The 72,089-nt window shown below is 31.2% G+C and overlaps 6 protein-coding genes and 1 long non-coding RNA gene across 8 annotated transcripts; 5 read left to right on the top strand and 2 right to left on the bottom strand.

Moving 5' to 3' along the window:
• Positions 1-1,646: 1,646 nt before the first annotated feature.
• Positions 1,647-2,618, bottom strand: LOC145956472 (uncharacterized). The gene has a single exon (XM_083072077.1). The coding sequence runs from the start codon at positions 2,616-2,618 to the stop codon at positions 1,647-1,649; it is 972 nt and encodes a 323-aa protein (XP_082928203.1).
• Positions 2,619-11,160: 8,542 nt separating this feature from the next.
• LOC145956605 (uncharacterized) lies at positions 11,161-12,894 on the top strand. The gene is made up of 3 exons (XR_014432845.1): positions 11,161-11,184; positions 11,276-11,373; positions 12,649-12,894. It is a non-coding gene; the product is annotated as an uncharacterized LOC145956605 (long non-coding RNA).
• An 8,047-nt stretch (positions 12,895-20,941) lies between these two features.
• LOC109806380 (AT-hook motif nuclear-localized protein 15) lies at positions 20,942-22,630 on the top strand. The gene is made up of 2 exons (XM_083071360.1): positions 20,942-21,412; positions 21,517-22,630. The coding sequence occupies exon 2, from the start codon at positions 21,562-21,564 to the stop codon at positions 22,414-22,416; it is 855 nt and encodes a 284-aa protein (XP_082927486.1). The 5' UTR covers positions 20,942-21,412; positions 21,517-21,561; the 3' UTR covers positions 22,417-22,630.
• Positions 22,631-38,132: 15,502 nt separating this feature from the next.
• PUR4 (purine biosynthesis 4) lies at positions 38,133-43,148 on the top strand. Of its 2 annotated transcripts, none has more exons than XM_020351825.3 (3): positions 38,133-38,249; positions 38,452-38,525; positions 38,723-43,148. In XM_020351825.3, the coding sequence occupies exons 2-3, from the start codon at positions 38,484-38,486 to the stop codon at positions 42,908-42,910; spliced, it is 4,230 nt and encodes a 1,409-aa protein (XP_020207414.2). In that variant the 5' UTR covers positions 38,133-38,249; positions 38,452-38,483; the 3' UTR covers positions 42,911-43,148. The 2 variants fall into 2 exon arrangements, with proteins under 2 accessions (XP_020207414.2, XP_082927484.1); XM_083071358.1 differs by having other exon boundaries at positions 38,158-38,249; positions 38,354-38,525.
• A 153-nt stretch (positions 43,149-43,301) lies between these two features.
• Positions 43,302-47,413, top strand: LOC145955911 (sugar transport protein MST3). The gene is made up of 5 exons (XM_083071359.1): positions 43,302-43,794; positions 44,543-44,600; positions 44,675-44,729; positions 45,432-45,646; positions 45,747-47,413. Exons 4-5 carry the CDS (start codon positions 45,511-45,513, stop codon positions 45,959-45,961), a joined length of 351 nt encoding a protein of 116 aa, XP_082927485.1. The 5' UTR covers positions 43,302-43,794; positions 44,543-44,600; positions 44,675-44,729; positions 45,432-45,510; the 3' UTR covers positions 45,962-47,413.
• Positions 47,414-50,288: 2,875 nt separating this feature from the next.
• On the top strand, positions 50,289-59,084 carry LOC109792415 (sugar transport protein 1). Its single transcript, XM_020351828.3, has 3 exons — positions 50,289-53,727; positions 53,828-54,783; positions 55,068-59,084. The coding sequence occupies exons 1-3, from the start codon at positions 53,592-53,594 to the stop codon at positions 55,512-55,514; spliced, it is 1,539 nt and encodes a 512-aa protein (XP_020207417.1). The 5' UTR covers positions 50,289-53,591; the 3' UTR covers positions 55,515-59,084.
• Positions 59,085-63,363: 4,279 nt separating this feature from the next.
• Positions 63,364-70,165, bottom strand: LOC109788708 (sugar transport protein 1). Its single transcript, XM_083071357.1, has 3 exons — positions 67,909-70,165; positions 66,853-67,808; positions 63,364-66,568 (listed from the first exon to the last, which is right to left on the bottom strand). The coding sequence occupies exons 1-3, from the start codon at positions 68,042-68,044 to the stop codon at positions 66,122-66,124; spliced, it is 1,539 nt and encodes a 512-aa protein (XP_082927483.1). The 5' UTR covers positions 68,045-70,165; the 3' UTR covers positions 63,364-66,121.
• Between the last annotated feature and the right edge of the window lie 1,924 nt (positions 70,166-72,089).

Genomic DNA, 72,089 nt, shown 5'->3' with positions numbered 1-72,089 from the left:
GTAAAGTGGGGTTCGTTTTTTGTCTCCACTTGAATAAAGTGAGGTTCGTTTGCGACCTCTATTTGAGTGAAGTGAGGTTCGTGTTCGACCTCTACTTGAGTAAAGTGAGGTTCGTTTTCGACCTCTATTTGAATGAAGTGAGGTTCGTTTTCGACCTTTATTTGAGTGAAATGAGGTTCATTTTCGACCTCTATCTGAGTAAAGTGAGGTTCGTTTTCAACCTTTATTTGAGTGAAATGAGGTTCGTTTTCGACCTCTATTTGAGTAAAGTGAGGTTCGTTTTCGACCTCTATTTGAATGAAGTGAGGTTCGTTTTCGACCTCTATTTGAGTGAAATGAGGTTCGTTCTCGACCTCTATTTGAATGAAGTGAGGTTCGTTTTCGACCTCTATTTGAGTGAAATGAGGTTCGTTCTCGACCTCTATTTGAGTGACGTGAGGTTCGTGTTCGACCTCTATTTGAATAAAGTGAGGTTCGTTTTCGACCTCTATTTGAGTGAGATGAGGTTCGTTCTCGACCTCTATTTGAATGAAGTGAGGTTCGTTTTCGACCTCTATTTGAGTGAAATGAGGTTCGTTCTCGACCTCTATTTGAGTGACGTGAGGTTCGTGCTCGACCTCTATTTGAATGACCGGGTAATAGCACCGTAAGGGATTTCGAGTATATAAAAGAAACGAGTCATTTTATTCGAAAGCCGTGTGCCTCGTTAAAAACCCTTCTCAGTTAGTGTGTTTTTCCTGAGGTGGGAAAAGAGTGCACCGTCTATTTGTACAAAGTTTAACTGAAGTAAAATTTGAGGTGGGTAGCGTTCCAAGTTCGTGGAACGGGCTTCCCGCTGAGCTCCTCTAGCCGGTAGGCTCCGTTTTCCAGGTTTTCTGCGACTCAGAATGGGCCGTCCCAAGTGGGTGCGAGCTTCCCGTCTGACGTGTCCTTTCGTGCTTCTCCGAGTAGCCGTCATACCAGGTCGCCTTCCCGGAAAGACCGGGGTTTCACCCGGGAGTTGTATCTCCGGGCGGCCCGGAGTTTGCAAGCTTCTGCGTGGATTTGGGCTTCGTCTCGGAGCTCGTCTAGCAAGTCGAGGTCCGTTGCTAGCTCGTGGTTATTTTGTTCATTGTTGAAGACTTGGCGTCGGTGGGATGTTTGTCCGACCTCTACCGGGATCATTGCGTCAGCTCCATAAGTTAGTCTGTAAGGTGTTTCTTGCGTGGTTGACTGTGGGGTGCAGTGGTATGCCCAGAGGATGCCGGGAAGCATGTCGGGCCACTCCCCTTTTGCGTTCCCTAGCCGTTTCTTGAGTTCCCGGAGGATGACCTTATTGGCTGCTTCGGCCTGGCCGTTGGTTTGGGGGTGCTCCACCGAGGTCAGCAAGTGCTTGATTCCGAGTTCTTGGAGGAAGACTTCGAATTCTTCTGCGATGAACTGTCGCCCGTTGTCAGTGACAATGGTGTGGAGAATTTCGAATCTGCAAACAATGTTTTTCCATGTGAACTTTCGCACATTTTCCGTGGTGATCTTGGCAAGTGGGCACGCCTCGATCCACTTGGTGAAGTAGTTGATTGCCACCAGGAGGAACTTTAACTGACCCTTCGCGGGGGGGAAAGGCCCAAGGATGTCCATTCCCCACTGGGAGAAAGGCCATGCTGCCATCATGTGGTGAAGAGCTTCGGGGGCTGCCGATGCGCGTTGCCAAACTGCTGGCACTCTTTGCATTTCTGGATGTAGTTTTGGCAATCTGACTTCAAGGTGGGCCAGTAGTATCCAGCCCAGATTACCCTGGCTGCCATCGAGCGAGCTCCGGAGTGCATTCCGCATACTCCGTGATGAATTTCCTTGACAACATAAGCTGCTTGAGATATGGTCAAACATTTGAGCAGTGGGGTGGAAATTCCGCGTTTGAATAATTCACCGTCGACGATGGTGAACTTTGCTGATCGCGTTCTCACCTTCCTTGCCTCATCCTTATCTGTAGGCAGGGCTCCATCTTTTAGGTAGTTCCATATGTCTGTCATCCATCCTAGCTCTTCGCTGTCGTTGACATTGACAGTTTTATCATCCAGGCTGGGTGAGTGCAAGGTTTCCTGGATAATAGTTCGGTGTTGCCCGGGCTTTTTGGTACTGGCGAGTTTTGACAGTAGGTCTGCTCTGGTGTTCTGCTCTCGCGGTACGTCTTTTATGGAGAACTCATCGAAAGACGAGATCTGTTGGGCTGCGGTATGAAAGTATCTCTGTAGGAGGGTGTCCTTTGCTTGGTACGTTCCACTAAGCTGTTCTACCATGAGTTTGGAATCGCTGTTGCAGCTTACTCTTCGAGCTCCGAAGTCCCGGGCTAATCTTAGTCCGGCGAGGAGAGCTTCGTACTCTGCCTGGTTATTAGTTGCTTTAAATCCGAACTTGAGGGATTGTTCCACAGTGATTTGGTTTGGTCCTTCCAGGATGATGTCTGCACTTCCTCCTTTGGAGTTGGAGGATCCGTCTACATGGAGGGTCCATTCTTGGGGTTCTTCTGTGGTGGCCGACGTGAGCTCGGCTACGAAGTCGACCAAACATTGGGCTTTTAGAGGTCCGCGGCTTTCGTACCGGATTCCGAACTCTGACAGTTCTATTGACCAGGCAATCATGCGTCCGGAAAGCTCAGACTTTCGCAGGATTTGTTTGATGGGGTAGTCGGTTTTGACTACCACCTGGTGGCTTTGGAAGTAAGGTCAGAGTCGCCAGGCTGCGGTGACCAGTGCCAACGCCAGCTTTTCGACCATTTGGTACCTTCTTTCTGCGTCTTGGAGGACCCGACTGATGAAGTAGATTGGGGTTTGCGCCTTTTGATGCTCTTGTACAATGACGGCGCTGATGGCGCCTTCTGCCACTGCCAGGTAAAGAAGGAGGTCGGTGTTGTGATCTGGCCTTTGCAAGATTGGCGGGGTTGTGAGGAAATTTTTGAAGCTTTGGAAAGCTGCTTCACACTGGTCGGTCCACGAGAAGTCTTTTGGTTTCTTTAGCAGGGTGAAAATTGGTCCCGCCTTCTCCGCAAGTTTGGGGATAAACCGGGACAGTGAGACCAGCCGTCCGGCCAGGCGTTGCACCTCCTTTACCGTTTGTGGGCTTTGCATGTGTATGATGGCCTCGCACTTCTCGGGGTTGGCTTCGATTCCTCTACTGGTGATCATGAAGCCAAGAAACCTTCCTCCCCGGACACCGAAGACGCATTTCTCCGGGTTGAGACGCATGTTGTGCTTTCTGATCTGGGCGAACACCTTGGCAAGGTCGGAGGCATGGTCCGTTGCCGAGATGGTTTTTACCACCATGTCGTCCACGTAGACCTCCATGTTTCGCCCGATTTGGTGGTGGAAAGCTTTGTCCATCAGCCGCTGGTAGGTTGCCCCTGCGTTCTTAAGGCCGAAGGGCATCACCCGGTAACAGTAGTTGGCGCGATCAGTGATGAAGGACGTGTGTACTTCATCCGGTGGATACATCATTATCTGGTTGTACCCGAAATAGGCGTCGAGGAAGCTGAGGAGGGCATGCCCGGATGCTCCGTCGACTAACCTATCGATGCTCGGCAAGGGGTACGAGTCCTTGGGGCATGCTCTGTTGAGGTCGGTGTAATCGACGTACATGCGCCACTTTCCCGAGTTCTTCTTTACTAGGACTACGTTTGCCAGCCAGGTAGTGTACCTGACTTCCCGGATGAAACCGGCGTTGAGCAGTTTCTGAGTTTCTATGATGACGGCATCCCGTCTTTCGCCGCCGACCTTCCTTTTTCTCTGTGCGACCGGCTTGGCCTCTTTGTGTATCGCTAACCTGTGGCAGATGAAGTTGGCGTCTATGTCGGGCATGTCAGCGTTGGACCAAGCGAAGAGATCGGCGTTCCTGAGGATTTCTTCCTGGAGTTGTTGTCGTAGTTTGGGGTCTAATTGTTTGCTGATCTTTGTTGTTTGGCTGGGGAGCTTTCCGATTTGGAGATCGTCGAGCTCATCGACAGGACTGGGCCGCTCATCGTGAGCGTCGGATCTCGGATCGAGGTCGGTGGTTTCCTCGTGGTCAGCACGGGTTAGAACAGTGAAGTCGCTTTTGTGTTGTCTGATTGAGAGGGCAGTTTCTAGGCTGTCTATGTAGCATTGTCACGCTTCCTGCTGGATTATCTGATGGAGATGACTTTTCCATCGTGCTCCAGAAATTTCATGGTAAGATGCGGGGTGGACACTACCGCCCCGAGTTGGTTTAGGGTTGACCTGCCGATGATGGTGTTATAGGTGGAGTTGGCCTCCACCAGTAGGTACCGAACCAGGATTTGCCGGGAGGCCGGCGGTGTTCCGAAGGTCGTCAATAGGTCCACTCGTCCTCTGGGGTGGATAGTTGCTCCTGCAAAACCGACCAAAGGTTCGGTGTGAGGTTGTACGAGAGAGTGGGGAATGTCTAACCTGAGGAATGTTGGCCAGTATAGGACATCGGCCGAGCTTCCCTGGTCGATTAGGGTCCTGCGAACTTCCCAATTGGCTAAAGTTACTGTCACGACCATGGGGTCGTTCTGATTTGGACTGATTCCGACGTAGTCGTCGTTGGTGAAAGATATGGTGGGCGAGTCTCGGTGTACAATATACGTGGCGGGGTGTACGCGGTTGACTTTACGTAAGTGTTTTTTCCGGGACGAGCGAAGCCGCCCGCAATTGTGCTTACTAATTGGTTTCGGGGGCTAGGCCCTGCTCCCCGGTCTTCCAGGTCCCGGACTGTCTCGCCGGGGCCGGGTGGTGAGTCGGAGGGACGATCGGGGTACCGCCATTGGGTTTGAGCGCGGGCAGTTGTGCTCTTTAGGATTGTCAGGTTGGTGACGCGGGTCGAGTCTCCTGAAGCTGTATGTTCGTTGCTCATTTTGCTTGGGTGCTCGTCTAATACGGTTCCTGGTACGGACCGTGCGGGTAGCCGATAAGAGCTTGGTCTGATCGGCCCCACGATGGGCGCCAAATGTTCTTACCGGAAATCTGCTGTGGAGCTAATCCGCCAGGTAAGATTGGTGAGCCTCCTTCACTGGTACACTGATGCTCCAAGATGGGGGTGGTACCTGCAAAAGAGACTCTGATGCTAAAGTTAGGGTTTGCACGAATAATAGTCTCATATATATAATGCACGTACCTTGAGGTGGTTTAGGGTTGTGTTGGGCCCTGGGCCTGAGATGAGGTCCCCGGGTTCGGGTGTGATCTGTCCAGGCTCCGGGCTGTTATTGTTCAGCGCGTGCCCGGTATGACCTTTGTCTCGCTAGTCCGGGCTTAGAGCCCGGATGCGGGATGCGACCAGTACAGTATATATTTAATTCTTGTTTATATTTTGTAGAGATATTTGAGAAGAGGGGCATGATCTGGGACTCACTAAATATCTAAAACAAAATTATAATACAAAAATCAAATAAGATATCATCCTAACTTTTTTAAAAAAAAAAAATATCATCCTATTCTAAAAATAAGGAAATATATCATAAAATAATTAAAATAAATTTAAAATAACACATTTCTAACAAAACTAACTTACACGTTTTTTTTAACCAATAAAGATATTTAAGTATATTTCTATTAATTTTGAGCATTGATATTGGTATATATGGATAGTATGTATATGATTTGAACTAATTTCCATAGAATTTCACTCATTTTAGGAGAACTAAAAAAATATTTAAGTCTCTTTTAATTACAAAGTTTTCATTTGGTTTTCAACTTGATTGATACTAGTTCTTATTTTGTATAAATATTAATATATTTAAATATTAAATTTCAGTTTTGTTAAATAACTGAAATCTGTTGAGAAAACGGTAAAAGAATCTGGTTGAAATGTTTTATAATAATTAGGCATGGAACATTTTTTAATCTTTAAACAATATTAGAATTTTCAATGTTTTTAGTCAAAAGATGGGTGAAAATATTTAAAATTTATATAAATAGATACTTTTAAATATATAAATTATATTTTAAATTAATAATAAATAATTTATATTATATCATAATATTATTTTTGTTTATTAATAAATTATTTTTAAAATATTATAATTTAATTATAAATTATTATGATAAATAAAAATTAAATTAGATAATTTTAAAAAAAATCTCTAAAAATATTTTTATAAAAAAAAATTTAAAAATATTCTCGTACAAAATAAAAGTTTATATTTAATATATAAAGATTAATTATTAAATATTTGAGAAAAGAAAAAGTGAAAAGCATAGAGAAAAGAAAGTTTATAGAAATTTTTGCATAAGTATTTTAAAATAAATATATTAAATGCAATATAAGAATTTTTGTAATTAAAAATGAAAAATGAAAACCCATGTAAATATGGCATAACTTTATAAATCCTGGGAGTAGATAGTATTTTTTTTTGTCCCGTCATGAATATCTCTCATCATATGTTGAGACTTGTGACACTATCATAAAGAATTATTATATATCATATAAATTAAAAATAGATTTTTATTAAATAAATTGTCTTATATATCAATACGAGAACTGTTTTGCACGATATGTTTGTTGGACAATTTTACTATAATTTATAATTTAATTAAATATTTTAATTACTTTTTTTTTTATTACAATGTCTTATTAATTAATTTTGTTTTAAAAAAAAATCTGTTAAAGTGTTAATATCTTTGACCTATTTTCATTCTTTTGAGGCATGTTACTTGCTTTTAGGAAGGGTATGTGCATTTCGGATTTATCGTTTTGGAAGTGAATCACAGGTTGGTCTATCTATAAATACGGGTGCTTGAGTAAAAGTTTAATATATACATATATAACACAATAGTGAAAGTTATCTCTCTAAAATTATTTTTACTACTATCAAATATTTTTAAAGTGGTGTTTTTTAACTTGGAAGAAGAGCACATTACAAGTGTTTTTCTTTAAAAATAACACTAGTTATCTTTTAACTCAATTTTTTTAAATAATTATTCATCTTATTTATTTTAATTTATTATTTATTGATATTTGTGATGAATGAATGATGGAGAGATGGTTATTGAGTTTCTCATAGTAGTAACACTAGAGAAGAGGGAGGACATAGTATAGCTCGAAGAGAGTTCATCAGAAAGAAGATGAATTAAATTGTATTAACATTGTTGTTGGAGGTTATTATGTTAGTTCTTGGAAATGGGATGAGCCAGCAGATGAAGTTGTGATGCTGCTCAACTTGTTTGACTAAGTTTTCGTGTTTGTTTTAATTTCAAAGTTCAAGGTCGGAGCTAGAAGTCATTCCTACCAAATCTACTGTGTTGTGTTGTGTTCTCCTACTAAACCTAACTCACGAATCTTTACTTCAACTGCTATTCGTGCCATCGTCATCTTATTCGAGAACACATCGCTTCCTAAATTTGTCTTCTTTCTTTTCTATTTTATATTACGAAAATGGATAACGATGATGATGCTACCTGTTACTTTCAAAGGTGCTAATTAATCTTCAATGCACTTATCCCTTTGCTTTCCTTCTTTCTTCTTTCTTTTTTCTTTTTCTTTGGTTGAGAATATCCCTTTGCTTTCTACCTTTCCAGATTTTGATCATATTTGCCACTACATCCAGCTCACTTTGTTTAAAATTTTTAAGGAAAATAAAAACTTATCTATTTTTTGGATTTCTATAAAAATAAAAATATATGTATTTTTCTTTAAATATATATAGTTATAAAGTTGATTTTAATTATAGTTTTTTAAGGAGTTGCTTAGAATAATTTCTTAAAATAATAAAATTAAAAATGATTTCTTTTTTAATTTTAAGTTTTTTCAAAAACTTAAGCAAACACACTAAAAAAAATTAAAAGTGACTCTTTTTTCACCAAATATAAATCATTCTTTGTGGAAATACGTGCTGAAACAAACATAATTTTGAATGATGAATTCATTTGCGAGTGTATAACTCCATAAAGTACATCGGATTAATTTTTGATGTTTTCTTTCTTCTATTTATTCATAGAAATTACAATGATAGGAGCTGGTCCTATGCAAATTATCCTGACACTTCTGTTATTAGGCTAACTCTAATTATTTCTTTGGATTGATTTTGTTTATTTTAAAAAATAATTTTTTAACACTTCAGAAAAATCATTGTTGTTCTAAATAAGTTGTTCCAAATGGATTTATCACTTTTTTTCATACCACTTTTGAAGGAGAAAAGTTATCATTTTATTACATTAAATTTTAAAAAAAGAAATAAACTTACTACATAAACCATATTTTCTTACTATATTAAATAGATAAATAAAGATAATATCGTATTTTAAAAAAATATTTATTATATTAAATAAGAAAATAAAAAAATATATAATATTTTTATACTAATAAAAATATTCCACCTAAAATGATTTTATTAAAAACTTAAGAAAAAAAATTTATAAAAAAACAATGTTTGTTAGAAGTTTTATTTTTAAATAATAAATTTAACTTAAAAAATTAACGTTTTCAATCTTAAATATATATATTTTTTAAATAAAAAAACAATAACAATCATCATACCAAACACTTCTTATACCAAACACTTCTTAAAGGGATATAGATAATTATGATATACGGTATATAATAATAATTTAATATTAGTCATTTATTTATTTATTTTAGTAATATATATAATAATTAAAACAGTTTATAATTGTAATTCACGGTAACAAATAAAATTAATTTTAAAAAAATAAAATTGAAGAAGTTGACGTGTGAAGGAAGATAAGATAGCAGTGGTGGAACAAACTTACATGTCTGCCATTTCTTTCTAAATTTCTGATGATCGACCTGAAAGTGACCTGTGACGAAAACACACAGGAATTGGATCATGGATGCCCTCGATAACGACAGTAACCACTCATATCATAGCTAATTCTTACAGAATCTAAACAAGCTGTGCCGGTCACCCCGTCAATTTTTTATACATATCTTTCTTCTTAAGAAAAATGTTATAAATTTTTCTAACATTTTTCAATATTTGTATTATTAATTAAAATCATAAATTTTATTGATTCTTATAAGTTTCATTAAGTAAGATATTGAATTCATTAATTTCTAATCTTTAATAAGTTTCGGTCAATAACAAAGATAATAGTTTTTGGTGTAAAAAATCAAGTTAAATTATTAAAAAAATTATTATCATTTGTATTCTTTTAATTCAATTTCACTTGAGTGAAATGAAATTATTATTTATGATAAAATTCTTTTTTTAAATATTTAATATAATTATATATTTGAAATTATAATTTAATAGTACAAGTTAGAATATTTTTATTAATTATTTTAGATATTTTTTTAATTATTATTAAGGGGTATTCTTGTGACAATCAGATAGTAAATAGCAATTAAAAATATAAAACTATCTAACTAAGATTATTGTTCTTAGCATAATAAACTTGAATGAAATGATTATTCTCTAAGATTTTCTTCTTTACTCATCATTGGATGTTAGATTGAATTATCCTCAATCTTCGTCCAAAGCACATTGAGGTATCAGTAAAAAGGATTTTGATAATCAAATTAGTCTATTTATTCATCTTTTAACATATTATTATACATATATTTCTTTATTAATTGTATTTGTTCGTTTTTGTTAGTTCTATAACCATTTTGGTGATAATATGATAAAATTGTCTGAGTTGGAGATCGGCATGTCAACTCAATATATTGATAATATAGTCAAGTTTATATATTAATGTAATCCATATATGCGATATAAGGTAATTTAACCAAGTTTGAAATCGATATGTTATACTCACTAAGTCAAGTATATTACTAAGTTTACGCCATCAACAAGGTTAGTACATAAGTCTCCCAAGTTCTACTATATAAGAGTGAAAGGGGGCTTTTTATTGACATGTAATAAATACTTTTGCTACATGCATGTGCACATGTCACATGTTATTTTTAATATTTATTAATTATAAAAAAAAAGTTTCATATTTCAAGAGATGTAATCATTTAAAGACACCCTTTTCATCTCCTCTTTAATTAAATTTATGGTTGTTATATTTTTTTAGATGTATCTTTTCTTCTTTGTAACTCTTCAAAATGATGAAGTCCTTCATTAATAGCTAATCTGATTGAGGGCTTTTTCTACACTTATAAATATACAAAGTAATTTTTTACTTTTAAGCATATCATTTTACTCATTTCATATTTCTTCATTTTCTTATGTCATTCTTATTCTTTTTCTATTCTTCTTCTTTCGCACCCTCTATATCTTCCATTGTTGGAATTAGAAGCTTTTTCAAGCTTTGTCCATTATTCTAGGGTACTATAGTTTTTCTCCTCCTAGCTTGATATCTTTAATTTATTCTCATTTAGAAATACTAGGCATGAAGGAAAAGACGGATTCTAGTTATTCCTCTTCTTATACCCATTTTGACCTTGTTAGCCTATTTGTTCCTAAGAAATTAGATAAGGGTAATGGTAAGATCAGAACAGGAAAAATGTGTTATCTGAACAAATGATTATTGATGATAATGAAGTAAGAAGCGAAAGAAAGGGGAAAATAATAATAAAATAAAAAGACTCTCATCCATTGATTTTAATGTTTGGGTATGAATGTGTTAGAGGTGATGTTGGTAAATATAAGAGTAGGTTTGGAATTGTGCCTAATGTAAATTTAATTTAGAAAAAAGTAACAATTTATTCATCGTCCTTATCAAACTAGATTTTTGTTGAACCTTGCCAACCTAAAGAATGTGTCTATTTTGGAGATTAAACTCCTCCTCAATATACCTATGTGTACCAATTGTAACATTGTAAAAAAAAAAAAAAAAAAAAAAAAAAAAAAAAAAAAAAGAGGCTGATTCAGTAGCCCAGAACGGGCCGTTCCCAAACTGGAACGGGCCGTTCCACACTACTGAATTGAACTACATATTGTAGTTGAGAACGGGCCGTTCCGGCAAGGAGAACGGGCCATTCTAGGAAGGAGAACGGGCCGTTCCGGAGGGAGAATGGGCCGTTCCGGAGGGAGAACGGGCTGTTCCTGAGGGAGAACGGGTCGTTCTGGATGAGTCCCAGAACGGGCCGTTCTGTTTTCAGAACGGGCCGTTCTGGGCGTGGATTTTGTGCGTGATCTGGGAGTTCAGAACGGGCCGTTCCGGTATCGGTACGGGCCGTTCTGGCCACTCCGGATTGCCTATAAATAGGGGTGAAGGGGGGGCCGTGAGGAGTTCTGGTTCTAGAGAAAAGTTTTAGAGAGAAGGTCTCTGGGTCAGTGAGCTCCTTTCTCTCCCAAATTTCTCTGTTTAACTCCTTTTCTCCTCTAGATCAATAACTCCTTCTGTCTTTTCTTGAAATTCAGATTAGAAAGCTTGTTTTGGGAGGATTGAAGTTTCGAGTTGAGCCTCGAGGGGAAATTCTACTTTTGTTCAGTCTTTGGCTATTTGAGCCAATCTTCAGGTAAGGGAAGCTAGATTGTTTGCATGTGGCTGAATTTGTTAGTTTGGATGAGAGTTTTGAACTCTCTGAATAGTTTTAGGCCGGGCGCAGGTTGAGCGTGTCAGGCGTGGAAGAGCTTAGAGCTCTTGGGTTGGTGTTAGGCCAGGCGCGAGTTGACGGCACTGTGCTTGAATATATTTATGAATGAATTGATGCTTATGCATGTTTAAAGTTGAAGTTTTAGATCATGTATGTATGATATATGATGTATGGTGAGGTGTGATTCATATGTATGCTTTGTGATGATATATATGAATGTTTGAATATGATACGTTCATATGGTATGTATTGATCATAATGGTAGGTAGACCATTTATGATGTATGATGCATTATTGCATGTGATGTCTTATGACATGTGTATGGTTGTTGATCATGATGGTGGGCAGACCATTATGATGTATGATGCATGATTGCATGTGATGCCTATGGTATGAGTCTAGCCTAGGACTTGAGGAGAGGAAAAATATTTTCGAACTAGAAGAGCTCACATAGAGTCTCTTGAGAGTGGTGCTTGGATAGGCCACTGATATATGAGAGTGGTGCTCTGGGAGGCCACTGGATTTGGGAGAGTGGTGCTCAGATAGGCCACTAGGTTGGGTGAGTCTCCTCTAAGTCCTTAGCTAGTGTTGGAGCGGGGTATGAGGTCGAGGGTTATTCCCTTAACCAAGTACTCGGGAAGGTGCGTGGATCCTTGCGGATAGTCGGTGGGCGAACTCCACTATTGACTTGGTTAATGCATGCCAAGGTCGTGGTAAGCCCGTACCCAGCTGTGCTATACCTGACGGTGGATCTGGACTTCCAAGTGTGTAAGTGACATCATCCGAGTAAACCCGAGGGAGGATTATATCCTGTTTAGCTGTGACCGAGCGGGTGCTTTGGGCGTGAAAACGGTTGGGGTGGTTTCGGTAGGATGGAATGTCACTTATACAGCTCTATTGTTATGGAGATCTCCTAGGTGTATGCGTGACGACGCATTAGATGATTGATATGTATGCATACCTGTCATGAGTTGCATTCATTGCATGATTTTTAATATGATGAAGTGTGGTGTTTGACTTCATGTTTGGTGAATGAATGATTGATTGAGATGAAAGGTTCCTTAGGGACAGGATTTGGGATGCATGTGTAGTATAGAATTTTTATTCTGTACTTGTATTATTGATCTTTGAATTCTAGCTTACCCTTCTGTTTTCCATGTGGTGGAACTGCGATGATCATACTTGGTATGGGAGCAGGTCAGGGATAGCTTGGGAGTAGAGATGATCGTTGTGAGACGAGGAGCTGAGTCTCGTGTTTTTAGTTACCATTCTGGGTAACATTTTTTTTGTCAGTGCTTGACCGGCACTAAGGAATATTTTGGGATGACTGTATATATATGGTGCTATATTTTATATACAGAAACTTAATTATTTCGATCTTTATATTTATGCCTGTATGTATGTGTTATCCAGTTTAATATTCTCTTAGTTAACTAGTTGTAGTGTGATTCCACTAAGTGTAGAGACCGTGGCGGGTCGTTACACATCTTTTTAGAGATCTCAGATTTTCTATTTCTTTCTCTCCTTTTGAATGTGAATTTATGAATAAAGTTGATTTAGCTTTAAGTCAACTACATCCAAATAGTTGGGTTTTCTTCATGTATTTCAAGTACTATGTGCATCCTTAAATATCGAATTGACCTACGCCAAATTTATGCACTTTTATAAATTGAAACTTGGAGAGCCACCATGTGGCTGGGTATCATTGAGTGATACACATTCGAAAGGGCATTTCCAAATTTGTTTCTCAATCTTACAAAAAAATTTAAGGAATAACTCTTTAGAATCTAACTTCTTGTGGTGTTCCTAAGTTAGACACTATCTTCCATCTAAATGGAAAACCTAAGTTCTTATTTCATTGGCAATCCCAACCTCTGAAATGTACTAGTTTTGAGGGTATTGTTTTGACTTCATTTGAGGAGAAAAATATAAATAAATTGTAATCACTATCTCAACATCTTGAAAGTAAAGTTGTTCTTACTCTTTCTAAGTTGGAAAATCTTCACAATGATTTAGAATGTGAATACTTACAATTACAAGTTTTCTTTCTTTGTTGTTATTTTTCTTATTTTCTAAAAGTATTTTTCTCTATTTTCAAAGATCATGGGTTGAAGTAAATGACGTAAGTTAAAGAACAAGTTCAATATGGAAGAAGAAAATATTCCAGATGATCAAAAAGATCATAGTAGCCTTTATCCTCATCAAAGGAGAAAGAAGAAGATTATCGAGAATGCAAAAGATGATAATGCGAGGAAGGTTGAGATGAAATTCAATCCTTTAACTCAAGTTATTTTACATAACTCTGCTGGCGATATTACAAAATCAATTAAGCTGATGAAAGATGGAGTTATGGTTGGTTCTTTTAATCCAACATCATCTTCTTTAAGTTTTGAGAATAAAAAAATGTTATATAGAGTTTCTTGTCTAAAATAATCGATTATTTTGATAAAAAAATCAATTATTTTGTTATTTGCAAATCTGAAAATCTACTAAGAACAATATAATTGATTATTTATGAGGATAATCAATTATTTCATAAGATACTTCTAAAATAATTGATTATTATAGCAATTCTTTTTCAAGTTACTAAAAAAATAAAACAAACAATTGATTATTGCTTAAGACAATCGATTAATTTGAGTAAAAACTCAATAGTTCAATTTTTCACATTAGATCTTTTTCAAATCAATTGTAAACCTCACATTCATCATCAATCAACTTAAATGAAGAATTATAAACCAAGTAATAATTTAGCACAAAGCAAAACAAGCACGAAACAAAACATATAAGAACTTACAACTTGTAGTCTTATCAATCAAGAGACTACTCATAATACATTTGTAATCATCAAAATATAAGATCTTCATCTTGAACTTGATTAATAATGCCAACACAACATATAAATCACACCATACAATACATACATGTATTTCAACTAAACAACACAACAAGAACATAGCTTACAACACAACATATAACTTATCGACATTACAACATAATGTGTCATTATGTATTTAAATTGAGAAATCTCTTACAACACAGATGAATAATTTAAGTGGTTTGATCTTACTAAACCAACTTAACAGCCCAATCTTCTTGGACTTGCTAAATCAACAACAAATTTGAATGACAATTCACAATACAATATGATTTATCCATTTAAACTAGGAAAGTCTAGTATTCTTGTCAAAATTAAGACAATTATATTATAAATGTTTTAAAATTCTTTTTGTTTCCTCCAAATCTCCCAAATATTGAATAGGAGCTAAAATTGGGATAGGAAAGATTTTTCTTCCTTTTTCCTCCTAAAATTTGAACTAAACAAGATAATTTTTTTAAAAAACAAATCTATTTCTTTCCCTCCATTTTTTTCCCTCCATTTTCCTTCGATCAAACACTATGTAAAGTTTTTTATTTATAATCATATTATTGATACAAATTATTCATCAACTTTGTTAATGACTAATTTCTTTTAAAAAATTTGACTTGTTACTTTTAGTGGCATCTCCCGTTATCTCAACCACCTTTTCTTTCTATACACAAAATTTGAATTTAAGATTTTATTTAAGAGGATCAATCCAGTATTACTTAAACCAATAACTTGTTGTTGACCATGTAATAGTTTAAAACATGAGATTTATTTAAATAACACACATTTCTCTTTTATTTTTTTTAAATAACTCATTTTCTTTAGAATAATGTAATTAATTAAAGTGAGAAAAAAAAAAGTAAAGTAAAAAAAAGTCAATTCATATTCTGCCATTTATATATGTTTATGTTTCTGAATTTTGTATTTTTTTATAAATTTTTTTAATCTTTTTTAATTTTAAATAATAATCTTTCAATCCGTTCTTTAAAATTATTCTTCAAAGTTGATACATTTTTTAAATTACAACATACATAATATTTAAAATATATTAATAATTTATTCTTTTTTAATAATATTAAAATGATATTATCTTAAATAAAATATATATATATATATATATATATATATATTACTTAAATAAATAAATAAATAAGATTAGTATTTATTTACAAAAATTTGATAAGAAGCGAGTTGAATTTAATAATTTTAGAATTTATTTGATTGCCTTGAATCCATGAAAGTTGTTGTCTTTTTGTTGCCTTTGCCGCAAGCAAGCATCTACTTTCTGTGAACATATATTTATTAGAGCTCCTTTCTGGGTTCCATTCTCATCACTTTTTTTCCTGTGAAATATTCAGTCACGTACAGTACAGTGGCATCACTATACGTATTGTAATTGTTGGCATGCAGTTGCAGTGATCCCATATGCTTCATCAGGAAAAGGAGCACCCACATACATGACACAACGCATCCCGCAACAGAGTATCAGAAATATGGAGCCATTGACGTGATTATGTTATGTGTGTCTTCGACGTGTGTCCAAACACAGAGAAGCCAGTCATGGACGTCTTCGCATGTGACCCCAATTAAATTCTCCTAATACCCTCTCATTTTCACGTTTTTGGACTAACTTCTGTCTTTAACCTAACTCTCAAATAAATGCTAAAGACAAATCTTAAAAATACACACCGTGAAAAAAAAAATATTTGTAATTATTTTTGTCAATAAAAATAATTTTATAACAGTATTATTGGGTGTGAAAGTATTTTAATAACTCACCAAAGAACCCATGTCACTTTAATAAAATGTTTAAAATTAATCTTATTTTAATAATTTATTCATAATTTTTTTGATCAATGAACCACTAGAGACATCCCAATGTCCCATCTCACCCTGTTTCATTGTGTTGCGTTGGTTAGTGAACTTTTGTATGTTATCCAACTCATTTAAAAGGAAAATGTTTAATCATTACCTGAAACATAGATAGAAAGCCAATAAATTTATTAAAAAAATAATATAATTGGAAATGAATAGACAAACAGAGATATTGAAATATTTTTTTTTTATTATTGGTGAAGTCTATTATAAAAGAAAATTTTGTGGATCATTGTTTTTATTTAATGAGTTTTTCTGTTGATTTTAAAATTTTAATTATTTTTAACTAAAAATAAAATGTATTTTTACTGCAAAATAAAATGTGTTGTTAGCAATTAAAAAATAAATGATACAGAAATTTATTTTACATTAATAATAAATCCAGTTAAATAGGTAGATTAAACATATTGAGTCAATGCATTCAACTTTATCATTATTAGTTGAAATAATTGGCTTTTCCATAATCGAGTAAATTTTGACTTTATTTATGTGAAATATATTGATGGAATTAACAGATAAATAATATGTTATTATTTTCATTATAAAATGTTTAATACTTCTATATAATTTTTTTTTTTTGTATATTTTCTACAACTTTACACATGTTAAAGAACATTAAATATCAATATTTATTACAAAAAAAATTCTCTCATGTAGTTTTTTTTATAGAATTTTGAAAAATACAAATTTATTAATCATATTTATTTAATCTCTCTTCAGAAAAAAATTATTTTACTATTATACACAATAAAATTATTCATGTATTCTTATTTTTTAACAAAAAATAAATTAAAAGAGTTACGTATTATTTCTTCATACTATTTTGCTTAAAAAATAAATTATCTATTATATAAAAAAAACACATAAATGCAGTAATATATTATTTGAAGAAAAAAAATATCGTTTTAAATTAAAAAGACATGTTGCGAGCGATAATAAAATACATTTTTTAGAAGAGAAAATAAATAAATATAAATATAAAATTGTATTTTTTTTTTCAAAATCTTACAATTAGTTAAATAAGAGAAGTGTTTTATATGTGAGTATTTAATATTTTTTAAAATGAATAAAATTGTAGAGGTTAGAAAATCTGATAAAAAAATATTGATAAGGATGATTCCTAAAATTTTGTTGGCGGTGGTTTCAGACATTGGCATTCGTTACTTTTGTCGCGGTCTGCAGACATTGATGTGTCCCACTGCTGCATCAGCACGTTACCCCACTCTGTTCCTGCCGCCTCATCCCATTCTTTTTTTTTAAATTACTTTTTTCATATTTTTATTTTTATTTTATTTAATAATAATTTCAATTTTTTTAAAAATATTACATTTAGTAAAACATTGAGAATTTCAAGATTCTAAACATATTTTAAATAAAAAAATAAAATTACTCCAGTATAATTTTAGCTAATTATTATAAATAAAATAAGGTTAATTTCTAGATCCGTCACTGCACACACATATATATTTTTGTTATACATACATATTTTTCTGGATTTCCACTATTATTTGATATATACATATTTTTTTATATTAAAAAATAATATATTTTAATAAAATAAATATATATTTAAATTATAATAAAAATTTATAAAAAATGTTTATTTATTTGATATTTATAAAAAAATTTAAAAAGTTTAATTATAATATATATATATATATATATATATTAATTCTCACATATATAATGTAATATATTGAAAAAAGTTAATTTTTGAAAAAATAAAATTTGTAGCATATATATTTATCTTTTATATTTTCTATTTATTGTATACGTTGATTAAAAAAATAAAAATAAAAAATATTGAAAGATTTATGTTTTATTTAGAATTTTTAATATAAAATATATTTTAAAATAAATTATCATCTAAAAATTATATTAAATATTAAAAATATGTTTATATCATAAATAAATTAAACTTAATTTTTATAAAGTTTAACATATTTATTTTTATGTTTTTATTAATGTTAAATTATTATAAAGTAGGTTTTTGGAATTGTATTTCTGACCAAATATTTAAAAAATGTCTATGATAGATAAAAAAACCATATTTAGGATAATAATTTTTTAAAAAAAAATTAGGTTTAAACCTACTAAATTATAATATAATTTAGTTTGATCTAATTTATTTTCATATTTAATTATAATCGTAGATATAAAAGCTTGTAAAAATAATTATGATATATTTATATTTTTTAAAGTTATATGTAAAATTTTTAATATTATAGATACATAAATACATATTGCTCCCACTATCTAAAGTTTCTGGATCCGTCACTACACACGTGCGTGCGTACACACACACACACACACACACACATATATATATATATATATATATATATATATATATATATATATATATATATATATATATATATATATATATATATATATTAGTTAATGAGTTATATTATACATGTTAACTAAAGAGATCTCTTACAACAAAAGTGAGTAATTTAAGTGGTTTGATTCTACCAAACTATAATGTTAAGCCTCAAAGAGAGGTATAAACAACTTATTTTGATTTATTAGGTTTTGTCACTTAAACTACGAAGTCTAATATTAATGTCGTGGTAGGATAGTTTGAATATGAATCAACCACGATATTAGATTGCAACACTAAGCCATATATGGAATTAAACCACTAACTATCCTTAAAGTAATATGCTCCTCAAGTATTCAGTTAAAAACTAGGTTTCCAACTCCATATTATTCAGTTAGTCATTTAACTAGGATATGATTCGACTACTTTCATATCAATCCACATAAACCATAGAGAGAAATAACTTTAAAAACAAGATAATTCACCTTTAACATCTATGTATCTCAATCACATGTTTATGACTTTACAACTTTAACAACTATACAACATACAACTTACAACTTAACATCATCAATTCATCTATCATATATCATCATACATACATCATGGACGTCAATATTTGATGGCAGTTCATCATACAACAACAAGCATATAATAGTTTTAAGAAATTCAAAACCCACCACTCATCGACCAATGTTTCAACAATATAACATGGAACTAGTGATTTCTAGTTGTACAATCAACATGCATACAAGCAAAAACAATGCAAGTTTTCCTTATCTCTAAAAGAACTAAAATTTGCAAGAGAGTAAAGAGAAGAGAGAAGCTTCACACGACTCCAAACCTAACTAGCAACTCAACTATTAAGATCAACTACAAAAAGAAGAAGAGGGACCTCAGCTCGCGAGAAAATGAAGAAATTTCATTAACATAAAGAATCTCCCACTAACACGTTCTTGAAAAATTAAAAACTTAAGTTATGGAACCCCATTTCATAAAAATAAAATAAAAAACTCTTTTGTATCATTTTAGCAACTAACCCATTCTTTTAAAACATTACTCAACATAACTAGTATACAAGACCTAAGTGTTCCAAAAAAAGTTAAAAGAAGGTATTCAATATAACATCTTAAATATCCTAATATATTAAACAATTTAATTCACTCTTACTTTTGAAGTATTATTGTTGGTAATTAACTTTTTTTTTTTGTCTAGAAACAAACAGTGTTATTATATATTTCCATAATGAGTGTAGTGTAAAAATGAAAAATAAGTCTCTCAACAATTTATTTTTTAATATAATATTAAATTTTTTTATTTATTTGCACTTTTATAGTATTTTTTAAAAGTAATTGTGCAGTGCATATCATCTCTAACAAATAAAGTTAATAATTAAATTATTATTACTTTTTATTTATTTATTTATTTGATGTAAATAAATAAAAGTTAAAAAAAATTATTATAAAACTATTCCAAACATTTATTATAAACAATTTTGGTACAGTTTTATCTTTACAACACTGATATGTGAAAATTTTCTTTTCTTTATAATTACTTCATTAACAATTACTATTATTCTATATTGTTTTGTTTTATATCATTCGTACTATTTATTATACTTATATTTTTTAATCTATGAATTTTACTAAATACTCCTGTTAAATAGGATTAATGAATCTACATATTATTTTTAATCTTTATTCAAATTTCAAAACCATCGAGAAAGACAGAATGTCCTCCCACGAGGTGCTCGAGAAATATCTCCCAGATACAACCTGATCTCCTAATTTTACAATTTTGATTTGAATTTAACCTAATCTTATACAATAGACTCCTAAAATCTATTACTATTAAGTTTTTTACGTGGATACCATTTGTTTAGTGTGTAATCTTATATTTAATATCTTTTATGCAGAATTTTTCCAGAACAATAGCAAATACCATGAGTAACATTAATCTTCAATACGATTTGTTTAGTGTGTAATCTTATAGTTTATGAAAAAAATTATAAATTTTTTATGCAAGAATACTAAAACTAAAAATTGACGAAAATATAGATATTAAATAATTAACAAAACATTACATTTATTATATATTTCTCAGAAGAAATAAAACATATTAGAGATGATGTATTAAACCAAAAAAATAATAAATATTTTATACTTTTTAAAACCATTTTTATTTATCAAGTACAATTTAGTTAGTTCAGTATGATGCATGTTATAAATTTCCTTATTAAATGTTCCATTCCCATGAAGAAGAAGAAATAAACTAACTTTTTTCTTGTGCCATACAAAAAAAAAAAAGTTTTGAGTTATTTAATTACAATATTCAAAAGACATTGGTTAACGGTTAACGAATTATGTACTAAGTACTATCGTTCTGTTATTAAAATGTACGATCCTTTTAAATTCAGAAACATTTTTAATAAAAAAATTTTTGCCTTAATAAAAAAAAACAAAGACACTGATCGATTTGGTGTGATGTAAAACGAAAGCTGCGACTATTGGGGAAGTGCAGGAGTCAATCCAGAACGCAAGACAGGCACTCACTTTCCTCTTTCCCTCTAGCCACCATGCGCAAAGGGCAGAGGCGTAATTTCCCCCTGAGAGCTCATAACTCTTTTTTCTTGCAACTTGCTCTCTCTCTCTGAGGGTGAGTAGGTGACACAACAACAACAAGTGGATGGAGCTCTGTTTGCTTGGGAAGTTGAAAACTTTGAACACAACACAAGAACCGCTTACCACGGAGACAACCCAATACCACTCCCTCCCCAATACCGCCACATAAATACCACTAATCCAACACACATCATTTGGGGACCCCAACAAGTTAGTACTTCCCATTTCATGCCAGTACTAAGCTGCACCCCTTTAGTGGCATACTTTGAGGTACAATTACAAAAGCACCGTATCACCCTTCTCTTCTACTCTACTACAAACAATTAGGGTTTACATGCAAAACGCATCATCACTGAAAAAATTATTATCTTCAGATAAGGTTTGGGGTTTCGATCTGAATATTATCTTCTGAATCGAAGATGGCCAATCGGTGGTGGACTGGGAATGTGGGAATGATAAGAGAACAAGACTTGATGGAAAACAATAGCAACAACAACACAACAACCACCCCCACCAATAGTAGCAACAGCAACAATAACGCCAACACCAACACCACCGAGGAAGAGGTCAGCAGGGACAACGGAGACGACCAGAACCTCGGAACCCACGAAGCTTCGGAACCGGGGAGCAGCGGTCGGAGGCCACGTGGCAGGCCTCCGGGCTCCAAGAACAAGCCCAAGCCACCGATCGTCATAACCAAGGAGAGCCCCAACGCGCTGCGGAGCCACGTCCTGGAAATCGGCAGCGGCAGCGACGTCGCCGAGACCATCGCCGCCTTTGCCAACCGCCGCCACCGCGGTGTCTCGGTGCTCAGCGGCAGCGGCATTGTCACCAACGTCACGCTCCGCCAGCCCGCCGCACCCGCCGGCGTCATCACGCTGCACGGCAGGTTCGAGATTCTCTCCCTCTCCGGCGCCTTTCTGCCCTCCCCCTCTCCGCCCGGCGCCACCGGCCTCACCGTGTACCTGGCCGGCGGCCAGGGGCAGGTCGTCGGCGGCGCCGTCGCGGGCTCCCTTTTGGCCTCCGGTCCCGTCATGGTCATCGCCGCCACTTTTGCTAATGCCACTTATGAGAGGCTGCCGCTAGAGGAGGAACAAGGTGAGGAAGAAATGCAAGTGCAACAACAACAACAACCACAACAATCTCAGGGCTTGGGTGAACAGGTTTCAATGCCTATGTATAATTTGCCTCCTAATTTGCTACACAATGGTCAGAATATGCCTCATGATGTGTTCTGGGGAGCTCCACCTCGTCCTCCTCCTCCTTCTTTCTAAGCCTGTTTAATCTTACTGACATGTCAAGTATGTTAATTTCTGACGCTTTTTCTTGTAAGGTTAGGATTTTTTTTTCCTTTTTTTAATTTGTTCTTCTGAGAGACTCGAGTGGAGTAGATGTTATTATCTTTAAGATATTTTGTAGTACTTTGTTTGTTTGTTTGTTGGTTGATTTTTCTTTTTCATCTGTCTAATCAATATGCAATTTTTGGTAGAGGTGTTCAATTATGATTGTGTGTAGGTAATAACTAATAAGGATGAAGTTTGAAATGGTCCGGGGAATAAGATTGGAGAGCTATGTGCTGGAGTTTGTGGTAAGGGCACGTTGTTGTTATTGTTTAAATTTGAGTTTGACTCTTCAATGTTCTAGATAGTTGTTGTCCATTTTATTGTACTTCAATATTGAGGAGAGGAAATTAATGGAAAGTTGTAGGCTTGTAGTGTGAGAAATGGCATTGATTGGACAGTACTGCATTGAATATTTCGCACTTGGTAGTAATTGATATGGAGCAACATTATCTTTTCAAGAGAGGGGAAGGGGTGATGACGTGGTGATAGGGTTGGTTCATCTCCCTTTCCCTGAATGTATCACTCTTGCTGTTTGGACTTTAGAGTAGACCATACTGGTTAATTAAACTCAAGTCAACATTATTTTGCTTCGTCTAGGTGGTGTCAAGAAAATGTTGTCTGGGTGTAGTACCCACCTTGTTTTAGATTTCTAGGTTTTATGGGGTCTGCTTTTTAGTATTTTCTAGGAATACAACGTGCACCTCTCCATTTAGACCACATTGCTGATAATATTATTTATGGTCTTGTTGGCCTTCTTTGGGTTTCTGTCGCTCGTGATAAGTAACTCATCTTGCCAATATCATTTTATCAATTTTTAAGTTGAGATAATAGGTGTCAATAAACACTAAGTATGGGGAGGGGTAGCATAATTCTGTCCACTGTATTGGATCAAGGGTGGTCAACATCTTGGACTCCTAATTAAGGTGTTCCTTTTGATACCTTAGTTCGCTTGCTTTCTTGTTCAATCAATCGAGTCATCAATTTGGCATTTTGTATGTTATCATTTTCATTTGTTTTGGTTGATGTAGAATCTGGGAAATTTAAAGATCACTTGTGGTTGAAATCCTTGTGCATTATTTAACACTTCCACCATAAATAAAAAATGTCATATATTAATGAACAAAAAATATTAGTCACTATAGGTTTGCTTCCATTAGTGTGGTCATTGTTTAACACAAATTAAACTTATAACCCATAGTTCTATTAATTTCGATGTATAAAAAATTTTATACATATCTTTTGTTTATCGTACTAATAGTTTACACTACCAACATAGACTTGACATTCCATTTATTTGTATTTACACACTAGCATAGATTTGTTCACGACGCCTCTCTTTGCTTCTAAATTGGTGTTATTCCATCATTAATTCTAACTTTATGTTGTCTTAAATGTAACTTTTGTTTGAGAGTAATGCGATTGGATCTTACTCCCTCTATTTTTTATTCATAGTCATTTTGTCAGAATTTGTCATTTTTTTTTATTGTCATTTTACTAAAATCAATGACTTATTAATTTTTTTTCTTATTGTTACCCTTGATAATTAATGTATGTTTACTGAACAATGTGTCTATTTATTTCTAATGTCTACCTATTTTTTCTCCAACTACTTATGTGTAGTTAATGTTGCATTTAAAAAGATAATATGTTTCCAACAAAATACTATAAAAAATAGAGGGTAGAATAAGAAAGTAAGGAATAAATATTTTTGAAAACTAAAATATCAAAGTCTCATACAAAATCTTAAATGACTATGAATAAAAAATAGAGGGAGTATAATTTAAGGAGTCAATGAATTAAGAGATTTGTTTATTCTAAGAATAAGTCTGTAAGTTTAACTAAATTATTTCATTTAATAACTCATGTTCCATTAAAATTTGATGTAGAACATGAATTATTAAACTAAATAAATATAAGTAAACTCATTTATGAAATAAACGAATCCCTCTTCATTATATATATATATATATATATATATATATATATATATATATATATATATATATATATATATATATATATATATATATATATTCCAGGAACATGAAATATTAATTAATACTTAGCAAAAGAGTTTAAAATTCTAGCCCCGTAGCATGTGTTCTGGCCTCCTAGGTTTTTGCAGCCTAGTAGGGTATATATCAATGTAATAAAGGGAACAGAGAAGGATACTCACATTTCTTAAATCGAAAATTCAATAATGTAAATTAGCAATTTAGTCATGTTAAAACACAAGTTTTTTTTTTAATTCATGAATATTAAAATTGATAATTAAGAATTAATTTTTACTTATAAAATGTAATTTTTACTAATTAAATATTATTTAATACTTGAAAATCGAAATTCATCTGAAATTGGGAGAACGGCCACCTTGGTTAAATTTGTCTAAAAATGCCCTAGGCTAGTTACGCAATATTTCAGATGGCAGCATGATTTTTCCACTAAAGAGCTAATCATGTTCAAATGCCTCCTCCCTTGGGCTAAAAAGTAAACAAATGCTAGCTGCATGCTAAAGACAATCCTCCTCACCCCCCCTCAAAAGAAGAAAGAAAATTAGAAATATAAACGGAGATTTCATAACTTGATAAATAAATAGAAGGCAAGAAAAATTGGTATCTGGTGAGTTAAATTTAAGACACTGATATGTTGTATTGCATACAGAGTTGCACACCATACAAAGCATCGTGCTAACATTGGATAAAGATGGGGAAAACCATTGGATAAAGATAAATAATAGGAGATAAGCATCTCAATGGAAACATCATAAAAAAAAAATAGTAATTTTCGTCATTACAATTTATTTTTGGTTGGCAGAAGGAGATTGTTGTTTAGCAAATATTTTATGTAGATTTTATCTACATGATTTTCAGATGCAGTATACAAAATCTAGGCATGTACCAAATATCATTAACTCTTATGTATTTTTCTATCTATTACTTGGTGACTTACAAGAAATTTTAGGTTTGGGGATTATAACATATTAACATATAAACCTATGGTAACGGTAAACATAATACAAGTAATATTAAGAAAATAAAATAAAAATAACTGCCCCATTAGCCAATATGTTATTTATATATTGAAAAAGAAAGAAAAAGAAAGAAGTTTCATGTAGGTTTAATGTATGGTATGTATGGAGTATTTGATGCACAGCCTTGACACTAGTCCCTAGTGGGTGAGTTAAATGTATCTTCCCAATCCCATGCCTCTGTAATTGGATCGGTGGCGAGTGGTGACCTTTATGATCAAACCTTTGCCATGCTAGAAAACTGGAGATAATATATTATAATGCCACTTGACACAAAAGTGGGAGCTTGCCCTTGCCAAATCAAACACCTCGCATGCTAGAAAACTTGAAATAAATAGATGATGGCTCTGACAACAGATTTTCGTTTGCATATGAATTAATGCACATTCATTATTTCATGAAGGAATTAAAGTTTTGATTATTAAAAATAAAATTCTAGACTCAATACATTTAATCCATGAGAACTTATTTATATCAATTGATCATGTTAGTTGTTTCGGTTGTTCGCTCTTTTTTTATCTTTATGGTATCTACAAAATGGTTGGATAAAGATGAAAAAGAAAGGAGAGAAGAAAAAAAAAAGTGACAAATGATAAGTGTGCAAAAGAAAGAGATAAATTAAAAGAAAATAATAAGAAATGAAAAGTGTGCAACAACATACATGGTGTTACTTTAAGTGTTTAGATAATTTATTTTCACAAATTAAATATATTTTTCAATCTTTTAATTCTTGAATTTTATTTTTTTATCTTCAAACAAAAAATTTGACGATCTTAATAGTTAAGATTTTTCCCCGTAAAGTATTACCGTTAAGTAATGACATGTAATGCTTGTGTATTTTACTTTGAAAATTATATTTTAATTTCTAATCTTATAAAAAAATTCATTTTTAAATCATTAACATTTTTTTAGTTTTTATCTTTTCATAAAGTTTACATTTAGTGTCAATAATTTTTTTAATTGGGATTAGTCTCTCAACATTTTTTTTCATTGTATTAATAGTATTTGAAGTTTTAAATAAAAAGTATTTTATAGGAAGTTAAGATCTGAAAAAATATAGACAAAAACGAAGATTGAAAAAAATCAAGTTAAAAGTAATATAAGACGTTCACATTTAGAAAGAAAAAAGATGGCATAAAATGAAGAAAAGGCAAAACAATAATTTTTGGTTGTCTAAGTTTAATTTTAGTTAGTCCTTCTTACATTTTTTTCTTATTTTATTTAGCCTTTTATGCTGTTTATTTTTTCATACCAATTTTTCTTTAACTTTTTAACGGGTTCCTGTTATAATTTATTTTTGTTAATAATTGGTTTCGGATTTCGCCTTTTCTCCCAACTTATAGGAATTTTTGTATACTTTTAACACATTTTTCTTAAGGCATGCTCTACTTCTTTCTGTATTATATATATATATATATATATATATATATATATATATATATGCACATTTATCGGTCTCAACTTTTAAATATGAATAAAATCTCAATTAATTTAATTATATTTTATATTATAATTGTCTTAAAAATACTTCTTTATTTAATTAAAAATATATTTCTAATGATTTTGTTTATTTTTAAATATTATCGTGTAATGATTGATTATAAGACATATTTTCAGAATTAACTATGTAATGCTCTGATGACTTTCTTATATAGCACCATCATACCCATGACATGGAGGAGGCTCATTGTCCACAATTCTTCATTCCCTGAAAATCTTTCTATATGTAGATGATTCTCCAAATCATTATAATCACTTCTAAGGAGCCGCAGGAACATATTCCAGCACAATACTAACTGAAAAGATAATTCAACCAATAATTAATTAAAGAAAAAATAGATTTTGGTGTCCTAATAATTGAGAGATTGTAATTTTTTGTCAATAACTACAGTTTTTAGTTTAAATAAAAGAAATCTGAACTATGAAAACTGTATTGGAACAAAACCCAAAATCAAGAGTTTAACTCAAAAGAGAAAAATTGATCCAAGGTGAAAACAAATCCAATAGCACACCAAAGCCCAGGTATTTAACCAATTTTCTTAATTGACATTAATTTTTTATTTTATTTTCTTATATTTAAGGAATATTTCTTAACATAAACTCTGATGAGAAGATTTCATGGAGCCTTAGCAACTTCATTTTGAGTATGGGCTGCCATCAATAGCAATGCCAAGTTCAATACATGAGAAAGGGAAGTTACCTTGCTTATACAAGATTTGTGAATGTTTCTCTAACAGCCAACCAAACTATTGCTTTGGGGTCTAAAAGGCCTTTGATCGGTTGTTCCTCCAATATAGTCATATAATAACAAAGAATTTAGTTTCATTTTTATCAATTTTATGATTTTTTTCTTCTAATTTTTATTGTATGCAGGTCATTTCTTAAAGAATCAAACGATTTTTCCCCATACATTCTATATTTTTAAAAGTTATTAACAAAATTAATTCTTCAATATGCATACTTTCTTAATTATAATTTTTTATACTTTAAAATAAATTTCATTTTTCTCAATCATAACATTCCCCCCTCCCCCCAATTTTGATTGTATATAGATTTTTTCAATATGCATACTTTTTTAATATTGAATTTTGAATCAATAGTTGTTTTAAATTGTTTCTTCTAAGTTTTATGTGAAATTCGTATTGGAATTAGGTCGAATTATACATGTATAAAGTGACCGATTGAATAAGGTATAAAATCAAAGGCTTAGGACCTAATTGAGTATTAGAAGAATGTAATATTTCGAGGATAGTCAGTAGACTAATCTCATAGGAGGCTTAGTATTGCAAGTTAATGTCATAATAAACTCATATCCGAGTTGTTCTACCTTGATAAGAATACTAGACTTTATAATTTAAGTAGTAAAATCTGAGAAATTAATTTCAGTTGTATACCTGACAGTTTTTTAGGCCTAACGTTGTCTATACTTAACCTAATTGTGATAGGTTAGACATTGTGGTTTGGTAAGATTTAGTCACTTAAACTAATTATCTTTATTGTAGGAGATCTCCGTAGTTGGTATGTGTGATAACAAATTAGTTGTTTAAAGATGTTTATGATGATAATGTCTGTATTGTAAGTTGATGCGGTGTTTATACGATGATGTTGTTCACAAGTTGAAAGTTGTTAAGTTGCATTTGCATTGAATGTTGTTATTATGTCTATGTTGTATTGTTGTAAACTTATGTTGTTGAAAGATATGTTGATTCTTTTCACAAGCTTAACTTTTCTTTTCCTTATGATTAGAATTGCAATGATCATACTTGGTATGTGAGCAGGACATGATTAGCAGGTTGACTTATTTATGTGGTGGAGAGTCATGTTGGTGATGACCCAATTTTGGAAATGTTACTCTAATGTAATTTGGTCTTTGTATATATACTTAACCAACAATTAGAAATCCTTTTGTGTATAGTTAGTTGATGTAGATTATATATGTATACAAGATGTATATGTAATCCCATAAGGGGATTTTATGTTACCAATTCTATGTTTTCTGTCACACACACACACACACACACACACACACACACACATATATATATATATATATATATATATATATATATATATATGTAGGAGATATCCATTTACTTTAGGAGTAAGTCTACCTAAACTTATTCTGTTCAATAACCCATGTTCCACATCAAATTTTAACAGTTCAACTGTTGAATTTAAAGTTCTTAATGCATAGATTAAATATATAAAATTTTAAAATAATTGAAAATTATTTGATACTTCATTTCATTAATTCAAATCAATGTATAAAATAAGATCTTTAAATTCAACAGTTAGATCATTGAAATCTAATATAAAATACGAGTTCAGAATAAATCTGGATATATTGCATAAATGATTAGATAACCGTTGTACGAAAACTCTAAAATAATAGTTTGTGGTTTGCTGATTCCACTACATAATAACTAAAGTATATTAAAAAAGGTGACATATCAATAGTAATTATCATGTTATTTATTTAATACTAAGTCATAAATAATATTATAATTTAACAAAAAGCTGATACATTTCATAAAATTTCATTCAATTAAATTTATAAAATTAAAAATTAAGAGATTAAAATTATGAATTAAATATTAAGATAGACGAAAAGTGCAATTTAGATTTTTATTGTTTCAAAAAATTTATTTATGATTATGTATTTTTTCATATATGTACATATTCATTTATTATATAATTAATATATGTATTTATTCAATATTTACATTATTTAATTATATAATTAACATGATATATATATATATATATATATATATTTATTGAAATTTATGAAAATAAAAATAGTTTAATTATCAGTTTATTACTGTTCAATTTTATTAAAATATAATTACTTTCCAATAGTTTAATTGATGAAAATAACATTTTATATAAAATATTAATAATGTGAGAATAGGTATTATAATCCATTGAAATTCAAATTGTGATAGATGCACAGTATTATTTTCTCTGTCTAAGCAGAAGTAATATTTAACGGGACTTGATGTTTCTCTTCTGATGGAAAGACAGAGAGATGTCTATTTTTGATTTGACGTATTGAGGACCATGACCATCTTTAGAATTTTAAACCTGTTAAGTTTCCCATTAACTCCTACCAGGCCAAATCTAGTTTCCACTTGTTTGGGCCTATATTATTTTTTCTATTCGCAGTCTAAAGGTTCACTAAAATCAGATCACTTTTATTGAGCCTAACTAAATGTAAATAGTTAATATAAAAACTACAAATAATATATGTATCCCACATTAATTATTAGAAATAAAATTTCTACCATTTTTTTTCTTAAAAAATTGATTCTCTGCTACCATTTTTTTTTTCAACTAAAATAAACAATTTTCTACTTATTTAACCTGTTAGTCTAAATTAGTATTAAAAAAAATGCTAGTCTAAATTGTTTTAAAAAAAACCGTTTATTTTCTTTACAAATAGTTCTCTATTTTTTAAGAAGTAAATTTTATTTGAAAAATCACTTTTTAAAAAATTACTTTTTTAGAATTGTATTTTTTTTCTCAAACAAACTAAGCCAATATCATATTTACAATTTTCATTCCATAATGTTTGATTTCACAATTTTAGTTCTTCAATAAAGTGAAATTTACAATTTTAGTTCAATGATTCAATGCATATTAGTTAACTATTAAAATTATAATATTAATTATGATCTTATGTAAAAAATATGACATTAAAAATACACCAATTAATGTATACCTATTATAAAGATAATAAATTTTGGTAACTACTATTTTAGTTTTCATTTTTATATTAGACACTATTATCCATATATTTAATAATAATAAAAAATTTCAAAAATAAAATTTTATTTTTATATTGGACACTATTACCCTTATACTTATTAAAAAAAATTTAAAAATATTTTAAAAAATAAATATATAGAAGCACAAAGTATCTCTTTTCCTATTAATTATATATAATAAACATGCATGTACAATGGCCAGATTAAAAATTTATTTTTTAAAAATTCTTTTGTCGAAGAATAAAAGTTTCTAAAAATGCTCTTAGATAAGATAGATATATGTGTTTAATAAGTAAAGGTTAATTAATAAATAATTAAAAAAATAAAAGTCAAATTGGATAAAAAAAATTTTAAAAAATCTCTTACAAATTAGATAGTTATCTATAAAATAATATTTCATAATTGTACATTATTTTAATTTCTTATGTAACTCAAATTTTAGTTATTACATATATCCTACTAAATAATTTATACTATCATTTAAATAATTTTGATGAGAAAAATTTAAAGTTTTTTTAAAAATTTAACATGTAATTCAATTTTGATTTATCAAATTTATCTTTAAATTATACTTTAATATTTTTTAAAACAAATTCGACAAGAAAGCTTTTACGATTTGTTTAAGTTATTAATATGTAATATTAGCAATATGTGATGTTAATTTTATATATCTTAATTTTGACAATAACATAAAATATAAGGTTACTTAATACAATATGTAAAAGAGTTTATATATACTTCGTCATTTTCAGATTGTTGGGTGATAAATATTATTTTTTTATCTTGAGACACTTTAATTATGAGTTTTCAATTTTAAGTTGCATTTTTATTTTTGTACTACCCACATCGGTACCACATAAGCTTATCAAGTCGGACCGCTCCCCAACCGATAAGATAAACTAATAAGATCACAAGCTTATCAAATCGTAACCAATCCCATTATCACTTATAGGAAAAATCGTAATCTACATCAAGGTATGTGCATTATATATATGACACTTACACACCCACAAAGATTAACTTAAGCATTAAAGTCTCTTTTGCATATACAAACCTCATATTCAAGTAGCCGACGTATCAAGCAGAAGACCTCACCAAACTTGCCCGAAGATCGTCAAGGAGAAGAGGCTCACCGATCTTGCCCGAAGATCGTCTCACCACCAATCACAGGTTAGAACAATTTTAAATGCTACTGTGCATACTAATATTTTATGAAAAGGCTTCAGACATAGTTTTTGTTCATCTTTATTATAGTAATTAATAAAATTAAGTGATGTTGTTAATCATTGAAATAAAAGATTGAATTAAATAATAAAAGTAATATAAATTAATTTGTACATACTTCAATCATTAAATTTGTATATTATTTTTATATTTGAATTATCTTTCGGTAAAAATGATTTATAAATTTTTGTAATTATTTTAGTGTTTTTTTAGTTAAAATATATAATATTAGATTTTTAAATAATTTGATAAATTAAAAACAAGTTTTGTAAATATTATAATTATCATGTTTTTTTTTATAAATAATTAATTTAAAATGTAAAAAATATAAGATAAGTTAATAAATTTAAAAAGATATTAAATTTAGGATTTAGATTTTTAAGGTTTAGGGTTTAATAGATTTTTTATACATTATAATTATGGTTTTAAAGATTTTGTAATTATCGTAGTGATAATTTGTTTTTGAAACTGACATATAACAATTTTTGGTTTTAAAATATCGTATTTATTTCAGTCATTTTTTTAAACCGAATCATTTCAAATTTAAACTTTAAAATAATTTAATAAATTTAAAAAATAGTTTTTTAGATTTTAAAGTTTAGGGTTTAGTAGATTTGTTTATATATTATAATTATCTATACCTATTATAAAAGGGGTATAGGGGTATGTAACTGGTTTTGGTCTTCACTTTTTAATGGACTACTATACTCTTCAGATGTTAAAAAATATTATATAGTCTTTGAATAACTATACATAACTTTCTAATATTATGTCTATGTATAATTATTAAAGACACAAACAATCCCTCTAGTTTTTTTTAAATATTTTATAATTATTCTAGTCATTTTGCTTTAATAACTAAAAAAAGGTTTTATGAATATTATAATTATTATGGTAATTTTTTATCAATATTATTTCAAATTTAAATTTTTTATATAATTTGATAAATTAAAAAAGTATTTAAAATTTACAGTTTAGAAATTTAAATTTTAGGGTTTATTAGATGTTTTATATTATAATTATGTTCTACAAAGAAGGAAATAAAAAATTCGTTGATATTCTAGTAATTTTTTTTAACTGATATATAACAAATTTTTTATTTAAAAATATCGTAATAAATTTGGTGAAAGCTGAAATATTTAAAATTTACAAATAATTTGTTAAATAAAAAAAATATTACTTAAAAAATAATTAACTAATCCAAATTTTTACACATGCTATAAAATTAAAAAATTCAAAATACGGTTAATTTTTTATTTATGTCATATATCTTTGAATTAAAATTTAATATTTTTAAAATAAATTTAACAAAAATATTTTAGAAATTGTTTTATCTTCTTATCAAATATAATTTTGTTTATTATCTAAATTATCAATAATTCAAAAATAATTGTAAAGTTGTTAGATTTTGTTTTTTAATTGACATATAACAATTTGTTTTTTAAAATATCGTAATTATTTTGGTAAAAAAAATTGTAACCGAAACATTTCAAATTTTAAGTTTTAAGATAATTTAATAAATTAAGAAAAATGTTTATAGAGTTAAGGTTTAGTAGATTTTTATTTATTTATTAGAACTATGTTATGATAAAACAGATTTATAAAATTTTTTGGTAACAAGAAAATTTAAAAGATTTAATTTAAAAATTATAAATGATTTGATAACTAAAAACATGTTTGATGAATATTATAATTATTAAGGTAATTTTTTAACTATATTATTTAAAATATGAATTTTTTTTATAATTTGATAAATTAAAAAAATTACGGTTTAAAAATTTAAATTTTAGGGTTTATTGGAGTTTTTTTTTATATTAGAATTATGTTCTATAAAAAAAGAAATTAAAAAATTCGTTAATATTCTAGTAATTTCTTTTAACTGACATATTCGTTAATATTCTACCAATTATAATATTTATAAAACTTATTTTATTTATCAAATTATTTAAAAATTCAAAATTTTATTTTTAAAATATGTTAGTTAAAAAAAAATCATTAGAATCAATTTTGTTATGTTAAATACTGATCTCTATCTTATGAAATAATATTTTTTGGAGTCTTTTTTCAATGAATTTTTTTAAAGAATTTTTTAATAATCTTTTATATAATATCATTTTTATTATCATAATTATTTATGAATTAAATTTTATTATTTTAAAAATTATTTATCAATTAATAAAAATAATATTATAGGTTAATATAAAATATTTTTCATAAATTTAAAATACAATTTATATATTTAAAATATTTATTTATTCAAATTTCAAATTTATATATTTAAACATAATATTTATCTCTATATATAATTTATTATAAATTTTAATTATATATAATTAATATTTTGTTTGTTCATTGCATATGTTAAAATACTATAATAATTTTTATAAATATTTTTTAACAAAACATAATTCTAATATAAAACAATGTGCTAATTGTAAAACTCTAAATCCTAAATTTAAAACCTTTTTTTTTTAATTAAATTTATCAAAAAAAATTTAAGAATATTAATCTTAAAATGTTTAGTGACAATAATTTTGTGTATAATATGTAACTTTGATTTCCACAATTTTAAGACGATTATTTCTATTTTTTAAAGAATATTTTGCTTTGCTATTTTTTGTAATTAGTATTTTAGTATGTAAAGTCTAATAATATATGCATAATCTTATGTTTAAACTTGTCACTGCCATTGTAATTATTATAAATAAAAAAAGATGATAAATTTAACTATATTAAACTAGTAAATAACTCGTGTATATTAGAATAAAACATTAAAATAAAAATATTTATAAAGAAAATATATAATGAAAACTTTATATTAGACACAAAATAAAATTATATTTATAAATTATTATAACATAAAAAATTGACATTATTTTATATCTAATAAACATTATTAATTAAAAAATATAATATTATATAAAATACTTTATACAAGATAAATAAGTTATAAAAGTCTCACAATGTTCATGACTTATTAACTATACAACACATTAATAGTTAATTTAATTTTTAAAGGTAAAAATATATTATTTATTTTAATTTTAAAGTATATTTTTCTTGTCAATCCAATATTTTTGGTTATCATAACATAATGATACAATATAAATGTAACAAACAAAAATCAATCAAATAGAAATATTATCTCGTTATCCAAGAGAATGATGTTTTATTATTCAAATTCAATTTGAGAGAAAGAAATATTTTTGTTTTACATTTTTATTTAATCTTAAACATATAAATTCTGATTCAAAATCAAAGATAATGATTTTTTTTTTAAATTTATCTTATAACCTAATTGTAAAACATTAAAATAACAATTAAAGACAATATTTTAAAACTTGGTAATTTATTATATTATCTTAAAAATTTAAATTTATATTCAAAATCAAAGATAAAGTTTTATTTATTTATTATTTATTTAAAACTTTAATCTTATAACTTAATTGAAAAATCAAACTAACAATTAAAAATAATAAATTTATTATCAAATTAGAATTACTAAAAGACTATCTTTATGTTTAATCTATTATTCTCAACTTTATTTTTAAACTCAATTTAATATACCTTAAAAAATCAACAATCAATTCAATAAATTTATTATACTATATAAATTATTTATCATAAATTTAAAATATAATTATTATAACTAGTATTTTATATATAAATATTACTTATATATAATTAAAATTTATAACGAATATACAAATATATATATATATATATATATATAATGTATGAAGAATTTGTATAAATAAATTTTTTAAATATATTAGTTATATTTTATGTTTATCTATAAATAATTTAATTTTTTTACATAATACTATTTTTAATTATTAATTAAATAATATGCTAATACTACAAGCAAAAAAAAAAAAACAAAATTTATAAGTTTTGCAATTTCTAAAAGTTTAAATTTTTCTAAATTTCCCTCTCTGACTCTTCCAAATTAACCTTATTTTTAACCTAAGATTTCCGCCTTATTTTTCCTCTTTCATTCTTCTAAATTAACCTAACACGTTCATCTTCCACTATGTACATATTCATTTATTATATAATTAATATATATATTTATTCAATATTTACATTATTTAATTATATAATTAATATGTTCATATAAATAATATTTTATATAAGTTTATTATTTTATACTTAGTATATTAAATATTTTATTTAAGTTTATTCTTTTTTTAAATTTTGAGAATTATTAATTCAATTAATACTTTCAAAATGTGTAGTGGACTTCCATTTTTTTTTAATCTAAAGTATTAAATTTAGTAACACGAAATTTAGTATCATGCAAAGTACCCAATTGCTTAAACTAATTTTTCTTACTCAAGTGAGCTAGTGATTATCCACAGTCCCACACAGTTCGCCTGACTTTTGAATTTGGTACAAAGGTGACAAACAATCTTACATTAATTTAATGTTTCAAAATAATTAGATTTTAATTATTTATTTCTAAATTTGTACCAACGCCGTCAACCAGTTTAATAAAATCATTTTTGTAATCAATACAATTCTTTGAACCTGATTGATTTAAATTTAATGATTAATTTATCTTCCTACTAACTTTAAATATATGAAACAAGACAAAGAAATTTTTCTATCCTATCCATATATAAATTTTCTATCTTTTCTTAACTAGCAAAGGGATCATAACATAAAAATAATTAATGAAGTATATAAACATGACATAATAGAAAAGAATTTTCCTATCCTATCTATATATAAATTATAATTTAGAATATAGAAACATTTTTTAGGAGTCAACATTAATATTTATGGAAGGTTTTCTTCAACTAAAACATTTTTATACATTTATAATCTATAATTTTCATCGGTGTTTCCAAATTGAAGTTTAATATTTTTAATTTTCTTTTATCTTTAGTTAAAAATTATATTACAATATACATAAATCTAATAGTAATTTATTACATATTGAAAATTGTAGTTATAACGATATTAACCCATTAATTATTATAACGATTTCAAGTTTTACAAACCATAGGCAATTTGCGGATTAAAAGAAAAATTGACAATTTGATTGAAACGTTAAAAAAAAAAAAAAGAAATTCAAATTGTACTTACAGTTCCTACGGGGCCAATTCTACCTAGAGTTTAGTGAAGAGCCAAATATAATAATAATAATAATAATAATAATAATAATAATAATTATTATTATTATTATTAAAATACTTATATTAAACATAAACCAGTTGCTATTAAGTTTTCTTTAATGAAAAAGTTTTTAGAAATTTTACTTGTTTGAAATGAAAATATATTTAAAATTATACATACTATGACAATGTATATTAAAATTAATTTTTTACTATGACATTTTTAATTTATATATTTTTTTATAACATATTAAAATTAATTTTATTATTTTTCATACATAAAATTTGAACATACTTGTTAATACTTAAAAAAAAAGCAAGAATATATTGAAACTAACTTTTTCCCTTTTTTATAAAAATATCTCATCAATCTACAACTTTAAGTTTTAGTGGTTATTTTGATTTGATCTTTTATTTTTTTAAATTTTTATTTTAGTTTTTTATTTTCTAAATTTGAATTGATTTAAAATAATAATAATAATTTTTATTTTTGAGATACAATTTAAAATTTATTTTTGAGTAATTTAATACTTAAAATTTATCTCAAATTTACTTATATGAAAAAGATGGATAACAATTAAAATTGAAACAAAACGTTTTTATAAACAAAATGAAAATCATATAAATATAAGTTCAAAAAAAAAATTAACATTTTAAAAATCTAATTTATATTATTTTTTAATTATTAGTAGGATATATTTATTACGTGATTCTCGGTATAATCATAACTCTTTTAAATTTGAATAGCAATTGAATTTTATAATATTCTTGTAATTAAATATAATATTATAGGTTTTTCATTTTAAATCAATATTATGTCATAAAATTGAAAATTAATCATTTTTTGGAAGGATAAAAAAGTTATTTTAATTATAAAAAATGAGCATTTTTAACATATAAATGATTAAAATAAATTTAAGAGTAAAATAAAAAATACAAATATAATTTAGCTTTAACCTGCTTAAAATTATGGTTGATATTAAATTTACAGACAATTATATATCAACTCTGCGAGTATCTGATTCGGATTGGGCTAAAAGTAAAGCCACAAAGCAAAAGCATCAGCAGACAAAGAAATAATCGGAGGAGGAAGAAAGAAAAATATAAAATAGCGGCATCGAAAGGGTGAGAACAATTTTATAATTTATTCATTACAAGTGAAAGAGAGTAATTTGACTAATAGGGTTTATTTTGTGCTACACTAAAACCCTCTTTGCTTTACACTACAGTCACAGTGCCCCTCTCTTTTTGATTTGCTCTTCTTCCATTCTGGTTCTGCTTCTCAGTGCTCCCCTCTCAAAGTTTTCTTTTTTCCCCCCTATTATAGTCTATAGAGGTTTCCAACGCTTGATCGAGGACATGGCGGCTGTCACGGAATTTGGGGTGTCTCAATTCTTGCAGGTTTGATTTTACTCCTTCTCTTTGAATTAACATCACATGCTACACCCCTTTTATTAATTAATTTTTTTAATTATCGTCGTTGTTGATTTTGTTTTGTGCTTTGAGCGTGGGGTTGTTTTGATTTTCAGTTTGTCATTGATCAATCAGTGTTCTATTAAATGAGTATTTATTTATGGGATTTGTGATTTTGGTTTCAGGGTACCTCCAGGCAAACTTTGTTTCTGAAAAAGAGGTCTCAGAGACGAAGTCATATGTTATGGGGTAAGCTTTGGAATCGGAATTGGGTTCTGGGATCATCTTCAAGAGCTTTGCCTTTAAGGTGCCAGGCTCAAGAAAATCCTAAAGCTGTGGTTTCTGGTGGTGTGAGCAGTTCAGTAGAAGAGCAACCGGGTTTGGTTGAGAAGCCTGCCTCAGAAGTTGTTCATTTGTATCGTGTCCCGTTTATGCAAGATAGTGCAGCTGCTGAGCTTCTAAAGGAGGCTCAAGTGAAAATCTCTAATCAGATTGTGGAAATACAGACGGAGCAATGCTATAATATTGGCCTTGGTTCACAACTTTCAAGTAAAAAGTTTTCAGTTCTTAAATGGCTTCTTCAAGAAACGTTTGAGCCTGAGAATCTGGGAACCGAGAGCTTTCTCCAGAAGAAGAGGAAGCAGGGTTTGGTTCCAGTTATCGTCGAGGTTGGCCCCAGGTTGTCATTTACCACAGCATGGTCTACTAATGCTGTGGCAATTTGCCAAGCCTGTGGTTTGACGGAAGTGAACCGTTTGGAACGGTCAAGGAGGTACTTGTTGTTCACCACAAGTGAACTGCAAGATCATCAAATCAATGAGTTTGCATCAATGGTGCATGATAGGATGACTGAATGTGTTTACGCTCAGAAACTAACATCCTTTGAGACCAGTGTAGTTCCAGAAGAAATTCGTTATATACCTGTCATGGAGAGGGGACGAAAGGCATTAGAAGAGATTAATCTGGAGATGGGTTTTGCCTTTGATGACCAGGATTTGGAATTCTACACCAAACTCTTCAGGGAAGACATTAAGCGCAATCCAACAAATGTGGAGTTGTTTGATATTGCGCAGTCCAACAGTGAGCACAGCAGACACTGGTTTTTTTCTGGAAAGATTTTCATTGATGGACAGCTTATGAGTAGAACTCTTATGCAAATTGTGAAAAGTACTCTACAGGCAAATCCAAATAACTCAGTTATTGGCTTTAAGGATAACTCGAGTGCAATAAGAGGTTTCCCAGTAAAGCAGCTCCGACCAGTTCAGCCTGGTTCAGTATGCCCGTTAGATGTTGCAGCACATGAGCTAGATATCTTGTTTACTGCTGAAACACATAATTTTCCATGTGCAGTGGCACCTTATCCTGGTGCAGAGACTGGTGCAGGAGGTCGAATTAGAGATACACATGCTACAGGAAGGGGGTCATTTGTCCAGGCAGCTACAGCTGGTTATTGTGTTGGGAATCTCAACACTGCAGGCTTTTATGCTCCATGGGAAGATCCCTCCTTTACTTATCCATCAAATTTGGCATCACCTTTACAGATTCTTATAGATTCTAGTAATGGTGCATCTGACTATGGGAACAAATTCGGAGAGCCATTGATCCAGGGTTTCTGCAGAACATTTGGAATGAGACTTCCTAGTGGGGATAGGCGAGAATGGTTGAAGCCAATCATGTTTAGTGCAGGCATTGGACAGATTGACCACCTTCATATATCAAAGGGAGAGCCTGACATTGGTATGCTGGTTGTTAAGATTGGAGGTCCGGCTTATCGTATTGGTATGGGAGGTGGGGCAGCCTCAAGCATGGTCAGTGGGCAGAATGATGCGGAGCTTGATTTCAATGCTGTGCAACGTGGGGATGCTGAAATGGCTCAAAAACTATACCGTCTTGTTCGTGCCTGTATTGAGATGGGGGAGAAAAATCCTATTATTAGCATTCATGACCAGGGTGCTGGTGGGAACTGCAATGTTGTAAAGGAAATTATATATCCAAAAGGTGCTGAGATAGATGTCCGAGCAATTGTGGTTGGTGATCATACAATGTCTGTTCTAGAAATTTGGGGTGCAGAGTATCAGGAGCAGGATGCAATCTTGGTGAAGCCTGAGAGTCATGATATCCTTAAATCGATCTGTAGTAGGGAGAAAGTTTCAATGGCTGTTATTGGAACTATTAGTGGTGATGGACGTGTTGTTTTAGTTGATAGTTCAGCAACTCAGAAGTGTATTTCTAATGGACTCCCCCCACCTGCCCCTGCTGTGGATCTTGAACTGGAGAAAGTCCTTGGTGACATGCCTAAGAAATCATTTAAATTTAATCGGGTTGTTTATGAGCGGGAGCCACTAGATCTTGCCCCTGGTGTTGCGGTGATAGATTCTCTGAAGAGGGTATTGAGTTTACCATCTGTCTGTTCAAAACGCTTCTTAACAACAAAAGTTGATAGGTGTGTTACTGGTCTAGTGGCACAGCAGCAGACTGTTGGTCCGTTGCAGATTCCTCTAGCTGATGTTGCTGTTACAGCTCAAACTTTTGCTGATGTGACTGGAGGTGCTTGTGCCATTGGGGAACAACCAATCAAAGGTCTTTTAGACCCCAAAGCAATGGCTCGGTTGGCTGTTGGAGAAGCACTGACAAATCTTGTATGGGCAAAGGTAACTTCTCTTTCTGATGTCAAGGCTAGTGGTAATTGGATGTATGCTGCCAAGCTTGATGGGGAAGGAGCTGATATGTATGATGCTGCCATATCTTTATCTGAAGCAATGATTGAACTTGGCATTGCTATTGATGGAGGGAAAGACAGTCTTTCTATGGCAGCCCATGCTGAAAATGAAGTTGTTAAGGCCCCAGGTAACCTTGTCATCAGTGTTTATGTTACATGTCCTGATATAACAAAAACAGTAACTCCAGATTTAAAATTAAAGGACGATGGTATTTTGCTTCATATTGATTTGTCAAAGGGTAAGAGGCGATTAGGTGGATCTGCTCTTGCCCAAGCATTTGACCAAGTTGGGGATGAGTGTCCTGATCTTGATGATGTTCCTTACCTTAAAAAGGTCTTTGAAGGTGTTCAAGACCTTCTTACTGATGAACTGATCTCTGCTGGTCATGACATCAGTGATGGTGGGCTGCTAGTTTGTGCCTTAGAGATGGCATTTGCCGGAAATTGTGGACTTGATTTGGATTTGACATCACAAGGTAATAGCCTTTTCCAAACACTCTATGCTGAAGAGCTTGGGCTAGTTCTTGAGGTAAGCAAGAAAAATCTGGCTTTGGTAATGGATAAATTGAAAAATGTGGGTGTTTCTGCTGAAGTCATAGGTCAAGTAACTGCCAATCCATTGATAGAAGTTAAGGTTGATGGGGTGTCTCACCTAAGTGAGAAAACTAGCATCCTTAGGGATATGTGGGAAGATACCAGTTTTCAGCTGGAGAAGTTCCAAAGATTGGCATCTTGTGTGGATATGGAGAGAGAAGGGCTAAAACATCGATATGAGCCCTCGTGGCAACTGTCCTTTACTCCTTCCTTTACTGATGGAAAGCTTATGGCTGCAGCTGTTAAACCTAAAGTGGCTGTGATTAGAGAAGAAGGGAGCAATGGAGACAGAGAAATGGCTGCAGCATTTTATGCTGCTGGTTTTGAACCATGGGATATCACTATGTCAGACCTTCTTAATGGAAAGGTCTCTTTGCAAGAGTTTCGTGGGATTGTTTTTGTTGGAGGGTTTAGCTATGCTGATGTGCTGGATTCAGCAAAAGGCTGGTCTGCTTGCATTAGATTCAATGAGCCCGTTTTACAACAATTTCAGGAGTTTTACAAGCGTCCAGACACTTTCAGTCTAGGTGTATGCAATGGATGCCAGTTAATGGCTTTGTTGGGATGGGTACCAGGCCCACAAGTTGGGGGTGTACACGGTGCTGGTGGTGACCTATCACAACCGAGGTTCATTCATAATGAGTCAGGGCGGTTTGAGTGCCGCTTTACAAGTGTGACCATAAAGGACTCACCGGCTATAATGTTCAAAGGTATGGCAGGTAGCACTTTGGGTATTTGGGCTGCTCATGGTGAGGGAAGAGCTTATTTCCCTGATGAAGGTGTGTTGGACCGTATAGTTCATTCTGAGTTAGCTCCTATACGATATTGTGATGATGCTGGGAATCTGACTGAGGCCTACCCTTTCAATGTGAATGGCTCACCTCTAGGGGTAGCAGCTATTTGTTCCCCAGATGGAAGACATCTTGCCATGATGCCTCATCCAGAGCGTTGCTTCTTAATGTGGCAGTTCCCATGGTATCCTAAGCAGTGGGACGTGGACAAGAAGGGGCCTAGTCCTTGGTTGCGCATGTTCCAGAATGCAAGAGAGTGGTGTTCCTGAGATGTTCAAATGTTTTTCATTTTTATTTTTTTTCTTTCTTTCCATGAAGCACTTTTGCTTGCTTTAGTTTATGACTTGTCCATCTCCTCCTTCAATAATTAATGAACCGGTTACTCAACAACATAGTGCAATATTGAAGTAACAAGTTTAAAGGACTTATATTTTCTACATTGGTGAAACTCTACTTTATTGTAAGATATTCAGCTTTCAATCAAGTGGAAAGATCGAGAATTTTCAATACCCTTCTATTTAGTGCTTGTTTGTTTAAATGGTTGAAGTGGAGTTCACACATTTTTTTCCTATGTTTGAAATCACGGTTGAACGAAGTTTTCTCAAATTAAAAAGAGGGTTATGGCTAAACTCCAATGCCGATGAGAAACCAATATAGAATTGTTCAATTTTATTCTTAAAATAATCAATACATCTAATATTGCCTGAAGTAGATCATTTTACGCAAATTACTTACTGCTGTCCTGGAAAGATAAATAGCAACTTTGGATAGTTTTATAGGTAAGTTCGGTTTGTTAGAGTCGATAACTGAATTATAGAGGTTTATACTAGCGAGCGTCTTCTTTACAATACCCACAAAAGAAATATATTAATCACGCATTAAAGATGAATATTCCTAACCTCACACAATGTGTATGCATAAATACTGAATGACCTATACTAAATGCAATGAGTAGTCTTGTGTATAACAATATTTTGCATATATAGTTACTTTAATGGAGGTAATTACTTCATTAAGCAGGATTTTATGGAGGTGCTGGAGTTTCTGAAGAAGTCTGAGAGGTTCACTGCTGTTGGGGCACGCCTACCAAATGGTGTTCTTCTTGTTGGTCCTCCTGGAATTGGGAAGACACTTTTAGCAAAGGCTATTGCAGGTGTCCCATATTTCTCAATCTCAGGTTCTGAATTTGTAGAGACAAATACCTGTTTTATGTTGATTTTTAGTCATGGTAGGATAGTCTTTTGCCATGGTCCCAATACTCTTTTTACCCAAAGGTGGTGGTTGTTTTAATATTTTTAGCTATAAGGGTATTTGTTGTGAAATTGGTGAGATGCCTACATGGATGGAACTTTTGAACTGCATTGTTTCCAACTCAGGATCATGGATGGATACTTTAATATTTATTTATTTTAAATTTTTTGTATGATTCAATCATTCCTTTGGGGGGTTATACAGAGGCAGTTTGAGAAATTGAGCAGCAGATTCAGAGGGGGACAGACAAGGTCAAATTTGATGATATTGTTGCAGCTTGTAGCAAGTGCGGTCTACTTTGACTTTATCTTTTCAATAGCAACCATATTCTTCCCCTTATTGGATTCTCTTTACATATTATAACAACTTTTTAGCTTCTTCTAGTATTTTATTTTGTAAAGTGCCAATAAAGATCTCTCTCTAGAGGTGTGGGTTTAACATAGTATTTAGTAAATCAAGATCTAGTAATGAAAATTATTCATGCCCATGCCATCAGTTTATAATTTGCAATCAAACTTCCTACAGAATGTGAGCTTAATCAGTGTTATGATTCATTTTTAAATGGATATACTACCTTTAAATCAATATATATTAAATCATAATTAATTATATTTTCATTTATTTAACATCATATATTTATTAATTTTCAGTGGGGACACAATTGCTGGTTTGTCACTGGGATCATCATTGAGTACATCGAAAGCAAGGGTATATCTTTCATTAAGAAGACTCAGAAAATCCATCTTTTTGTGAGTCTCTTATATCATTTGTGTACTCTGCAGGTACATGCATTCTCTGTTTGTGATGACCCGGATTACTTCCATAACTTCACTCAAGGTTTGCTTGGTGGCTAACATGATAAGTGCATACTGACATAGAAAATCTAACATGACCAATACATTTTGATGTGGCATATAAAACATTACAAATATAACACTTCTCTAGAATTTATCGGTCTTTTAAAGATTATGTCATAAATATTATTATTAATTATCATGTAATTGTTATATATATTTTCAATTTATGTCGCTGTTGTTATTTCCTTATTCATCGTGATAAAAACTCTGACTTTCTCGTGTATAAAACATGCAATGTTAGTTGTATTATATTACTTTTTATGTTTATGTTAAGAAAACAATTTAAAATTTTATGGAAACACATGTTAAAATTTGAAAACTCATTTATGATAGAACACACGGTGTAAACAAATATTTTTTTTAAAAAAATAAATTTATCTTTTTCGAAAAGATACACAATTAAGAAAATCAGAATGGTAGTTGAAGATATATAAGTAAATATTTTACCTAATTGATCGTTGAAGAAAAGAGAGATTTGTAAAGTCAAAATATTATAAAATAAAAAATATTAAAGATATTAATTAAAAGATAAATAGAGTGAATTTTATCTAAAATCTATAATTTGGAAGTGTTGATAATTAATTGATTATCTCTTGTTTGTATTAATTATCCTTGAACTGCTTATATATTTGAAGCTATGGAAGCGTTGTTGAGCACTCACTCACCTTTCTCCCTCTCTCAGTGGCTGCTCATAAAGCTCTCCCTCAGTCACTACTCACAAATCTCTGAATTTTATTGTATTCCCTCCATCAGTTAGCAAAATGGCAGGAGGTGTGATAGCAGGAGGCAATGCCTCTGGAAAAGATTATCCCGGAAAGCTTACTTTCAGGGTTTTCATCACTTGTTTGGTTGCTGCATTTGGAGGGCTAATTTTTGGCTACGATCTCGGCATCTCAGGTTTGTTTGTTCATCCAGAATTGGCATTCAATGTGTGTGTTGTAATAATACATTACAATGAAGTGTTTATGATGATGAATAATTCGTTGATCATTGACAGGTGGAGTTACATCAATGGATCCATTTTTAAAGAAGTTTTTCCCGGATGTGTACCAAAAGGAGCACAACATACAGGCCTCGGTGAACCAGTACTGCAAATTCGACAGCCAAATATTAACGTTGTTTACATCCTCTCTATACTTGGCCGCTCTTGTGTCATCCATCGGAACATCAACGGTAACTCGATTATACAACAAACCAGCAATTAGCAAATAATGCGTCGTCACGCATATCATCTCGGAGATCTCTTACAACAACTCAGCCCTATGGACTACGACAACTCAGCCCTATGGACTACGACAACTCAGCCCTTATGGCCTACAACATCTCAGCCCTTATGGCCTACAACAACTCAGCCCTTATACAACAACTCATATCGACATACAACACAACATAACTTTACAACACAACCACCATCTTGCAATACATCAGAACATCTTACAACAATATTCATCCGATACAACTCAACATCAATCAAACAACATTATCTACTAGTCATCACATCATATTCATCCATTTCAACTCAACTCAGCATAAAACAACATAAACCAGTACATAGTAAATTCTCATCTCCGCGCCCGGCGCCCTCATAGTTGCGCCCAGCACAGTACAACCAGAGAGCACCAGGGGGCCAGCGCGTCCAGCGCAAGCATGCCCGCGCCTGGCGGGACCCAGCCAGAGAGCCCAAGGCTCACTCGCGCCTGGCGCAATACCCATTGCGCCCAACACATGCCAGGCAGAGACTCCATGGAGTCTCACGTGCCTGGCGTGCCCAAACCTGCGCCCAACGCGGGGAAGGCAGAGACCTCCCTTGGTCTCGCGCCCAGCGCAATTCAGATTGCGCCCAGTGCCCACAAGGCAGAGACTCCCCATGAGTCTCACGCCCGACGCGACAAGGGTCGTGCTCAGCGGCCAATAAGAACCCCAAAAACCTGCCACAACTGGTATCACGCCCAGCGCGGTCCAAGTCACGCCCAGCGTGAGTCAGCCAGAGACCCACATTCTCAAGCGCGCCCGGCGCACTCATCATTGCGCCAGGCGAGCTTGGCCAAATGGGGTCTCCTGGTGGCCACGCGCCCGGCGCGAAGAACTACGTTCAGCGCGAGGCTCAGCAGCAACACCCCATTTTCAAAAAATTAGCCAAAACTTGCAAAAACAGCCAGAAACAAACATGCAAACCATCAAAAAGTTCCCTCTTCCATCAAACATCAACAAAAACGTCCCATTATTAACATGCAACCACAATTCATCAAAAACTCCGAAGACCCCAAAAACCCCATTTTTCAACAATCTCAACACGAAATTCAACAATCATCAAACAACAATGAGTTTCGAGACTCCTTCACAGCCAAACACAGCAAAAATAACCAGCTTCCCTTACCTCGGGCAAGATTCTGAGCTCCGGGAAGAGAAAGAAATGGAGAAGAGAAGTGGAAGAATGAGAAGCTCCGCACGGCACGGTTCCGAAAGAAAATCACCTACTCAGCACCTTGAATTCAAGCAATGAGAGTGAATCAGAAAATGTGAGAAGAAGGAGTGAATGAGAGAGTTTTGAAAGTGAAAGAGAGTTAAGTGTTCGGGAAGAAAAGGAAAAGAATAAAAGGGGTCTCACAGTTATCACTTAATTAAAATATTTAATAAATAAATTTGTCTAAAATTTTAATTCTATTTATTGTTACAATTTTATTAATAATTTTACATTCATTTATCATTGATGACATTGTAAAAGAATAACGATTTTTGTCAAATTCAAGTTATTTATTTATTGAACTTAATTTTTAGTTTAAATTTAAGTTATTTAATTCATAAATTAAATTTATTAAACTAATTATCAAATTAAATTTTAAATTATTTTCATAATTATTTCGATTTATTTATTGTCATCTCTAGAGTGGATTATACATGGTAAAGGATGACATTTTGTGACAAGCAAACATGTCAGTCGAAATACTTTTCTTTTCTAAAGTATTTTAATTTGATTGTGCAACTTCAATTATCGTGTATTTTTGTTAGGCAACTACGTTATTACATATTTTAACTTGTCACGTAAGCATATTTGTGCCATGTCATTTATAACAGGTCATATCAGCAAAATTTGGTAAAAAATTTTTTTAATATATTTTTAATTCATGTAAAATTGATGATCTTGATCTTTTTAAAATGTTTTTTTTTATATTTTTTATCTTTCTAAAATTTATAAACATTAATTATTTTTTGTTCTTGTAAAATGATTATATTTTAATTTTAATCTCTATAAACTATTTTTCTTTCAATTTCATCTCTCTAAAATCTAAATTAACTATTTTTAGTCCTTAATAGTCATTTTAAAATAAATAAATAATATTTATTTTAATGGCCTATAATTTTTAAAAAAATGTTAAATATCAATATATATGTATTACTTAACTTTTGTAATAAATAAAAAATAGTTAAAATAACCATATAAAAATAAGAACTAAAAATAATAATTTTAATTTTATAAAAATGAAAAATAAAGAAATTTATTTTTAAAAACTAAAATTAAAATTTATCAATTTTATAAAAATTAAAAATATATTTAAACTAAAAAAAAATAATGAGACATTAATTAATGAGAGACCTAGTTGTCATATAAAAAAATAAATTATGACTTAAACTCTAAACCCTAAACCTATTAACACAATTAAATAGAGATTAAAATTATATAACTTGAGTTTATAGTATGAAAAATGGAATCAAATATATGTATGTGTACGTAAAAAGAAAGTTTTAGAAATTGTTGTTATAGTATAAAATTTTACGTCACTTTTTAGCTATGCTTATCTAGCTTTCACCCCTATAAAAGTTACTTTAAAATTAAAACATAAAATAAAAACCTTAACTTAAGTTTTACGTCACTTTTTAGCTATCCTTATCTAGTTATCCTCCCTCTAAAAGCTACTTTAAAATTAAAACACAAAATAAAAACCTTAACTTAAAAAAAGTTATTATAGCAGGTGAGCGAACAAAAGATGAAGACGGAGTGGAAAAATAAAAGTAGAGTTAGTTTTCTATTCTAACTAAAAACTCATTTTCCTATTTTTTTTTTATTTATATATATATAAATACTTATTTTCCTTTTTTTAAATAGACTAAAATTCACTATTAATTTCTATGATGCATAATTTTGATTTTTTTTTCAATTTTTTGTTCATTAAATTTTTCTAAATACATAATTTTGATACAAGCATCTGTTTGCGGTCAATATTATTAAAAAAAATGACATGTTAAAAATGCTGATGTGGTGGCTAACATGATAAGTGCATACTGACATAGAAAATCTAACATGACCAATACATTTTGATGTGGCATATAAAACGTTACAAATAGAATCATTTAGCTTAATTAATAAATTATTTAAAAAGTTTTCAAATTTTAATTGTAAAATATAATAAATATATTTTAGGGTTTAAGATTTATGCGTGTACGGATAAAATAAAATACTATAGTATTTATATATAAAAAATTTGGATGTCTATAACATTTTAAGTTCTATTTAATTGGTGTTTTTTTTAAGAATAATTATATATGTGCGGTGCTTGAATGACTCTGAGAGTTAAGGAATTCTCAAGTGTTTGGTTAGTTTTGAGGGTTTTCTCATCCAAGGTCTAATTGACTTTGTGAGAAAAAAAGTATATAAGATTTCTATTAAAAATTGAGTCTCACGTACAAGTTCATGTTCTTTAGAACTTTAGAAGAAAAAAAAGAGTATAATTGATGATTCTTCTTCTCCTTGTTCTAGCTTTTCAGGACTACCGGAGAGGTGATTAGTAGTTGGTTGTTGATTCGAAGCCCGTAGAGTTGAGAATCAGAGTCATTGCGAAGTTCTCTCGATGTTACTCGAAGTTCTTCTTCCTTTTCCCTCTTCTTTATTCTCTTGGCTTGAAGTCGAGATAAAGGAAACTAGAAGTTGGTCTTAATAGATTGTAGTGTTGCATGTACCTAGACTCTAGTTGAATGCATGATAGTATGCTTGATTTGGGGGTGGGTGTTGCATTTTGTGGAACTTTGATGTTCTTGGTGAAAGATGAAGAGATCCACAACCTTGTTGCATCAGATGGTTGCATGTGGTTTTTATGCGGTTTCTGAGTTATAGGATGATGGAGAAGGTGATAAATTATGAGTTGCAAGCTTAAATTTTTTTTAATGGATTAGAGGATTTGGAGTTGTTTTGTTGTTCTTGAGGTATGCATGTTTTTTGGGTCCGCTCTCAAAGTGTCAATGGGGTCGTTCAAAGTGAGCATGTACAACCATTTCAAGAGAAGTCTCTAACTTGGCTTGCTTAGAGCAAGAAATTACTCGCTTTGAGCGAGGTGATGTGGTGTTGTAGAGGTGGACCCTAACTTTCTTCACTTAGAGTGAATTCTTGAGCACTCTGAGTGAATTTCATTTGCTTAGAGCAAGGGATGACTTGCTTTAAGCGACTAGATCGAGACTTCTAGTCGCGTCTTATGCCTATGTTTGCTCTAAGAGAATTATTGCGCAGTTGGAGTAAATTTTCATTGCTCTAAGCGAGCTCTAAGATGCTTGAAGCATCTGTTTCTCTTTTTTTTTTTTTTACTTGTAATCTTCTTCACATATCTTGTTGTGTTGGTTGTTTTACATGATTGAATGAGTGAAATTATGAATTAAACATGTATGTGATAGTTGTATCTATTATATGTGCATGTTGATATATTTTGTTAGTTCTTTATACATTGATATGAGATAATGTATACTAATGATTTAATTGTTGATAGTTATATGTTGTATGGTGAATGATGATGATAGTTCTATGTATAGATTTGGGATAATATATGTAGATGTTGTGCGATTGAAATTCTTAATAAGCATTGATATGCTAGATGTGAATAATGTTAATTGATCTATATATTCATTGACCAGGGGTAATGCATATAGATGATGTATGTTGAGATGTTGATTTGAGAATATTTTAGGCATTAAAGCATGTTAATTAGCTTAGAACTAAAAGAGATATTATTTTTAGAAGTTGAAAAATCTGATAATATGGATATTAATATGGCACTTTGGGGGCCCAATAATTGAAAACCCTTATTGAGTAAATGTGAAACTCTTTGAGTGGATCTGTTGAATCTCTTTTAGGTCCTTAATTAATGTGAGAGTAAGGTATGAAGTCGAAGGCTATAACCCTTACCTGATTATTGGAAAGGTTGCGTGGTATCTTGAAAATAATTAGTAGGCTAATCTCACAAATAACTTAGTAATGCATGTTAAGATTGTAGTACGTCATACCCAATTATGCCAAGGTTATGGTATGCCCAAGAAATCAAAGGATAGGGATTGATATCTCAATTTAGCTGACGATCTAACAGGCACATGAGACATGAAAATGATCTAGTTGGTTTGATAGAGTCAAGTCACTCAAACTACTCATGTGTTTTAGGAGATCTTTGTTGATGAATGTGTGACGACGCATTAATTGTGATGTATGTATATGACATGTGGATTATTGATGGTTATTCATATGTGTTGGGTGAATATCTTGTTATATGATATAGTTGTGGTGCAAGTTTGAATTGCTTGGGTACTAAGCTTTCAAACATGTTGATGTTATGTTGATGATTATATGATGTAAACCATGAGGTGTTGCTTAGTTGGTTTACATGTTAGTGGCTGTAGCATAGTTGTATTCTTTTATACTTATGTTTGATCCTTTTTGGATATCTAGCTTACCTTTGCTGTTTTTATGTGATTGGATTGCAATGATCATATTTGGTATGAGAATAAAACAAGGACAAGCTTAAAGAAATGTGTAGTAGAAGGCTATCGAGCAGGTGACAATGTAGTTGGTTATTTTTGGTAATAATTTTGTGTAGCTTTTATATAGATGTTGTTTAACCAACAACTTAGATTATATATGTAGCATTTATTGAATTATTGTACTTATAATGCTTTATATTTGTACAATTGTTTTACACTTATATGTCCATGTATTTATAGATATCCAATTCTAAGTATTTGAAATCATTCCGCTGCTAGTTAGTGATTCTATAGTATAGTGATTATAATGGATTAGTCTAATGTGAATTGACTTAAAAATATTTCAGCTTAATCAATGATTTATATAAAAAAAAAAATTAAAAAATGTTCTATCCATTTAATTGATAAAGACTTTCTCGTAATAAATAGGTATTAGGAATAATTTTTGAGTGTGCATTAAATTTGGTTCCAATGCCTGGGAGGAAATTTCTTGAATTGAATTCTTTTAAAGGCATAAAAGAAAGAAAATTGATTATGCATAATGTAGGCCACAAAAGAGACCCGAAAGAACATTATTTGTTATCCTGTCCTTTGGACACACAACAATGGGAACTGAACTGACCCTCCCAAGTGATGATGGATGTCTATTTATTGCAAGTTCCTTACAGATATATTGTGTGTATTTGCTCCTTACTCTGCTTTGCAGCAGTGCATAAGATTTTTGGAGCTATTGATGTCTTGGGCTGTTTTTACACCTTCCAATGCATAATAGAAGTGATGCTGCCATCATCATATATCTTGCAATATGGTTGTTAATTTTTCTCATTTCTTTGCATTGCAGCGATAAGTTCTTTGACCCCAGAAACTTGCTATACTGTGCACCATAGTTTTGATAAGTTGTGTTTCATAAGTACAACTTTGACCATGTTATGGTTGCCATCTAGCAAAAGGAGATGGCCAAGGAAATCTAATGGAAAATTTCACGTTCTCGTTGACTACTGTACTAATATCCAACCACTGTTGAACAAACAAACGGGGTAGAATATTTATTTATTTATTTAATGATGAAAGATGATGAGAACTCTATTTCAACCATTAAACAAACAAGCACCGAATAAAAGGGTATTGAAAATTCTCAAACTTTCCACTTGATATCACATTTGAAATTCTAAATAAAGTAATGTGCAATTTTTTACAAATGTAGAAAATACAAGTACTTCAAAAAAGAAAAAATGTTTTGATCATCTCATTCTTGAGCATGCTAAACCAAGGATTAGGCTCCTCCTTCTTCTTCACATCTCATCTTATATAGGAGCAACATTGAACTAAAAAAAAATTAACATCTATCCAATTATATATAAACACAGATTTTACATGGTTTATACTTAATTAATTGTTTCGTAACACATAGCACTGCTCTCGAATTTATCAGACTTTTAAAGATTATGTCATAAATATTATTATTAATTATCATGTAATTGTTATATTTTCAATTTATGTCGCTGTTGTTATTTCCTTAATTAATGATACTTTTATTCATCGTGATAAAAACTCGGACTTTCTCGTGTATAAAACATGCAATGTTAGTTGTATTATATTACTTTTTATGTTTATGTTAAGAAAACAATTTAAAATTTTATGGAAACACATGTTAAAATTTGAAAACTCATTTATGATAGAACACACGGTGTAAACAAATATTTTTTTTAAAAAAATAAATTTATCTTTTTCGAAAAGATACACAATTAAGAAAATCAGAATGGTAGTTGAAGATATATAAGTAAATATTTTACCTAATTGATCGTTGAAGAAAAGAGAGATTTGTAAAGTCAAAATATTATAAAATAAAAAATATTAAAGATATTAATTAAAAGATAAATAGAGTGAATTTTATCTAAAATCTATAATCTGGAAGTGTTGATAATTAATTGATTATCTCTTGTTTGTATTAATTATCCTTGAACTGCTTATATATTTGAAGCTATGGAAGCGTTGTTGAGCACTCACTCACCTTTCTCCCTCTCTCAGTGGCTGCTCATAAAGCTCTCCCTCAGTCACTACTCACAAATCTCTGAATTTTATTGTATTCCCTCCATCAGTTAGCAAAATGGCAGGAGGTGTGATAGCAGGAGGCAATGCCTCTGGAAAAGATTATCCCGGAAAGCTTACTTTCAGGGTTTTCATCACTTGTTTGGTTGCTGCATTTGGAGGGCTAATTTTTGGCTACGATCTCGGCATCTCAGGTTTGTTTGTTCATCCAGAATTGGCATTCAATGTGTGTGTTGTAATAATACATTACAATGAAGTGTTTATGATGATGAATAATTCGTTGATCATTGACAGGTGGAGTTACATCAATGGATCCATTTTTAAAGAAGTTTTTCCCGGATGTGTACCAAAAGGAGCACAACATACAGGCCTCGGTGAACCAGTACTGCAAATTCGACAGCCAAATATTAACGTTGTTTACATCCTCTCTATACTTGGCCGCTCTTGTGTCATCCATCGGAGCATCAACGGTAACTCGAGTATTTGGAAGAAGACTTACCATGATTTCTGGTGGTGTGCTTTTCTTGGCTGGTGCTGGATTGAATGCATTCGCCCAACGCGTGTGGATGCTTATTGTTGGTCGTTTGCTTCTTGGTTGCGGCATCGGATGTTCCAATCAGTCTGTGCCAATTTACGTGTCCGAGATTGCTCCCTACAAGTACAGAGGAGCTCTTAACATGATGTTCCAGTTGTTGATCACGATAGGCTTATTTGTAGCCAATGTTCTAAACTACGTTTTCTCCAAAATGGAGAACGGAGAAGGCTGGCGCTACAGTTTGGGTTTTGCTGCAGTTCCTGCAATAATGATTATCTTAGGTGCAATCTTTCTCCCCGATACACCCAGTTCCTTGATCGAGCGTGGTAAAGAGGAGGAAGCCAAGAGAGAGTTGATAAAGATTCGCGGCACTAGTGACGTTGAGGAAGAGTTTAAGGATTTGGTTGCAGCGAGTGAATCGTCGAAAGCGGTGCAACACCCTTGGGCTTCTTTGCTGACGAGGCACTACAGACCCCATCTCACCATGGCCATTGCCATTCCAGCCTTTCAGCAACTCACTGGCATGAATGTCATAACATTCTACGCTCCTGTTTTGTTTAAAACCATTGGATTCGGTGCCAATGCTTCCCTCATGTCTGCTATGATCACTGGAGGTTGTAACGCCGTCGCCACTCTTGTTTCCATTGCTTCGGTTGACAAATTTGGTAGACGTACTCTTTTCTTACTTGGTGGAGCTCAAATGTTTGTCTGTCAGGTACTGCATGCATCCAACTTCTCTTTTTTGTTTTCTTTTTTATCGAATTGAATTACCATTAACGATAACAGGATAAAATTTAAGACTCGTGTATAATATTCTAATCCACGATGGCGATTTGGCATGGATGTTGTATGGTGTGTGATGATTGAAAACAAGGAAAGGAAAATAAAAATTAGTATTTATGTTGGAATTGGAATCAATCTTTATGTCTCATTGTATTGGTTTTTGCCTTTTTGGTTCGATAATTTGAGTAATGAAACATGTTTTGGGTGTGCATGCAGATGTTGATAACAGTGGCAATTGCATATAAGTTCGGAATAAATGGAAACCCTGGTGTGTTGCCGACATGGTATGCGATGGGAGTGGTGATAGCTATATGTGTGTATGTGGCCGGATTTGCATGGTCATGGGGTCCTTTAGGATGGTTGGTACCCAGTGAGATTTTCCCACTTGAAGTTCGATCTGCTGCTCAAAGTATCAATGTTTCCACCAACATGATCTTCACTTTTGCCATTGCCCAAATTTTCACCGCCATGTTGTGTCACATGAAGTTTGGACTGTTCATTTTCTTCGGAGTTTTTGTGGTGATCATGAATATCTTCATCTACAAGTTTCTTCCAGAAACTAAAGGAGTCCCAATAGAAGAAATGCATTGTGTGTGGCAACAACACCCTTACTGGAAAAAATTCGTCAAACCGGCTGAGAAGCAGGCTGAAGCAGAGTGTTAGGATGCATCTTTTTTTTTTTTTTTAATTACATTCTTTTTACATGTATTGGGAGTAGTAGTATTTTAAAGTTGTTATTAGGAACATTGTTGTTATCACATTTTAAATTTTTTTTATAACAATTGTTTAGATCGATTTTTCTGTTAAAGTATTTAATTTCACTATTAAATTCTTTAATAATGTGTGATGCTCTAAATATTGTTTTAAATAATTTTTAATCGTTTTAATAATATAAAACTTATCGTTTTGAATCATTAAAAACATATTATTATTAGATTCTTTTTGCATGATGTGTTGCAATATCATTTTGGATAAGTATTTCAATATGTCTAATATTTAACAGATTTATTTACTTTTTACCAACATATATATTCAATAGGTTTATACCTTGAATCACTCGAATTTTTTATTGTAAAATTGATCCAATAAATTTCTAGTTATGTTGGTATGTCAAATTTTATAATACATAAAATAAGTATTTTATATATTAAGTATCAATTAATTTATTCTTTTGAATTTTAAATGTCAGTTAATGTGATTATTATATTTTAACTGTAGCAAAAATTCAATATACATTTAAATCATTTATTACTTTATAAGTTTATTGTCATCATTAAGATTATCGACATTCAAGATATTATTTGCTTTGATACTTGTTGGATCATCATGGTTTTATCTTTTAAAAAACATCTTGATGGGTTAAGGAGAGAGAGTATTTATAAATTATCATTAACTTTGACTTCTAAGTGATGTGAAATTTTTTAGACATACCAGAACAAGTTTCTGACGCTTTTTTTTATATAAATATTGCTATAAAATTTATGACACTTAATTATATCAATAATAAAGGAACAAGTTTCGTCACTAAATTTGTCACAATTACATTCATCTGTATAATAAAGTAATATCACTTTAACATGAAAAATTAAATCACTATTATATATCTCATGTTTCATTTAAGACATTATTAATTCACTTCATACACTCATATGTAAAGTAGATGTAATTATATCATATTTTTTTGCTACATTTTTTTTACATAAAAAACTTTATATTCTTCTTATTTCAATACATATTTTACAATTATTTAATTTTATAGTTTCATGTAATAAATTTTAAAATATTTTTAATATTTTAAAATTATATTTTATATATGTATATATGAATGCATCGCGCGGATCAAATATCTAATTTGGTTAAATTCGACAACAAATTACTGTTGGTCCTTGCAAATCAGACAATTATTTTAAATATAAGAAATGTGATTTGTGATGATTTTTAATTATCATAAAGTGAAATTTTGACCGCCAAAAATGACATACTTTCTGTATCGACAACACCAAAATTACTTGACAAAAGAATTCAGCATCGCAGAATTTAACTCTCTCTCTCACAGTATAAGTTATTGACTACTCATTATTAAAGAGAGATGAAGGAAGATATAATATCATAATATATTGTTAAAACGTAAAGATATAAATTATAATAATATATTATATATGTTGTTAAATTTTATTTAAAATTAATATTAAAATTATGTATAACTATATATTAAATAGATTTATATTTATATATTTTATATTTATAATGATATTTTGTATGATATTATATATAATATTTTTTGTAATAAAATAAAAGCTTTTTAAATTAGGGTAAAATTATTAAGAATAAAATTGTGTAAATTAAGACACATAATATTTTTATCTATTAGAATTAGATATACTGTATCAAAATTAAAATTTAGATTAAAAAGTCATATATTTAAGCAAATAAAAAACAGAATAAAAATAAAAATATGAGATATCTGATATAAAATTGTAATATATCGCGACGGGGAGTAAGTGTGTCTCACGACGATATGCATATTTTGTTGTGTATATAAAAATACATAATTGTAAATATAATTTGATTATAAATGCATTAAGAAAAACTTGATTATAAATATTGAAGTTAAAGTTGAGATATAATTTTATCATTCGTATACAACTAGTGCGTGTATTCATGCTTTGCAAGATGATATATGTTTTGTTTGTATATAAAAATACATAATTATTATAAATATAATATTGTTATAAATGTTTAAATTAAAGTTGAACCACAAAAAATTATTCTTACACCATTTTCTTTAATATAATTAGAATATATTTAGGTGAATATAATTAGAATTAATCGTTAAAATTCATAGTAATAACACAATTAATGAACAATATAAGATACAATACTATAATATGTTTGAATATAGTATAATAAGAATTATATACCTGGAATCGGTGAGGGATCTATTTTTATCTATCTTGAACAACGTGAGAGAAGATCGAAATCGGTGAGAGATCCATTCTTGTCGATCTTGAACAACATGAGAAAATACTGCTCTCTTCTTGGTAAGAGATGAAAAAGAAAAATACAGAAAATGTTTTTTACATATGAACTGACTAATGGGTACCAGTTCTATATCCTTACCAGTAGAGACTAGGGACCTCTCAACAAGCTACTGAACAGTCCAACTCATCATTGACTATTCATCAGAAGCCCAATATGCATTATCCATAAATTAATAACAATGTGCAATTATATAAAATCGGTGAAAGATTTATTCTTGTCGATCTTGAACAACATGAGAAAAGACTCTTATTTGTATGTTTCTTGTTATTTAAGTGACATGTTAGTATGATGTACTCTCCTTGGTAGCATGTTTAGGCTTGAATTAAAAAAAATTACCCTTATTTGTACTAATAATTATTTGTTTTGTACTTATTTTATATGTTGTTCATACATAATATAATTTTATTATATTTTGTTAAGCATGAGTAATATAATTTATATGATTGTGAGCTCAGCTATCGTGAGTACAATTATATAAAATTTGTGTGAATGAAATAATTAAATTATTTTTCTAATTAATTTTATATTACATTAATGGTAATTATGTCCTATCCGTATTTTGTTGTTAATGTATTTTGGTGTTATGATACAATGCGTTTTTAATTTTATCTTATGTTAATTATTTGTCAAGTACCCTATCAGTATTAGTTTTATTTATCTTATATAAGTTGTGCGTTATATTTTGTATTTCTTATTTATTATGGTTTGGGATTAGGCGGATCACAATGAATGAGAAATTTTATATTATAGGTATGTTTGCTTGTGTCTTCAGAAACATTTAATTTTTCTTATTGCATAATATTTATGCATATTAAATGTTTCTTTGTTGTTTTGATTTCGGATTCTTTGCTTATGCAATTGACTTCAGTCAAAATTTTGAATGGGACAAATTTTGAGAGCTGGAAAGAATCTCTAGATTTATATCTAACAATTATTAATATGGACAGGATGAGCCTCCAACTCTTACTCCTAAGTCCAGTGTTGTCTAGAAAACTTCTTGTGAGAAATGGGAACACTCAAATAGGTGTCTGATGGTGATGAAATACACCATGGAGAAGTCTATTTGACAGAGCATTCCAAAAAATGATAAGGCTAAGATTTTTTTTAGGTCAGTTGGTGAGAAATTTAAGACTTTTGACAAAACTCAAAAGGGTCAATATCTGTCTCTTATTGAGAAAACCAAATATGATGGTATCAGTGGTGTTCGTGAGCATATGATGAAAGCTTGTGCACTACTATAACAAGCTCAAGTCTCTAAATGTAGAGCTTGGTGAGAGTTATTTGATTTGGCAGGTTTTGGAATCTCTTCCTTCTCAGTTTGATGTGTTAAAGACTTCTTACTACACTCAGAAAAAGGAGTGGACAATTGATGAGATGATTACCATTGTTTCCCAAGAGGAAGCATAATTGAAAAGACCAAGTCTCATAGTGTGCAATTTATTGCTTGTTTTGAATCTAATGTGGTTGATGTTCCTCCAAATTCTTGGTGGTTAGACTCGGGTGCCACTATTCATGTTGTGAATTCTTTACAGGGGTTCATAAGCCTTGATCCTACCACTTTTAGAGAGGCTATCTCTATTTCTCATGCTTTTAATTGGTTAAATGCTATGCATGATGAGTTAGCTTCTATGGCCCATAATGATGTTTGGGATCTTGTCGATTTACCAATTGGGTGTAAATGAGTCTTCAAAACTAAGCGAAGTCTAGATGGTAAAGTTGAGAGGTATAAAGCCAGACTTGTAGCAAAATGCTATAGTTAGAGAGAAGGCATTGATTATAAGGAGACTTTCTCACTGGTCTCTACTAAGGATGTTTTTCGTGTTGTTATGGCTTTAGTAGCTCATGTTGATTTGGAGCTTCACCAGATGAATGTTAAAATTTCTTTTCTGAATGGAGATTTATTTGAGGAAGTCTATATGGTTCAACCTGATGGCTTTGCTGAAAAAGGTAAGGAGCATTTGGTTTGCAGGTTGAAAAACTCTATTTATGGGCTAAGCCAAGCCTTTAGACAATGGTATTTAAATTTGATCAGGTCGTCACTTCTTTTGACTTCAAGGAAAATGCCTAAGATTAGTGCATTTACTTGAAGACTAGTGGGAGCCATTTCATCATTCTTGTCTTATATGTTGATGATATTCTTCTTATTGTTGAACTTTTGATTGAGATAAAATTTATGTTAAATAGTCACTTTGATATGAAGGACCTTGGTGATGCCTCTGTTGTTATAGGCATTCAAATTTTCTGTGATAGGTCACGTGGCATTCTTGGATTGTCTCAAAGAGGGTATATTGATAAAGTCCTTAAATGGTTTAACATGCATTCTTACTTCCTATGTGTTGCACCTATTCAAAAAGGTGACAAACTCTCTAAATCTCAATGTTCTCAAAATGATAATGATAGATTTGAAATGGAAAAGGTCCCATATGCTTCCGCTGTTGGTAATTTGATGTATGCTCAAGTTTGTACTCATTTTGAGATTGCTTTTGCTGTTAATGCTTTAGGGAGATACTTGAGCGACCTGGATTTGAGTCATTGGAAAGCCGTAAAAAAGGTATTTAGATGTTTACAGAGAACTAAAGATCATATGTTGACTTATAAGAAGTCTGATCAACTTCAGGTCATTGATTATTCTAATTATGATTTTGTTGGTTGCCTTGACGACCGAAAATCTACTTCTGATTTTGTTTTTATGATGACAGGGGGAGCTATTTCTTGGAAGAGTGTTAAATAAACTCTTACAACTACCTCTACCATGGAGGTAGAGTTTATTGCTTGTTATGAGACTATTTGTAAAGTTGTGTGGCTTAAAAATTTGATTTCTAGCTTTCATATTGTTGGAAGTATTTTTAGGTCACTTGTGATATATTGCGATAATACTGTTATTGTGCATTTCTCTCAAAACAATAGAAGTTCTACTCGCTCTGTAACGACCCGCCTGGCTGCCACATAACACAACACCACAACACCACACAGAAAAGAGCAGGAATATATATATAAGCAGCTAAAATATATACACAAGGTATAATCTAGGGCTTAAAGAAAATCAGAGTATACAAAATACAACCCAATAGCTACACTAAGTAGCTAAAAAAAACAAAGAATAAACTCCATTTGCCAATTGCAGACCTGCCTCAAGACACCATCCTAACCCTGCTCTGCTCCCATACACAGTATGATCATTGCAGTCCAAACCACATGGAAACAACAAAGGGTAACCTAGTGAAAAGAATCAACATAAATAGATATATAAGTACAACAATTAGAAACAACTACAGCTTAACAGCACATCATTTATTTCAGCAATTTATCAGCCTTCCACACATCAATATACAACTCACATCATTCAGCCAGAAACAGCAATAAACAAATAATGCGTCGTCATGCATATCAGCTCGAAGATTTCCTACAACAGCTCAGCCTTACAGCCTACAACAGCTCAGCCTTACGGCCTACAACAGCTCAGCCTTACGGCCTACAACAATTTATATCAGCATGCAGCACAACACAGCATAGCAGAAATAACATCATACAGCACAGTTCAACATTATACAACACAGCTTAAACACCATAATTCAGCATAAACATTTTGCAGCACAACAACATCATAAATCAGCTCAACAATATTCATCAATAACAACTCAGCTCAATATATATCAATATTTCAGCTAAAATCAGCATATAACAGCATATAAGTGAATGTCACACCCGCGCCCGGCGCACTCATGGTCGCATCCGGCGTGGCCCAACTAGAGAGCACCAAGGCTCAAACGCGCCCGACACAATTCCAATTACGCCCAGCGTGCTAGGAGGCAAAGACTCAAAGAGCCTCACACGCCCGGCGTGCCAAACCCGCGCTCGGCGCAGGGTAGGCAGAGACCTCCCCAAGGTCTCAAGCCCGGTGCAATAGCAATTGTGCCTGGCGCCACCCCTGGCAGAGACTCCCAAGGAGTCTCCACACTCGGCAAGACGTAGTCACGCCCGGCGCCGCACCAGAATCCCAAAAACCTTTGTTACTCACTGATATCGCGCCCAGAGCGGTCCAACCACGCCTGGCGTGGGCCATCCAGAGGCTCTTATTCTCAAGCTCGCCCAGTGCACACAACCTTGCGCCCGGCGGGCTTGCCCAATGAAGCCCTCTGGTGGTCACGCGCCCAGCGTGATACCAAGCAGCAACTCACCAAGTTTGAAAATTTCTTCAAAAACCTGCAAAGATCAACAACCCAAACACATACAATTGGCCCAAAACTCCACATTTTCATCAAACAACAAGAAAAACACCTCATTTTCAGCATGCAACCTCAAATCATCAAAATTCCCAAATTTTTCATCAAACACCGGAAACCCGAAAACCCATTTTCTTCAAAAATAGCCAACAATCATCTGAAAATTCATCCGTACATGAGTTTATAAACCCATTCAAAACACAATCAGCTAAAGACCTAGCTTCCCTTACCTTGGTGCGAAAATCCGAGTTCCGGGAAGAAGAACGATGGAAGAAAAGTAATGGAGAAGATGATGAGATGGCTCCGGTTCAGCTAACTCCGCCTACTCTAGATCAGCACCTTCAAATCCCAAAGAGAGGAATTCAACAAGGATAGAGAGTGAACAACAATTTGAGTAGAGAGTTTTGGGGAAGAAAAGAGTTCAAGAGGGAAAATGAGAGTGAAAAGGAAAAGAAAAAGAGAAGGGGTCTCACACGCTCAAAGGATTTTGATATAAAATTTTTGTTTGTTAGAGAGAAAATTTTGGATTTTCATACTCAAATTGAGCATATTGCTACAGAAAATATGTTAGTAGATCTACTAACTAAAGGCTTAACTATTGGAGTTTTTCAAAATCATGTAACTCATATGGGTGTGGTTAAGTATTTTGATGGGTTAATGGGAGTCTGAAATTTACATTTTTATTATTATGATTTTCATGAGATGTAAATTTATCAATGATGTCATTTTCATTACATCTCTTTTAGCATACAAAATTGTTTGGACTATTTTTTTTGGGATCACATATTTATTATATTTTTCATTATCCATTATTTATGAAATATAAGCATAAGGTATGTATCGCTATCGGATACTATCTTTATGATTCATGTTTATATTTCTTATATTGTTAATTGATATATGTGCTTATGTTGTAATTGGTATATTTAATTTATTGATTAATATTATCCAAGTGGGAGAATGTTATATTTATATAAGACTTAAATATGTTTCTAGTCCATCAAATTTAAGACAAATTTGTTTTTGATCCTTCAAATTGAAAATTGTTATTTTTAGTCCTTGTAATTTTTAAAAATCTTGTTTTAAGCCCTGAGATCGCCAATAACATATTTAAAAATGATAAGTTAAAATGGTTATACAATATTAATTAGATTTAATGTAATATTTTCATTAACAGAGACACTAATAGGTAGATTTTATGTAATAATGTTTGATAATTTTTTTAATAGAATTTGAATATAAGGACTAAAATAAGATTTTTTGAAATTACAAGGACTAAAAACAACAATTTTAAATTTGAGGGACTAAAAATAAATTTATCATAAATTGAAGGAAAGAAAAACATATTTAAGTCTTTATATGATTATTCTCTATTTATTATTATTATTATTATGGATTAACATTAATTAATAAATTATATTTATGTTAATATCAATTATATTGCACATTGTTATTAATTTATGGATAATGCATATTAAGCTTCTGATGAATAGTCAGTGATGTGTTGGACTGTTCAGTAGCTTGTTGAGAGGTCCCTATTCTCTACTGGTAAGGATATAGAACTGGTACCCATTAGTCAGTTCATATGTAAAAAACATTTTCTGTATTTTTCTTTTTCATCTCTTACCAAGAAGAGAGCAGTATTTTCTCATGTTGTTCAAGATCGACAAGAATGGATCTCTCACCGATTTCGATCTTCTCTCACGTTGTTCAAGATAGATAAAAATAGATCCCTCACCGATTCCAGGTATATAATTCTTATTATACTATATTCAAACATATTATAGTATTGTATCTTATATTGTTCATTAATTGTGTTATTACTATGAATTTTAACGATTAATTCTAATTATATTCACCTAAATATATTCTAATTATATTAAAGAAAATGGTGTAAGAATAATTTTTTGTGGTTCAACTTTAATTTAAACATTTATAACAATATTATATTTATAATAATTATGTATTTTTATATACAAACAAAACATATATCATCTTGCAAAGCATGAATACACGCACTAGTTGTATACGAATGATAAAATTATATCTCAACTTTAACTTCAATATTTATAATCAAGTTTTTCTTAATGCATTTATAATCAAATTATATTTACAATTATGTATTTTTATATACACAACAAAATATGCATATCGTCGTGAGACACACTTACTCCCCGTCGCGATATATTACAATTTTATATCAGATATCTCATATTTTTATTTTTATTCTGTTTTTTATTTGCTTAAATATATGACTTTTTAATCTAAATTTTAATTTTGATACAGTATATCTAATTCTAATAGATAAAAATATTATGTGTCTTAATTTACACAATTTTATTCTTAATAATTTTACCCTAATTTAAAAAGCTTTTATTTTATTACAAAAAATATTATATATAATATCATACAAAATATCATTATAAATATAAAATATATAAATATAAATCTATTTAATATATAGTTATACATAATTTTAATATTAATTTTAAATAAAATTTAACAACATATATAATATATTATTATAATTTATATCTTTACGTTTTAACAATATATTATGATATTATATCTTCCTTCATCTCTCTTTAATAATGAGTAGTCAATAACTTATACTGTGAGAGAGAGAGTTAAATTCTGCGATGCTGAATTCTTTTGTCAAGTAATTTTGGTGTTGTCGATACAGAAAGTATGTCATTTTTGGCGGTCAAAATTTCACTTTATGATAATTAAAAATCATCACAAATCACATTTCTTATATTTAAAATAATTGTCTGATTTGCAAGGACCAACAGTAATTTGTTGTCGAATTTAACCAAATTAGATATTTGATCCGCGCGATGCATTCATATATACATATATAAAATATAATTTTAAAATATTAAAAATATTTTAAAATTTATTACATGAAACTATAAAATTAAATAATTGTAAAATATGTATTGAAATAAGAAGAATATAAAGTTTTTTATGTAAAAAAAATGTAGCAAAAAAATATGATATAATTACATCTACTTTACATATGAGTGTATGAAGTGAATTAATAATGTCTTAAATGAAACATGAGATATATAATAGTGATTTAATTTTTCATGTTAAAGTGATATTACTTTATTATACAGATGAATGTAATTGTGACAAATTTAGTGACGAAACTTGTTCCTTTATTATTGATATAATTAAGTGTCATAAATTTTATAGCAATATTTATATAAAAAAAAGCGTCAGAAACTTGTTCTGGTATGTCTAAAAAATTTCACATCACTTAGAAGTCAAAGTTAATGATAATTTATAAATACTCTCTCTCCTTAACCCATCAAGATGTTTTTTAAAAGATAAAACCATGATGATCCAACAAGTATCAAAGCAAATAATATCTTGAATGTCGATAATCTTAATGATGACAATAAACTTATAAAGTAATAAATGATTTAAATGTATATTGAATTTTTGCTACAGTTAAAATATAATAATCACATTAACTGACATTTAAAATTCAAAAGAATAAATTAATTGATACTTAATATATAAAATACTTATTTTATGTATTATAAAATTTGACATACCAACATAACTAGAAATTTATTGGATCAATTTTACAATAAAAAATTCGAGTGATTCAAGGTATAAACCTATTGAATATATATGTTGGTAAAAAGTAAATAAATCTGTTAAATATTAGACATATTGAAATACTTATCCAAAATGATATTGCAACACATCATGCAAAAAGAATCTAATAATAATATGTTTTTAATGATTCAAAACGATAAGTTTTATATTATTAAAACGATTAAAAATTATTTAAAACAATATTTAGAGCATCACACATTATTAAAGAATTTAATAGTGAAATTAAATACTTTAACAGAAAAATCGATCTAAACAATTGTTATAAAAAAAATTTAAAATGTGATAACAACAATGTTCCTAATAACAACTTTAAAATACTACTACTCCCAATACATGTAAAAAGAATGTAATTAAAAAAAAAAAAAAAGATGCATCCTAACACTCTGCTTCAGCCTGCTTCTCAGCCGGTTTGACGAATTTTTTCCAGTAAGGGTGTTGTTGCCACACACAATGCATTTCTTCTATTGGGACTCCTTTAGTTTCTGGAAGAAACTTGTAGATGAAGATATTCATGATCACCACAAAAACTCCGAAGAAAATGAACAGTCCAAACTTCATGTGACACAACATGGCGGTGAAAATTTGGGCAATGGCAAAAGTGAAGATCATGTTGGTGGAAACATTGATACTTTGAGCAGCAGATCGAACTTCAAGTGGGAAAATCTCACTGGGTACCAACCATCCTAAAGGACCCCATGACCATGCAAATCCGGCCACATACACACATATAGCTATCACCACTCCCATCGCATACCATGTCGGCAACACACCAGGGTTTCCATTTATTCCGAACTTATATGCAATTGCCACTGTTATCAACATCTGCATGCACACCCAAAACATGTTTCATTACTCAAATTATCGAACCAAAAAGGCAAAAACCAATACAATGAGACATAAAGATTGATTCCAATTCCAACATAAATACTAATTTTTATTTTCCTTTCCTTGTTTTCAATCATCACACACCATACAACATCCATGCCAAATCGCCATCGTGGATTAGAATATTATACACGAGTCTTAAATTTTATCCTGTTATCGTTAATGGTAATTCAATTCGATAAAAAAGAAAACAAAAAAGAGAAGTTGGATGCATGCAGTACCTGACAGACAAACATTTGAGCTCCACCAAGTAAGAAAAGAGTACGTCTACCAAATTTGTCAACCGAAGCAATGGAAACAAGAGTGGCGACGGCGTTACAACCTCCAGTGATCATAGCAGACATGAGGGAAGCATTGGCACCGAATCCAATGGTTTTAAACAAAACAGGAGCGTAGAATGTTATGACATTCATGCCAGTGAGTTGCTGAAAGGCTGGAATGGCAATGGCCATGGTGAGATGGGGTCTGTAGTGCCTCGTCAGCAAAGAAGCCCAAGGGTGTTGCACCGCTTTCGACGATTCACTCGCTGCAACCAAATCCTTAAACTCTTCCTCAACGTCACTAGTGCCGCGAATCTTTATCAACTCTCTCTTGGCTTCCTCCTCTTTACCACGCTCGATCAAGGAACTGGGTGTATCGGGGAGAAAGATTGCACCTAAGATAATCATTATTGCAGGAACTGCAGCAAAACCCAAACTGTAGCGCCAGCCTTCTCCGTTCTCCATTTTGGAGAAAACGTAGTTTAGAACATTGGCTACAAATAAGCCTATCGTGATCAACAACTGGAACATCATGTTAAGAGCTCCTCTGTACTTGTAGGGAGCAATCTCGGACACGTAAATTGGCACAGACTGATTGGAACATCCGATGCCGCAACCAAGAAGCAAACGACCAACAATAAGCATCCACACGCGTTGGGCGAATGCATTCAATCCAGCACCAGCCAAGAAAAGCACACCACCAGAAATCATGGTAAGTCTTCTTCCAAATACTCGAGTTACCGTTGATGCTCCGATGGATGACACAAGAGCGGCCAAGTATAGAGAGGATGTAAACAACGTTAATATTTGGCTGTCGAATTTGCAGTACTGGTTCACCGAGGCCTGTATGTTGTGCTCCTTTTGGTACACATCCGGGAAAAACTTCTTTAAAAATGGATCCATTGATGTAACTCCACCTGTCAATGATCAACGAATTATTCATCATCATAAACACTTCATTGTAATGTATTATTACAACACACACATTGAATGCCAATTCTGGATGAACAAACAAACCTGAGATGCCGAGATCGTAGCCAAAAATTAGCCCTCCAAATGCAGCAACCAAACAAGTGATGAAAACCCTGAAAGTAAGCTTTCCGGGATAATCTTTTCCAGAGGCATTGCCTCCTGCTATCACACCTCCTGCCATTTTGCTAACTGATGGAGGGAATACAATAAAATTCAGAGATTTGTGAGTAGTGACTGAGGGAGAGCTTTATGAGCAGCCACTGAGAGAGGGAGAAAGGTGAGTGAGTGCTCAACAACGCTTCCATAGCTTCAAATATATAAGCAGTTCAAGGATAATTAATACAAACAAGAGATAATCAATTAATTATCAACACTTCCAGATTATAGATTTTAGATAAAATTCACTCTATTTATCTTTTAATTAATATCTTTAATATTTTTTATTTTATAATATTTTGACTTTACAAATCTCTCTTTTCTTCAACGATCAATTAGGTAAAATATTTACTTATATATCTTCAACTACCATTCTGATTTTCTTAATTGTGTATCTTTTCGAAAAAGATAAATTTATTTTTTTAAAAAAAATATTTGTTTACACCGTGTGTTCTATCATAAATGAGTTTTCAAATTTTAACATGTGTTTCCATAAAATTTTAAATTGTTTTCTTAACATAAACATAAAAAGTAATATAATACAACTAACATTGCATGTTTTATACACGAGAAAGTCCGAGTTTTTATCACGATGAATAAAAGTATCATTAATTAAGGAAATAACAACAGCGACATAAATTGAAAATATAACAATTACATGATAATTAATAATAATATTTATGACATAATCTTTAAAAGTCTGATAAATTCGAGAGCAGTGCTATGTGTTACGAAACAATTAATTAAGTATAAACCATGTAAAATCTGTGTTTATATATAATTGGATAGATGTTAATTTTTTTTTAGTTCAATGTTGCTCCTATATAAGATGAGATGTGAAGAAGAAGGAGGAGCCTAATCCTTGGTTTAGCATGCTCAAGAATGAGATGATCAAAACATTTTTTCTTTTTTGAAGTACTTGTATTTTCTACATTTGTAAAAAATTGCACATTACTTTATTTAGAATTTCAAATGTGATATCAAGTGGAAAGTTTGAGAATTTTCAATACCCTTTTATTCGGTGCTTGTTTGTTTAATGGTTGAAATAGAGTTCTCATCATCTTTCATCATTAAATAAATAAATAAATATTCTACCCCGTTTGTTTGTTCAACAGTGGTTGGATATTAGTACAGTAGTCAACGAGAACGTGAAATTTTCCATTAGATTTCCTTGGCCATCTCCTTTTGCTAGATGGCAACCATAACATGGTCAAAGTTGTACTTATGAAACACAACTTATCAAAACTATGGTGCACAGTATAGCAAGTTTCTGGGGTCAAAGAACTTATCGCTGCAATGCAAAGAAATGAGAAAAATTAACAACCATATTGCAAGATATATGATGATGGCAGCATCACTTCTATTATGCATTGGAAGGTGTAAAAACAGCCCAAGACATCAATAGCTCCAAAAATCTTATGCACTGCTGCAAAGCAGAGTAAGGAGCAAATACACACAATATATCTGTAAGGAACTTGCAATAAATAGACATCCATCATCACTTGGGAGGGTCAGTTCAGTTCCCATTGTTGTGTGTCCAAAGGACAGGATAACAAATAATGTTCTTTCGGGTCTCTTTTGTGGCCTACATTATGCATAATCAATTTTCTTTCTTTTATGCCTTTAAAAGAATTCAATTCAAGAAATTTCCTCCCAGGCATTGGAACCAAATTTAATGCACACTCAAAAATTATTCCTAATACCTATTTATTACGAGAAAGTCTTTATCAATTAAATGGATAGAACATTTTTTAATTTTTTTTTTTATATAAATCATTGATTAAGCTGAAATATTTTTAAGTCAATTCACATTAGACTAATCCATTATAATCACTATACTATAGAATCACTAACTAGCAGCGGAATGATTTCAAATACTTAGAATTGGATATCTATAAATACATGGACATATAAGTGTAAAACAATTGTACAAATATAAAGCATTATAAGTACAATAATTCAATAAATGCTACATATATAATCTAAGTTGTTGGTTAAACAACATCTATATAAAAGCTACACAAAATTATTACCAAAAATAACCAACTACATTGTCACCTGCTCGATAGCCTTCTACTACACATTTCTTTAAGCTTGTCCTTGTTTTATTCTCATACCAAATATGATCATTGCAATCCAATCACATAAAAACAGCAAAGGTAAGCTAGATATCCAAAAAGGATCAAACATAAGTATAAAAGAATATAACTATGCTATAGCCACTAACATGTAAACCAACTAAGCAACACCTCATGGTTTACATCATATAATCATCAACATAACATCAACATGTTTGAAAGCTTAGTACCCAAGCAATTCAAACTTGCACCACAACTATATCATATAACAAGATATTCACCCAACACATATGAATAACCATCAATAATCCACATGTCATATACATACATCACAATTAATGCGTCGTCACACATTCATCAACAAAGATCTCCTAAAACACATGAGTAGTTTGAGTGACTTGACTCTATCAAACCAACTAGATCATTTTCATGTCTCATGTGCCTGTTAGATCGTCAGTTAAATTGAGATATCAATCCCTATCCTTTGATTTCTTGGGCATACCATAACCTTGGCATAATTGGGTATGACGTACTACAATCTTAACATGCATTACTAAGTTATTTGTGAGATTAGCCTACTAATTATTTTCAAGATACCACGCAACCTTTCCAATAATCAGGTAAGGGTTATAGCCTTCGACTTCATACCTTACTCTCACATTAATTAAGGACCTAAAAGAGACTCAACAGATCCACTCAAAGAGTTTCACATTTACTCAATGAGGGTTTTCAATTATTGGGCCCCCAAAGTGCCATATTAATATCCATACTATCAGATTTTTCAACTTCTAAAAATAATATCTCTTTTAGTTCTAAGCTAATTAACATGCTTTAATGCCTAAAATATTCTCAAATCAACATCTCAACATACATCATCTATATGCATTACCCCTGGTCAATGAATATATAAATCAATTAACATTATTCACATCTAGCATATCAATGCTTATTAAGAATTTCAATCGCACAACATCTACATATATTATCCCAAATCTATACATAGAACTATCATCATCATTCACCATACAACATATAACTATCAACAATTAAATCATTAGTATACATTATCCCATATCAATGTATAAAGAACTAACAAAATATATCAACATGCACATGTAATAGATACAACTATCACATACATGTTTAATTCATAATTTCACTCATTCAATCATGTAAAACAACCAACACAACAAGATATGTGAAGAAGATTACAAGTAAAAAAAAAAGAGAAACAGATGCTTCAAGCATCTTAGAGCTTGCTTAGAGCAATGAAAATTTACTCCAACTGCGCAATAATTCTCTTGGAGCAAACATAGGCATAAGACGCCACTAGAAGTCTCGAATCTAGTCGCTTAAAGCAAGTCATCCCTTGTTCTAAGCAAATGAAATTCACTCAGAGTGCTCAAGAATTCACTCTAAGTGAAGAAAGTTAGGGTCCACCTCTACAACACCACATCACCTCGCTCAAAGCGAGTAATTTCTTGCTCTAAGCAAGCCAAGTTAGAGACTTCTCTTGAAATGGTTGTACTTGCTCACTTTGAACGACCCCATTGACACTTTGAGAGCGGACCCAAAAAACATGCATACCTCAAGAACAACAAAACAACTCCAAATCCTCTAATCCATTAAAAAGATCAAGATCATCAATTTTACATGAATTAAAAATATATTAAAAAAATTTTTTACCAAATTTTGCTGATATGACCTGTTATAAATGACATGGCACAAACATGCTTACGTGACAAGTTAAAATATGTAATAACGTAGTTGCCTAACAAAAATACACGATAATTGAAGTTGCACAATCAAATTAAAATACTTTAGAAAAGAAAAGTATTTCGACTGACATGTTTGCTTGTCACAAAATGTCATCCTTTACCATGTATAATCCACTCTAGAGATGACAATAAATAAATCGAAATAATTATGAAAATAATTTAAAATTTAATTTGATAATTAGTTTAATAAATTTAATTTATGAATTAAATAACT

Source organism: Cajanus cajan, chromosome 3 (genome assembly GCF_000230855.2).
Source record: "Cajanus cajan strain Asha chromosome 3, NIPB_CcT2T_4, whole genome shotgun sequence".
In the NCBI taxonomy this organism is placed as follows: Eukaryota; Viridiplantae; Streptophyta; class Magnoliopsida; order Fabales; family Fabaceae; genus Cajanus; species Cajanus cajan.
Note: the sequence above shows the minus strand (reverse complement) of the source record. Positions and strands in the feature narration are given on the sequence as shown.

Excerpts from the sequence above, each read along its gene's own strand:
- LOC109788708 (XM_083071357.1), bottom strand. The coding sequence starts at position 68,044 with ATGGCAGGAGGTGTGATAGCAGGAGGCAATGCCTCTGGAAAAGATTAT. Across the intron at positions 67,809-67,908 it reads CTACGATCTCGGCATCTCAG|GTGGAGTTACATCAATGGAT; the intron begins GTTTGTTTGTTC and ends GATCATTGACAG. Across the intron at positions 66,569-66,852 it reads CTCAAATGTTTGTCTGTCAG|ATGTTGATAACAGTGGCAAT; the intron begins GTACTGCATGCA and ends GTGTGCATGCAG.
- LOC109806380 (XM_083071360.1), top strand. The coding sequence starts at position 21,562 with ATGGCCAATCGGTGGTGGACTGGGAATGTGGGAATGATAAGAGAACAA.
- LOC145955911 (XM_083071359.1), top strand. The coding sequence starts at position 45,511 with ATGGCAGGAGGTGTGATAGCAGGAGGCAATGCCTCTGGAAAAGATTAT. Across the intron at positions 45,647-45,746 it reads CTACGATCTCGGCATCTCAG|GTGGAGTTACATCAATGGAT; the intron begins GTTTGTTTGTTC and ends GATCATTGACAG.
- LOC145956472 (XM_083072077.1), bottom strand. The coding sequence starts at position 2,618 with ATGATTGCCTGGTCAATAGAACTGTCAGAGTTCGGAATCCGGTACGAA.
- LOC109792415 (XM_020351828.3), top strand. The coding sequence starts at position 53,592 with ATGGCAGGAGGTGTGATAGCAGGAGGCAATGCCTCTGGAAAAGATTAT. Across the intron at positions 53,728-53,827 it reads CTACGATCTCGGCATCTCAG|GTGGAGTTACATCAATGGAT; the intron begins GTTTGTTTGTTC and ends GATCATTGACAG. Across the intron at positions 54,784-55,067 it reads CTCAAATGTTTGTCTGTCAG|ATGTTGATAACAGTGGCAAT; the intron begins GTACTGCATGCA and ends GTGTGCATGCAG.
- PUR4 (XM_020351825.3), top strand. The coding sequence starts at position 38,484 with ATGGCGGCTGTCACGGAATTTGGGGTGTCTCAATTCTTGCAG. Across the intron at positions 38,526-38,722 it reads GGGTGTCTCAATTCTTGCAG|GGTACCTCCAGGCAAACTTT; the intron begins GTTTGATTTTAC and ends TTTTGGTTTCAG.